Source organism: Xenopus laevis, chromosome 4L, assembly GCF_017654675.1.
Source record: "Xenopus laevis strain J_2021 chromosome 4L, Xenopus_laevis_v10.1, whole genome shotgun sequence".
Lineage (NCBI taxonomy): Eukaryota > Metazoa > Chordata > Amphibia > Anura > Pipidae > Xenopus > Xenopus laevis.
This window is the reverse complement of record NC_054377.1, coordinates 148,833,359-148,905,447: the sequence shown is the minus strand read 5'-3', so window position 1 is coordinate 148,905,447 and position 72,089 is coordinate 148,833,359.

The window sequence follows — 72,089 nt, the reverse complement described above, 5'->3', positions numbered from 1 at the left end:
TTTTTTGAAGCAAGACCTATCTACTCTAGTGCACTTTGCCTGGTCTCAGTTGGCGAAGGCAAGTCTGAGTTAACGTTCATGAAAATCCGCAAGTTAGTGAATTAGCGTAGTTACGTCCCTTCGCCATAGCGCAACTTCGCCTGGTGTAAGGGTGCGAAGTAGCGCTAGAGTAGGTCCACTTCGCTAGCGAATTTACTCCAGCGCCCGTTAGTAAATCGGCGAAGTAACAAAATGACGTCACGCTGTCGAATTTGCGCTAGCGTTAGCCACTTCGCGATTTAGTGAATTTGCCCCATAGAGTGAAAAGCCCAATAATATTGTAAGGAGCTGCCACTACCATCCTAAGGGGCAGGTTTATCAAGGGTCAAATTTCAAAGTAACATGACTTCAAAATTCAAATTAAAAAAGACCAATGGAAATTTATCAAAAATCACTGGTTTTTTTTGGCCGAATAGGTCCATTTTTGATCGATTAGGTCGGTGTTCGATCGAATTAGAATCGTATGAATCTAAGTAACAGCACATTTCCAAAAAAACCTTTGCTTTTTCAAAGTCCACCAATTGACTCCAAATAGGTTCTAGGAGGTCCCCCATAGGCTAAAATGGCAATTTGTCAAGTTTTAGATGGTCAATTTTTAAAGAGATTTCGATATTCGAATTTTCGAATCCAAATCAAATTTGGACTATTCCCTAGTCGAAGTACAAAAAAATTAGCTCAAAATTAGATTTTTTTTTTTTAATTCGAATTTTCACTTCAATTTATGTCAAATTTAAAAAGGCAATTTTAGTGGTATTAGAGGTTTTTAAAACAATAATGCAACTCTAAAATCTCTTCTCTAAAATCACAAATGCCTTGCAATTCATATAAAACGTACAAATGAAAATAGCCATCGAAAACATTTGGAAATCCCAAATTTCCGTTTTGCCATCATTTCTGTTCATAGATTTTATGGTTTTTAGATTTGAAAAATGATGAAAAAATTGTTGATTAAGTAACAAAATGAAGAATTAATTTGTTTGTGCTTAAAAGTATGATCCAGAGTAATGTGTGTTCTATGAACTATCATAAATCTACCCCTTAAGATATGGAGATCAAAATTACAGAAAGGCCTCTTATATAGAAAACCCTATTTGTAATATATCTATTTATCTATCTATATGAACATGATTATATTTACATTATAACACTTTACCAAGATGTCTGAAGAGTATTTTGTCCGATGACCTTCTTTACAAAAAGTTTTTCATTTTCAAATAGCAAGCCACATTTAATTATTTTTCAGATGTTATTTTTTTTTTACATTTTTTTAAAAAATTAAATTTTTAAAAATGATTTAGAATTTGTCCTGCTTCGCCGTGAATTTTGTGCGTTTATTGCGAAACTTGCAAAACGGGCGAAAAAATTGCAAAACATGGATTTTGACAACTGCGACAATTCACCAGTGTCAAAATGGCCGCCAGCGTCTAAATTGGTGCCCATTAAAGTCAATGGGCATCCTGTAATCATCGCCGGCGTCTAAATGACATTCGCTACAAATTCATGAATTTATTCGCCGGCAGCGAAACGCGGAAATTTGCCTCGAATTCACGCCTGGTGAATACATTTGCCCATCACTGTTACCCTGCTATATTTCCCAGTAACAGAAAAGTAGATACATGTATCTTCAGCAAAAGCTTCAGCACCAATGCAGCATGCTCTCCAAGGTTAACTGCTCATTTAAAAATCACTTGAAAGCCCATTGAATATTACCATTTTATCTGTAAATGAAATACTGAACATAAATGTCCTTTTAGATGTAGAGTCTCTAAAAAGTAAAAAAAGATCTTCCTCTTTAGTCCAGAACCTTCCATTTCCTCATAATCCTTTACTGAACCTCTTGCTCAAATTGAAGTCTTTTGTTGTGTTGAGAATGGTGTCATTGGTTTGATACTGCAATTCTATTGTTAGGTCCAGGATGCATTATGTTGTCCTTTTCAGAATGAAACAGCAATTTCCAGTTTTCTGATTATTCTCTTAATACAGATGTCCTTGCATAGTTTGTAAAAAAAAAATACTGGTGTCATCTGCTAAAAGAAGAAAAAATATTCCAGTCCATCTGTGAAATAGAAACAGGAATAGAACCCTGACTGTGCTCTTTTGATCACTAAAGTTTTCATATAAACACATCTATTGTACTGCTCAACAATAAAGTTAAGCCCTTACAATTTAATCTGTTGGTTCTTTGCGTGCAACAGACTTTACCAAAGTATGGCTTTTGTAGATGTCCATTCACTTTTCTCATAGAAGTTTGGAATCTGTTTTCTCTGTAATAATAAGAGAATAAACTAGAGTGCATTCAGTAATACTCTTTTTACTGCTCTTAAAGCACGTTCATCCAGATTATGGATCTTATCAGTAAAAACTCAGGTCCCAGGTGTCCCAGATAATATATTCCACTCATGTATGACTCATTATAAACATTCCATCAACTAAACATAATAGGTATAGGACCTGTTATCCTGAATGCCAGGGAGAAGTGGTTATCCAGATAAGGGATCTTTCAGTATTTTGGATCTCCATTCATTAAACCTTCTATAGATTTGATTAAACATTAAATAAAGCCAATAGGCTGATTTTGCGTCCGATAAGGATTAATTATATCTCAGTTGGGATCAAGTACAAGCTACTGTTTTATTGTTAATTATAAAAAGGAAATAATTTGTAATGTGAATTATTTGATTTGAATTGAGTCTATGGGAGATGGCCTTCCCATAATGCAGAGCTTTCTATGAACCAGGTTTCTGAGTAAAGGATACCATACCTATACTTGGAATATGGGGAGATCCTAATGCAACACTCCAGATGGGAACTTACATGTACTTTGTGCACCTGGAGAACGGCCCATCTTCCTACCTCTTGGCCCAGATATTTCACTTCTGTATGACTCAAACTCATTATAAACATTCCATCAAATAAACATAACTACTTGGAATATGGGGCGATTCAAATGCCACACTTCTGATGGGAACTGACTTTGTGCACCTGGAGAACTGCCCATCTTCCTACCTCTTGGCTGGCTGGTCCCAGAGTGCCTCAGCACATGCATGTTTCTGTTAATTCAAATTTGAAAGGCATTGTTCACCTTTGAGTTCACTTTTAATATGCTGTAGAGCAGGGGTCCCCAACATTTTTTTTATTCATGAGCCACATTCAAACATAAAAAGAGTTGGAGAGCAACACATACATGAAAATAGTTCCAGGGGATGCCAATAAAAGAGCTGTGATTGGCTATTTGGTAGCCACCATGTGGACTCTGTTTGGCAGTACACCTAGTTTTTATGCAACCATTAATTGTCTCAAAGCCTGGAATTCAAAAATAAGACCCTGCATTGAGGCCACTGGGAGTAACATCAAAGGGGTTGGAGAGCAACATGTTGCTTATGATCTACTGGTTGGGGATCACTGATGATATCCACAATTGGTTTTTATTGTTATTGTTATTTATTTTAAGAGAGTTATTTAGCTTTTTATTCAGCAGCTCTCCGGTTTGCAATTTCAGCAATCTGGTTGCTCAGGTCCAAATTACCACAGCAACAATGCATTGATTTGAATGAGATACTGGAATATGAATAGACTGAATAGAGGACTGAATAGAAAGATGAGTAATAAAAAGCAATAATGAAACATGTGTAGCCTTACAGAGCATTTGTTTTAAATGGGGGTTAGTGATGGGCAAATCGGTGGCTTTTCGCTTCACCGAAGAATTCACTAATTTCCTGTGAAACTGCGAAAAATCCGCAAAGCAGTGCAATTGGATGAAACCCATCTTCTCTGGGTGTTTTGTTTGTGTCACCTTTATTCACCTCTGTGCCAAAGATTAGAGATGTCGCGAACTGTTCGCCGGCGAACTTGTTCGCGCGAACATCGGGTGTTCGCGCTCGCCGGAAGTTCGCGAACGTCGCGCGACGTTCGCCATTTTGGGTTCGCCATTGTTGGCGCTTTTTTTTGCCCTCTCACCCCAGACCAGCAGGTACATGGCAGCCAATCAGGAAGCTCTCCCCTGGACCACTCCCCTTCCCTATAAAAACCGAAGCCCTGCAGCGTTTTTTCACTCTGCCTGTGTGTGCTGAAGAGATAGTGTAGGGAGAGAGCTGCTGCCTGTTAGTGATTTCAGGGACAGTTGAAAGTTTGCTGGCTAGTAATCGTTTTGATACTGCTCTGTTATTGGAGGGACAGAAGTCTGCAGGGGTTTGAGGGACATTTTAGCTTAGGTAGCTTTGCTGGCTAGTAATCTACCTTCTACTGCAGTGCTCTGTATGTAGCTGCAGTGGGCAGCTGTCCTGCTTCTGATCTCATCTGCTGACTGCTGCAATAACAGTAGTCCTTGTAAGGACTGCTTTTATTTATTTTTTTGTTGTTTTACTACTACTACTACTACTACTACTATAAGAGCCCAGTGCTATTAGTCTAGCAGTGTTGGGGAGTGGGACTGGTGTGCTAATCTGCTGCTCCTAGTAGTTCAGCAGCACCAACTTTAATTTTTTTTTTTAATATTCATTTTTTTTTATTTTACTTTTTTTTATTTTACTACCGCTGTAGTAGTGTATAAGTTGACCTTTTAGGCATTATTTGCCCTGTAGGCATTATTTGCACACTGTTTTCTTCAACCCGCCATCGAGCTGTGTGACCTTGTTCCCATTCTGTCTAAATATCCATAATATTACCGTCTCCAGAAAAACACCGGAGTCACTTTTTTCAAGCAGCCATAATATATTTTACGTAATCCGTATCCACCGCTGTAGTAGTGTATACGTTGGCCTTGTAGGCATTATTTGCACACTGTTTTCTTCAACCCGCCATCGAGCTGTGTGACCTTGTTCCCATTCTGTCTAAATATCCATAATATTACCGTCTCCAGAAAAAACACCGGAGTCACTTTTTTCAAGCAGCCATAATATATTTTACGTAATCCGTATCCACCACTGTAGTAGTGTATACGTTGGCCTTGTAGGCATTATTTGCACACTGTTTTCTTCAACCCGCCATCGAGCTGTGTGACCTTGTTCACATTTTGTCTAAATATTGATAATATTATCGTCTCTAGAAAAACCACTTGAGTTACTTTTTTTCAAGCAGCATTCATATATTTTACGTAATCCGTATCCACCGCTGTAGTAGTGTATACGTTGACCTTGTAGGCATTATTTGCACACTGTTTTCTTCAACCCGCCATCGAGCTGTGTGACCTTGTTCACATTTTGTCTAAATATTGATAATATTATCGTCTCTAGAAAAACCACTTGAGTTACTTTTTTTCAAGCAGCATTCATATATTTTACGTAATCCGTATCCACCGCTGTAGTAGTGTATACGTTGACCTTGTAGGCATTATTTGCACACTGTTTTCTTCAACCCGCCATCGAGCTGTGTGACCTTGTTCACATTTTGTCTAAATATTGATAATATTATCGTCTCTAGAAAAACCACTTGAGTTACTTTTTTTCAAGCAGCATTCATATATTTTACGTAATCCGTATCCACCGCTGTAGTAGTGTATACGTTGACCTTGTAGGCATTATTTGCACACTGTTTTCTTCAACCCGCCATCGAGCTGTGTGACCTTGTTCACATTTTGTCTAAATATTGATAATATTATCGTCTCTAGAAAAACCACTTGAGTTACTTTTTTCAAGCAGCATTCATATATTTTACGTAATCCGTATCCACCGCTGTAATAGTGTATACGTTGACCTTGTAGGCATTATTTGCACACTGTTTTCTTCAACCCGCCATCGAGCTGTGTGACCTTGTTCACATTTTGTCTAAATATTGATAATATTATCGTCTCTAGAAAAACCACTTGAGTTACTTTTTTTCAAGCAGCATTCATATATTTTACGTAATCCGTATCCACCGCTGTAGTAGTGTATACGTTGACCTTGTAGGCATTATTTGCACACTGTTTTCTTCAACCCGCCATCGAGCTGTGTGACCTTGTTCACATTTTGTCTAAATATTGATAATATTATCGTCTCTAGAAAAACCACTTGAGTTACTTTTTTTCAAGCAGCATTCATATATTTTACGTAATCCGTATCCACCACTGTAGTAGTGTATACGTTGACTTTGTAGGCATTATTTGCACAGTGTTTTCTTCAACCCGCCATCTAGCTGTGTGTATTATCGTTTCCAGAAAAACCAACTGAGTTTTTGTTGTTGTTGTTGTTTTTTTAAAAATAATGCCAGGCAAAGGCAGGCCGCCACGCAGAGGCCGTGCTAGGGGCCGTGCTGCTATGCAATCCTGTGGCCCTAGCAAATTGCCCAGTTTTAAAAAGCCAATGACCCTGAACTCCCAAAATGCTGAAGAGGTAGTTGACTGGCTTACACAGCACACCCCATCCTCTACCGTTTCTAACTTTACCACAACATCCTCCTCATCCTCCACTGCTATGGCCACCCCACGTAACACTTCCTCCACCACCGGTGCCCCTTCTTCACTGGGGTCAGAGGAGTTATTTTCCAATGAGTTTCTTGAACTGAGTAATGCGCAACCATTATTGCCAGAAGAAGATGAAGGAGATGAGGACCTTACACCAGATTTAATTCTGGCAGAGAACACGATAGAGATGGACATAATGAGTGATGAGGAGGAGGTCCCCGCTGCTGCTTCCTTCTGTGATGTGTCAGAAGAAATTGATGCATCTGAGGAGAATGATGATGAGGAGATTGATGTTTTGTGGGTGCCTAGTAGAAGAGAGCAAGAGGAGGGTAGTTCAGATGGAGAGACGGAGAGTCAGAGAGGCAGTAGGAGAATAAGACTTAGAAGAAGCAGGGAGGACAGCCCGCAGGGATCAGTAGGGCAACAACATGTATCGGCACCTGTGTTCAGCCGGCCAACGCACCCGCCATTGCCGCCAATACCGCCAACTCCGCCAACTTCTACTGTTACCGCCAGATCGCACACTTCCAAAAAGTCAGCAGTGTGGGATTTTTTTAATGTGTGTGCCTCTGACAAAAGCATTGTAATTTGCAATGAGTGCAGTCAGAAACTGAGCCTTGGTAAGCCCAACAGCCACATAGGTACAACTTCTATGCGAAGGCACATGAGCGGCAAGCACAAAGCACTTTGGGAGCAACACCTCAAAGGCAACAGGCAAACTAAAAGCCACACTCCTTCTGGTCCAGCATCTTACTGCTCTACCTCTGCTCTCCTTGACCCGTCTGAACCACCCTCCACTCCGCCTTCCACCTTGACCACCTGTTCCCATTCCCAGTCATCTGCCACCAGCCAAGTTTCTGTGAAGGCCATGTTTGAGCGTAAGAAGCCAATGTCTGACTGTCACCCCCTTGCCCGGCGTCTGACAGCTGGCTTGTCTGCACTCTTAGCCCGCCAGCTTTTACCATACCAGCTGGTGGACTCTGAGGCCTTCCGCAAATTTGTAGCAATTGGGACACCGCAGTGGAAGGTACCCAGCCGCAATTTTTTTTCTAAAAAGGGAATACCACACCTGTACCAACATGTGCAGAGCCAAGTTACCGCATCTCTGTCACTTAGTGTTGGGCCAAAGGTCCATATGACTACTGACGCATGGTCCTCCAAGCATGGTCAGGGCAGGTATGTCACCTACACTGCCCACTGGGTGAACTTGGTAATGGCTGGGAAGCAGGGAATGGGTAGCTCAACAACAACAGTGGAGTTGGTGTCACCGCCACGGATTGCACGCGGTTCTGCCACCACCTCTACTCCTCCATCGCTCTCTACCTCGTCTTCTTCTTCTTCTTACTCTGCTGCTGGGTCCTCCTTCTCCTCCTCCACACCTGTGCACCCCCAGCTCCCCCTAGGCTATTCGACGTGCCAGGTACGCCGTTGTCACGCTGTCTTGGGGATGACGTGCCTGGAAAGCAAAAACCATACCGGATCTGTACTCCTGTCATCTCTGCAGTCACAGGCCGATCGGTGGCTGACCCCACACCAACTGCAGATCGGAAAAGTGGTGTGTGACAATGGAAGCAATCTGTTGGCAGCGTTGAGACTAGGCAATTTAACACATGTGCCCTGCATGGCACATGTGTTAAATTTAATAGTCCAACGTTTTGTCTCCAAGTACCCAGGATTCCAGGACGTTCTCACCCAGTCCAGAAAGGTGTCGGCCCATTTCAGACGTTCCTACACAGCCATGGCACGCCTTGCTGACATTCAGCAGCGCTACAACATGCCAGTCAGGCGTTTGATTTCTGACAGCCAGACTCGCTGGAATTCAACGCTCCTTATGTTGGAACGTCTGCTGCAACAACAAAGGGCCGTCAACGAGTACCTTTTTGAACTGGGTGGTAGGACTGGATCTGCACAGCTGGGGATTTTTTTTCCCCCGTTACTGGGTGCTTATGCGCGATGCCTGCAGGCTCATGCGACCTTTTGAAGAGGTGACAAATATGGTCAGTCGCACCGAAGGCACCATCAGCGACCTAATACCCTTCGCTTTCTTCCTGGAGCGTGCCGTGCGACGAGTGACAGATGAGGCTGTAGACCAGCGTGACGAGGAGCTGGAAGCGCACGATTTCTGGTCGGAATCACCAGAACGAACCCAGGCACCTGCTGCAACGCAGGGAGAGGTGCCAGAAGTGGAGTCAGAGGAGGAAGGTGGCTTTGTGGAGGAGGAGGAGGAGGACCAACAGGAGCAGGCTTCCCAGGGGGCTAGTGGTGACCTTTTGGGGACCCCTGGTCTTGTACGTGGCTGGGGGGAGGAGACCGTGGATGATGCAGTCCTTGATAATGAGGAAGCGGAGATGGATAGCTCTGCATCCAACCTTGTGAGAATGGGGTCTTTCATGCTGTCATGCCTGTTGAAGGACCCCCGTATCAAGAGGCTTAAGGAGAAGGACCTGTACTGGGTCGCAACGCTACTAGACCCTCGGTACAAGCATAAAGTGTCAGAAATGTTACCAACATACCACAAGTCCGAAAAGATGCGGCATTTACAAACCAGCCTGCAAAACATGTTGTACAATGCTTTTAAGGGTGATGTCACTTCAGGAACTCATCAACATTCCAGGGGCAGAGGTGCCAGTAATCCTGCCACGAGCACACCTGCAAGGACAAAGCCCTTTGGCCAGTCTGTAACGTCAGACATGCAAATGTTTTTCTGTCCAAGGCAGCGCCACAACCCTTCTGGATCCACCCTCAAAGAACGCCTCGACCGGCAGGTAGCGGACTACCTGGCATTAACTGCAGATATCGACACTCTGAGGAGCGATGAACCCCTGGACTACTGGGTGCGCAGGCTTGATCTGTGGCCAGAGCTGTCACAATTTGCCATGAACCTCTTGTCTTGCCCAGCCTCAAGTGTGCTCTCAGAAAGGACCTTCAGTGCAGCAGGAGGGATTGTAACTGAGAAGAGAACTCGCCTAGGTCACAAAAGTGTCGATTACCTGACCTTTATTAAAATGAATGAGGGGTGGATCTCGGAGGGTTACTGCACGCCGGAAGACTTGTTCTGACTTCTATGCAGCTGTCCTTCTCTTCAAGCCTCATGACTCCACACACAGCTGTCCTTTAGCGTCCTCCTCCTCCCTCCGCCACCGTTACAAACTAGGGTGCAAACCCTACTGGTTTAATTTTTTCTGGCCTCTGTGCTTCAGTGGCTGCGACCAAAAAAATGCCTATTTTCTGCATTTATATGACATAATTTTTCTGGCCTCTGTGCTTCAGTGGCTGCAACCAAAAAAATTTATATTTTCAGCATTTATATGGCATAATTTTTCTGTCAACTGTGCTTCAGTGGCTGCGACCAAACAAATGCATATTTTCAGCATTTATATGGCATAATTTTTCTGGCCTCTGTGCTTCAGTGGCTGCAACCAAAAAAATTACTATTTTCAGCATTTATATGGCATAATTTTTCTGGCAACTGTGCTTCAGTGGCTGCGACCAAAAAAATGCATATTTTCTGCATTTATATGGCATAATTTTTCTGGCCTCTGTGCTTCAGTGGCTGCAACCAAAAAAATTTATATTTTCAGCATTTATATGGCATAATTTTTCTGTCAACTGTGCTTCAGTGGCTGCGACCAAAAAAATGCATATTTTCTGCATTTATATGGCATAATTTTTCTGGCCTCTGTGCTTCAGTGGCTGCAACCAAAAAAATTTATATTTTCAGCATTTATATGGCATAATTTTTCTGGCAACTGTGCTTCAGTGGCTGCGACCAAAAAAATGACTATTTTCAGCATTTATATGGCATATTTTTTCTGGCCTCTGTGCTTCAGTGGCTGTGGCCAAAAAAACTGGGCAAACAATGCCTACAAGGTCAACGACGTTGACCTTGTAGGCATTGTTTGCCCAGTTTTTTTGGCCACAGCCACTGAAGCACAGAGGCCAGAAAAAATATGCCATATAAATGCTGAAAATAGTCATTTTTTGCCATACGTTGACTCAACGTATATGGCAAAAAATGACTATTTTCAGCATTTATGTGGCATATTTTTTCTGGCAACTGTGCTTCAGTGGCTGCAACCAAAAAAACTGGGCAAACAATGTCTACAAGGTCAACGTATGGCGAAAAATTACTATTTTCAGCATTTATATGGCATATTTTTTCTGGCAACTGTGCTTCAGTGGCTGCGTCCAAAAAAACTGGGCAAACAATGTCTACAAGGTCAACGTATGGCGAAAAATGACTATTTTCAGCATTTATATGGCATATTTTTTCTGGCAACTGTGCTTCAGTGGCTGCGTCCAAAAAAACTGGGCAAACAATGCCTACAAGGTCAACGTATGGCAGTTGTTTAAAGAGAACAGTAGATTACTAGCCAGCAAAGCTACCTAAGCTAAAATGTCCCTCAAATCCCTGCAGACTTCTGTCCCTCCAATACAGAGCAGTATCAAGCAGATTACTAGCCAGCAAACTTACTATCATCTGTCCCTGAAATCACTAACAGCTCTCCCCCTACACTATCTCTTCCAAGCACACACAGGCAGATTTTTCAGATACATTTTTGCCCTTGATCCCCCTCTGGCATGCCACTGTCCAGGTCGTTGCACCCTTTAAACAACTTTAAAATCATTTTTCTGGCCAGAAATGTCTTTTCTAGATGTTAAAGTTCGCCTTCCCATTGAAGTCTATGGGGTTCGCGAACCGTTCGCGAACCGCTCGCATTTTTGCGCAAGTTCGCGAATATGTTCGCGAACTTTTTTTCCGACGTTCGCTACATCCCTACCAAAGATGCGCTGGCGGTGAGGGGCCTGCGAAAATGGGCGCATAACCTACATACCTTCTCCTGCATGTCACCCAACCCATGGTAGCTCTTGAGGAACCGCTGCACCACAAGGTTGAGGACATGTGCAAAGCAAGGCACGTGGGTCAGGTGGCCTAGGTGGATGGCAGCCAGCAGATTGTGACCATTGCCGCAAACGTTACCTGCTTGGAGCTGGCGGGGAGTGAACCACCCTTTCACCTGAGTCTGGAAGGCAGCCATGAGTTCAGGTGCATTATGACTCCTCTTGCCCAGGGAGAGGAGTTGCTGCACAGCCTGACATCACTTGTGCTGCACCAAAGCATTACTGCAGGGATGCTTCAGGGGTGGCTCATCCATAGAGGAGGAGGAGGAGGAAGTGGGCATGTGGGGTTTGCCCTGTACCCCACGGGGAGGCACCTGTAGCCTAAGTGGAACACCCCTGCTTGCACCCTCCCCAGCACTCATCAGGGTGACCCAGTGCACAGTGTACGATAAGTACCTCCCCTGCCCATGCCTGCTGGTCCACGTGTCAGTGGTGCAGTGCACCCTGCCGCCGACAGCATGATCCAGCGACAGGGACACATTCTCCACCACCTGCTGGTGGAGGGCAGGAACGGCCTTCCTGGCAAAATAATGCCGGCTGGGGATCCACCAGTTAGGGGCAGCGCAAGCCATCAGCTGTCAGAAGGGATCTGCTTCGACTAGCTGATAGGGCAGCAGCTGCACTGCCAGAAGTTTTGCCAGGCAACCATTGAGCCTCTGCACTTGGGGGTGGCTGGAGGAGAGAGGAGTTTTGCGAGTGAGGAACTGGGGGAGGGAAGCCCTATTGGGTGGTGAGCAGGCAAGCAGAAGAGGAAAAACAGTAAACTGAAATCCACAACCTCCACTTGCACTGACACAAATCACAATCTCTCACTATCCTGCTCTCTCTAACCTCTACCAAAAACTCACTGAGTAATGGCCGCCTCTGCACCTCCTTATAGAGACAGTGGGAGGGCTCACATCTAATGGCTGCTGCGGCTGATGTTCCGTTTGACCCGCGTCCTTTTTATTTGACGCGCGCCGTCTGCGTGACGAAAAAATTTTCGCACAGCAAAACGAGCCGCACATCTCATTTTTGCCCAACCGCGGTGAATCGTGGAAATTCGCAGCGAATTTACCAATGGCAAATATATATGCCCATCACTAATGGGGGTCAGTGCCCCCCATTTAAAAGCTGGAAAGAGTCAGATAATAATAAATTATAATAAACAATACATAATAAAGGCCAGTTGAAAAGTTGCTTAGAATTGGCCATTCTATAACATACAAAAAATGAACTTAAAGGTGAACCACCCCTTTGAAAAGGCCTTCCTTTCTCCCATTCATTCACTTATACGAATGTAACTGCAGGGTAAGGTTTGAAGTGCAAACAATGGCCAGTTTTTTGTACTTTGCACATAAGCGAATTAACCCTGGTCTGTGTTACAAAATGGTGTTCAAACCATGAATACAAATGCTTGCATTTGGCAACAAAATGGGGGGTGCATCACTGGAAGGTCACATTAAAGGGGTTGCTATGCATGTTTGAGTTCAATTAATTATTACAAATAAACAATAGAGATGTTGACCCTGTGACTGCCAACAACTGACTTGCCCAGGTGCCACTGCCTTTAGACTTTATAATAAGGAAGTGGATCAAAATGTGCAAAGCGTAATGATCTCTATCTTTGAAGACTTTTGACATGGACACTGTCTCTGCCCTGGTCTGCTGCAGCCACTAATGACTATTAGATATACACGGGTATTCCAGTATGTGTTTGCCAATGGGAAGGGTTGTACTGCTATACTAGGTTTTAGGTGAGGGGGCAAATAACAGAGTGTTAATATAGTCAAACAGTCAGAAGAACAGTGAAGAAATGTGACATGGACATACAACCTGGACAAAGGATGCAAGTCAATAAGCTTCATGGCATAATAAAGACATTTTTCTTTAAGGGGAAATTGGGTAGATCTTGTGCTGGCATCCTGCTGTCAGTATCTTTATGTTTTTTTCCTGCATCAATCCAATTTCCATTCTCTTGTGGAGAGGTATTAAAGTAAGTGTTGCCATCTGCTATCACTTTAATGTACAGCATTGCCCATACTCGCACCACAACTAAAGTACTTCTACCCAGAAACTGGAGTATGCCTAAAACCTCAACAAAAATTAACTTATAAACCTAGAAACATAGCATTATCAACAATAAGAAACTGACCAAGGATACAACATGGAAGTGTGGACAAACATTGAAAAACACATGGTACTCACCTAGTAGAACTTAATGAGCCTAGAAGATAAAAAAGTGAGAGAAAACACAAAAAACCAAACTGATCTGAATTTCACAGTTACTCAAAAAGTGCATAGCAAAACAGGAGCAAAGAAATATATCAAAACTGTATGACTACTAATACATTACCCCCACTCATCATAAATCTCTCAGCCCCAAAGACATTTCCACCCCTCATCTTCCCCCACCTAACCTAAATCCTGTTGTTGTTATTCCTTGCAAAAACTAATTGTAAACTCAATAAAAATTGAAGTGAAAAAAACAATCTAAAAATAAAACCACATTTAAGGATAAAATAAGTAAAAGAAAAATACTATTTTTTTTCCTTATTACCAATTAACATCAATTAGTAGCAGTTAATTATTTAAGTCTCTCCATAAATAACTGAATCAGTCATGGAAAGGTTATCTTCAAAATACACACAGCATAATGTATAGTTCTGAAACTGCCATTTGCAAAGCTCTGTAGAATCGCACACAGACTTTTATGGATAAATCTGGAAGTCATTGTTATCCAAGGCTGTCTATCTGTCATATTTAACTATGGTCAGATGGGAATGTGTAGTCACCAATAGCTTTTGGCATCCACTTAGAATTTCCTTTCCCTGATTCAGTCTTAGTTGCTTTCTGGTGGCCACTGAGGCATTTCTGCTGGGAACGTAATTGAGTGAAAGTAGGTTTTGCTGGCTCTATCATCAATTTCATTTAGGCTCCTAAAATAAATGAAAACTAACAAAGTTAAAGTGCTGGATGTTCGCACATTGTATGGAAAATCTGGTGTGTCTGGCGACAAATCCACCATCCCAACATATATTCTCTTTGTTAAATGTACAGAATGACCTTTGCTTGGAAGAGAAATCAGGAACACGACAATAGCATGCAAGATCCCAATAACACCCGCCAGAAATATAGAGCTTCCCCTGATGGCAACCCACAGGTTTCCAACCCCAAAGCCATCCTTAAACAGTCTCCAAGATTCAATCCACAAGAAACAAAGGGCAGAGTATCCTTTAAATCAAACCCCCAACTAGAGATCCCCTGGAGCAATCCATGCACTCCAGGCATGTCCAAAAACAAAGGCAGTGAGTTCCTTCAGGCAATTCCATGGATAAAGGGCACAGTTCCTTTGGATAAGTCTACTGAATAATAATACCTCAAGTATGCAGAATCTTGGGATAAACAGACCTCTGGGGGTAGGGAGATCCAAACTGTTGGAAGGAATCTTCCTGCCACTAGGGTAGATTCCAAGGAAATACAGAGGAGGGTGTCCTGCCGGAGCTAGGTTGCACCCTAAATGAACAAAAAAAATGCTCTCCACCCCTCCCCTCTGGTATTTCTACCCCGCATCTGGTGATACTGCCCTTTTCCACAGCCCCTAGGGTTGATTGGCTGGGAGGCTGTCCCTGCTTCTGTTTTACCACCACCAAGCAGGACCAATTGGTAGGGGAAATGCCTTGGAGAGGTTTACCCAGCTCTTGTTTGTTTTGTATTCTATAAATAAGAGTGTTTGATCTAAATTAATAACTGGAAATAATACATTTTAAAAACCACACCACATACTGATGAAGGAACTTCACTTTTATTCTATTGTTAACGTGGAGATATACCTCAGCAATCATTGACGTCAATGTTTTTTGCAAATTTTCCTGCCATTTTGCAGATTTTTGGGCAAAACAAGACAGAATCGCTCAACACTATTGAAATTGCAGTCAGTCTATTAATATATACTTTATTGGTTTTAAAGTACTTATTGATCAATTAAACATTGTCGTCTGTACAATTTCATGAGAAAATTTGCTGTTTCCCAGCAGCAAAATTTTTCACCTTCGTTATCTGTCCCTTGCCTTCCACGCCTACTAGTGGGATTGGAGCCTGACTGAATATTGTTAGTCAGGGCTAGAAAAATGGAAAGAAAATTAGTAGTTACTATATTGATGGAGAAGTCGTTGCCATGTTTGGAATAAATTGGCAACATGGAAGCCTTTTTTTGTGAAAAGTAGTTGAAGCATAGTGCAAAGGAGCTTCATGTAGGGCAATAACTATGCTATTACAGAGCTAAAAACTACTTAAAGTGGTTCAACTTTATGTTAACTTTCAGTATGTTATTTTAAACTTGAATCAAATTCGATTTGAATTCTATTCAAATTTGCAGGTCGATCCTATTCACCCAAATTTTAAAAATTCTAATTTTTAAATACATTTTGATTAGTAATTTTTTTTTGAATTTCGAGTTTATAGGAGTTTTTATAAACTCCTATAAACTGGTGATAGGTGTGCTGGGTTTCGTGCAATACCCAAATGTTTTTAGAGTTTTCAGGTAAAAATTCTGAAAAAATCGTGAAAATCAGATGGAAAAATCAAAAAAAATCATGAAAATTAAATTTTTATAATTTTTGCACGAATGTAATGATAAATAAGTGTAAAAAACCCAAACAGATTTGATTGGAGTTTGTAGCAGAAAATATTGAGATAAATTCGGACTTTGATAAATAACCTCATAAATTCAACCCTTGATAAATATGCCCCTATTTCAAATAAAGGAATGGGTGCGGCTCACCAAAAGTCTTTGTTGGTTTAATTTCACGGGTTATCCTGTGTTCGATATCCCAAATCAATGTATCAATAATGTAGTTGGTTGTGGAACAAACCCAAGGCAGCAAGTTGACTGCAATACTCTTTATGTGTAACTCTACCTCCCAATAAAGAGTATTGCAGTCAACTTGCTGCCTTGGGTTTGTTCCACAACGAACTACATTATTGATAAATATGCCCCTACTTACTGTTACAGCTACTTTTATTATTTTTCATTTTATTCAGGCCCTCTCCTATTCTTATTCTAATCTCTTATTCAAATCAGTGCATGGTGCATATTCATTGCTGGAACAAATCCAAATGTCTTATTGTGAAAATAATTAATCCCCACATGGAATTTGCATGAATTTACAGGTATCAGCCTTGATAAATGTTTCAGTGTCATTTACTAATCATTTTAAACATTACTACCAATTTGTAGTAACCCTGTAAATGATTTTAACTGACTGGCTACACCCCATTTAATTACATTGTATTCTTTTATCTCAGTGTTCATTTATTTGCTAGGGCTTAACCAATCGGTGGGGTCAAAGTAGTGGAACAAACCAGCACATCTAAAAAAGCCAAAAAAGACTTTGCTAAATGTGTCAATTAATAATGAGTGCCACTGACCTGTTTAGCTTCACAGAAAAATTTCGGAAACTGTGGAAAAATTGTAAAAAGGTAGAAATTTTGCTAAATATGTTAAATTTGTTAAAATTACTTCACACATCCATTCATGCAACTCTCACAAGTAACACCTGTATCTAGGAGTTGCATGACACATTGGATAATCCTATCACAGTAACTACACAGAATCAACACATCTGTGAATTTCAGATGTCACCTCTCTGAAGAGTTACAATGTGCCATTGTAAATGGATTAGTGGAAGAGTTTATATGTCGAGAACTTCCCACATCAGTCAGTTGAACTGAAGAAGCTGCTCGGATGAGTAGTGAAACGTCTTCATTGATTACTCAGCAAGTCCAGTTGTTTTTAGATTTACCTATACTAGATATACCATGACCTGGATGAATGACAATCTTCATAGACAAAGTCCCATAATATTAGGAAACTTTTTATGACTTTTAATGAATAGAACAATATTAAAAAAACACCTTCAATATTGACCAGTTTTCTATTAAAGAATTATATGTTCCTTAGCTATGGTGGGTTTTCAAGAAGGAGTTTGGTTCAATAACTGAAACATTAGATTGGGATTATTGTTGCCTTTAACCACTCAAAACCAACAAACATTTGAACATTTCTTACTGGATTTTTATTTAAAAAATGATTCAGGGTATTAGGTACATTTTTAAAAGCTGTTTCTTATAGAAGGAGTAAATATTTTGCATAAGAATTATTCTTTTCATATTTCATATTACAACCTGCAACATGGGATTGGATTTCGGAAATCCTTAAGAATCTAGGTCAAAATGTTTTTGGTGGAAGGCAAGTGTCGATATAAGAATTTTGGCAAACAAATCCAACAAAAGGGTACATACAGAGAGCACTTTTATAAAATCTCATGTTCTCATTAAAACCATTGTTCTGACAAGAGAAAGTATAGCGGGTCTAATGTATACTGTTGTCATTTTATGCCCTGTAGGAAAAAATATATCCATACAATTCCATTCTGTGTAATTGTTGCTGACTGCATACAAAATGTCACAAGCTAAAAATACATACATAAGAGCAGTTTCATAAAACGATGTTCCGCAGCGAAACCATTGGGATTTCAGATAAAGATGATGCACAAGTTGTAGAGGTCAACACATTGCCAAAGCATGGCTGGGGTACAAAATGTCTACATAAATACAACTCATTAGGTTTTTTTTTTTGTATGTATACCAGAGAGAATGGCTTTTTATGGAAGAAAAAAAATCATTGCTTTTTATAAGAATAAAGAAAAGAGACCATGTTGATATATCTGACCTTCAGCAACTTTCCAACCTAAATCAGACCATAGTCCTTTACGTTTGTCATTTCTATTGTGTATCAGGCAGACAAGAAGGTCATCGGATCAAACTCGATGTTCTATACTGAATAGCAAACAAATCATGGTATATGAAAAAATAATATATATATCTATATCTATATATATATATATATATATTATATATATATACATATATATATATATATATACATATATATATATATATATATATATATATATATATATATATATATATATATATATATATATATATATATATATATATATATATATAAAAAACTGTAACCTCTTCTTGGCTGAATCCCCTTTTTCAACTGCTCCAGTACATTATCTGGCCCCTAGCATTGGTGTTAAAGAAAGGGTGAGGGAAGCTGGTCTGCAAATCTCAACATGGGAATACTGGAGGCAATAAATGGGTGCCAATGGTTCTTGAGATGTTATTCAATCAGTGGTATAATAACGGAAACAATCACCTTTAGCAGTAGTGGGATATCCTTTCAGTGATCCAGATCCCCTTTAGTGGAAACCTCTTGTCACGGTTGGCACCCTAAATTCAGAAACGATGCTAAACACCCTGTTCTCGGCTCTTGCTTCTGCCTTTAACAGCCGCCTTTCACCTTGGGAGGAGACCTCGGCTAGTCGGATGTCGCCAGGTCTTATTAAGAGAGATGCAAAGCGAAGGGTTCTGAACAAGCAAAGGGGTAATGCAAAGTCTTTTGTGCAGAAGGCCGTGGTACAAGGTGTAGACAGAAAGCAAAGTTAGATCAGGCCGGGTCAGGGCAGGCAGAGTACAAGCGGAGTCAAACTGGCAAGGGTCAAACCAGGAGATCAATCAGAAGGATTACAAAATAGAAGAATCAGTTACCAGACAGGGTCAGGATTTCGGAAGTCAGAATCATCAGAAGCAGGGAGTGGTCAAACCAGGTAATCAAAATCACAGAATAGCAAAAGCTCAATAGCACAGAAGCACCAGGAAACTCAGGAATAAGATCCTATTACGGGCAAGGACTCACACACAAAAATGCCCTTAAACAGTGTTTGAATTTCGTGCCAATGTGCGCGTTGGCGTCATCACGCCAGTGCGACTGCGCCTTTAAATCACACAGAGGTGAGCCGCGCATGCCCTAAGGAACCGGCACCTGAGGGGACACGGAGTAGCAGCGTGGCAGGCGTCCCTGCCAATAGCGCCGGGGGCATCCCCACTGCACCACTAGGCCACCAGGGAGGTGAGTTGTTACACCTCTCAGTAAAATAAATATTACCAGAGCAAGGTATCACCTAGGAGCATTATTTCCAAACTACTTCCACTTGGTGGAGTTGATGCTGCTCCAGCTCTGAAAGAGTGATAGATAGAATTCTACTATCCACTTTCAACACCTCATTCACATAGTACTTTTCTTTGCTTAAGAAACTGTTCTTCCTTGAGTACAGATCTGATTTTCAGGCCTTGTGCTCCAGGCTCCAGCACATCCATCCTTGTCACCAGGTGGAGTCCAAAGAGGAAGATTCATGTACTCTCTCCTTTATATAAACTAATGACAGAAAATAGTCACATTATCCCTTGGTCTAATAATGGACACAAATTCCTCCCAAAGGGCATAGGTAACAGTACCGGTAGGGGATCTAACACCTCTGGGTCTTCTACACAACATATGTATTTGACATACAGGTATGAGATCCATTATCTGGAAACCCATTATCCAGAAAACTTCAAATTACGGAAAGGCCTTTTCCCATGAACTCCCATTTTATGTAAGTTTTTAAAAATGATTTCACTTTTTACTCTGTACCTTGTACTTGATCCAAACTAAGATATAATTAATCCTTATTGGAAGAAAACCCAGCCTATCAGGTTTATTTAATGTTTTTTTTAATACTTTATTTAAAATTTTCACAAAAAGAAGAAAGGATACAGAAAAAAGAAAAGATGTAGGTAAGTATGCAATAATTAATAAAGAAAAATAAAAAAAATGCAATTTACGTCTTGACAGCATGATGTAGCCTCAGTTGCAATTTAAGTATCCACTTTCACTCGTTTTCTCTAATACAATCATTGTTTTCAGTATGATAAGTAGTGATGGGCAAATTTTTTTTTGACACCGGCGATTTTTTTCGGGCGAATTTTCGCGGGCTTTTCGCGAATTTATTCGCTGGTGGTGACTCGCGCAAATTTGCCACAAATTCGCGCCTGCCGAGTTATACTAATTAAATCAAGAAATTATTGATTCCATGAAATTTATGCATGAAGACCATATTTCCCAAAATTGAACACTTTTATTATGTATTATATAAGTGATTTCTTCCATGTGTTTAATGTCATCAACAGAGGAAAGCCAATCTACTATCGTGGGAGACTCTGGTGACTTCCATTTTTTTGGTATAAGACATTTAGCCGCATGCATCATTTGCAGGGTAAGGGGATTGGTTTATTTAATGTTTAACTGCATTTCTAGTAGGACAAAGGTATGAAGATCCAAATTATGGAAAGATCCATTATCCAGAAAACCCCAGGTCCCATACCTGTATAATAATTCACCCACAAATGTTATTTAGAGATTTTACATTATAAAGGCATTATCTTATCCATCAGTTTTTTTTCTTTTCTGCAATGACATTGTCTACAATCTGGTCAAACAACAAATACACACAGATCAAAAACGAGAGTCCAAATGTTAAATATAGAAGACATAGGGGCACATTTACTAATGGTCGAATATCAAGGGTTAATTAACCCTAGATATTGACCGTCGAAGTAAAATCTTTCGACTTCGAATATCGCATATACTTCGATCAAACGATCAAAGGAAAAATCCTTTGAATCTAACGATTCGAAGGATTTTAATCCATCAATTGAACAATTTTCCTTCGATCAGAAATTTGTTAGGAAGCCTATGGGGACCTTCCCCATAGGCTAACATTGATGTTCGGTAGGTTTTAGTCAGTGTAGGGGGTCGAAGATTTTTTTACTTCTACTATATGGTCGAATAGTCGAATGATTTTTAGTTTGAATCGTTCGATTCGAAGTCAAAGTCGTAGTCGAAGTAGCCAATTCGATGGTCAAAGTAGCCAAAAAAAACGTTCGAAATTCAAAGTATTTTTTTTTTCTATTCCTTCAAGCTAAGTATAGCCCCATAGCTGTGACTGCTGTGATGGGCGAATTTGCGAATTTCCCGCAAAATTTGTGAAACTTTTTTCGTGGAAATTTTGCTGTGGTTTCGCAAAGTTTATTTGCCGGTGGTGAATCAAGGGAATTCGCTGCAAATTCTGGCGAATAAATTCACCCATCACTAGTTAGTTTACATGGAAATCGAAAAATTGTATTACCTCAGATAGCCTTTTCAGAAAAATTCTCTGAAATAATGATAGATTTCAAAGTTCTTGAAAGAAACCATTGAAAAGTTATCATCTAAAAGTTTTTTTTATGATTATGCTCTAATTAATTGTTCTGCCAGCTAATTCTTCCTCTCTCTTTTTTGCTGTGATATTTGAAATGTTACATCTCTGAAAACATGAAAAGGATCTGCAGCTAAATGATATTTTAACGTTTTGCACTGATGCCATTATTGGGTAATGAGCAAGGTTAGGGGAGAAACAGCAGGTGCCAACACACCTGCTGCTTTGGATACTCTGGCTGTGCTTGGAATTAACTTCTACTGAATAAATGTGAATTTGTGTCACTGAAACCAATTTGCAAGTTTAATGACATTTCTTATGTATTTCTCCCTTTCTGCCATAGCAGCACCTATCTTGAGGGTGCTAAGAATATTTCTACTGGCTGGCACCCAAATAGGTGTGATTATATCTCACATTTTATTATTATTGACATTAGCTGTGCGCAAAACAACACGAGCCCAACTGTAGCCAGAATCTGGTGAAAGAAAATATTTTTTGCAGAATTTGATTCAAAAACAAAATGTTCACTTGGGTATTTAGTGGCAGGTTTCTTAAACAAACATTAAGGAGCCTATTTATGAAGCTTCATTTTTTTCTGGTTGAGTATTTAAAGGGATACATTCACATTTTTTATGAAAATAAAGCTGTTAAAAATCCAAATTTCGAAAATGCTCCTTCTAAAACCCGTTGAGGTCATGTAGAAGTCAATGTCCCTGAAGTTGTTTCTCGACATTGTCATTATATTGGGCCAGATTAAATTTTATGAGAAAATGTTGTTTCATGGTTTATCATGTGCAAACTTGAGATTCAATTTAGGGAGAAAAAACTTTTCTACCAATTCAGTTTCAGTTTTTCCTATAGACCAAAATAGAGTTTTCATAAACAGGTAGATACATTTTTTTCAATGAATTGCACCTGGCTCTATGGGCCAATTTGGAATTGAATAAGGAAATACGTCTTTCTCATCTCGGTTTGATAATCTGAAAAATTCAGGGGTTTTCAGAAAATAACCTGAAAAAATCAAGAGAAAAAATTGTACGATTAGTGTTTCCTCTTACTTTTATGAATTTTTTCCGTGATCAGAATTATTTGAGTTATTTTAATAATAAAGAAATGTGGATAAATGGAGGGCACGCCATACAATCAGATATTTGGCAAAAATATGCGCTGGAGGTGCAAAAGGCCAAGGTCACCCCTAAACATAGCGACCATATATTTATTTTAATAATAAATAAGGCAAAATAGTGATTGGCAGTTTGGCCGAGCTTTGTTTAATAAAAAAAATTAGACATGTTCAGATTTTAGTAAATAATCCCCTCAGTGTATACCCCCATCACTGGTGTAAATACTCAAATCAAATCACCACTGAGAGAAAGCCATGGATGCAATACATAGTAACATAGTAAGTTAGGTTGAAAAAAAAAACAGAAAAAAGACATAGGAAGGCGCCCATTTGAGGCCTATCCAATTTGACTCGGGGGGGGGGGGTAAAGAATTCCTTTCTGACTCCAAGATGCAATGGGACCAGCCCCTGGATCAACTTGTACTATGAGCTATCTCCCATATCCCTGTATTCCCTCACTTGCTAAACACCATCCAACCCCTTCTTATACCTATCTAATGTATCAGCCTGTACCACTGATTCACTTCCCAGCTCTCCCTGTAACACCCCTTTCCCTCCTCTAATCTCATTGGCTCCCTCCTGTCTGCTGAGGGGAGCTACTGGTGAATAAAGCATCCGACCCTTCCTTGTACCTATCTAATGTATCAGCCTGTACCACTGATTCAGGGAGACAATTCCACATCTTCACAGCTCTCACTGTAACAAACCCCTTCCCAATATTTAGCTGGAAACTCTTTTCTTCTAATCGGAATGGGTGACCTTGTGTCAGCTGGAAATAAATAATAAAGCATTAGAGAGATTATTGTATGATCCCCTTATATATTTATACATAGTTATCATATCTCCCCTTAAGCAACTCTTCTCCAGCGTAAACATCCCCAATTTGGCCAGTCTTTCCTCATAGCTAAGATTTTCCCTTTACCAGCTTAGTTGCCCTTCTCTGTACCCTCTCTAATACAATAATGTCCTGTTTGAGTGATGGAGACCAAAACTGTACGGCATATTCTAGATGGGGCCTTACCAGTGGAAGAATGACACCCTCCTCCCGTGAATCAATGCCCCATTTAATACAACTCAAGACCTTATTTGCCCTTGATGCTGCTGACTGGCATTGCTTGCTACAGACAAGTTTATTATCTACAAGGACTCCAAGCTCCGTCTCCATTATGGATTTGCCTAGTGCAGTCCCATTAAGGGTATAAGTGGATATTTTTACATCCCAGGTGCAGGACTTTACATTTATCAACATTGAATCTCATTTGCCACTTAGCTGCCCAGATTGCAAGTGCCACATCCTGGATGGAATTAATTGGGGTGGATAGTTTTGGGTCATCTACAAACACTGATACATTACTTAAATACCCTTACAATTACCCTGCTGGAAACGTTCTTTAATGATACAACATATGTATTTTGAGCTCTGATTGCTTGAAAAGATATTGAAATTCTAGTATAAATTTAGAAAAAAAAAATCTTCACAGTTGCCGGAAATTTGACTTTAGCTGGCAAAAAAGTTTGCTCATCCTTAGCAACTAAGCCTGCAATGAAATTCTGTGATGAACTTTCTATGGATTGTGCGTCTCATTGGGCTCTCACTGGGCTGAACTGAACAGGTACAAAGTTCAACCCATACATGTACACATAATACTTGTCGCAGCTCCTGACAGAGCACATTGCATGGAGAGCAAAACTACCTGTATGTATATCTTGTATCTGCAAAATAATCTCCAAATTCTGCCATTGTTTAAACAATGCTGAAAACATTCTTGCATCACACACAAGATATATAATGTTCATTCAATAACCAGACACATTTGTTATATAAAAATAAACACAATAATTCAATGTATATTTTTAAAAGTAACCTGTTAACATTTTCTTTGTAAAAGAGCAATTTAAATCAATTTAAAGTACGGTCTGTTCTTAGACTGATCTCAGAAGGTAATTTGTATAACTGGAAGGATTAATACGTGGAGGCTTATTTATTGAAGGTTGAATTTTAATGGTTTTAGGGTTTTTTGTTTCTGAAACCATGACTAAACTTACTTTCTCTAAAACCATGAATGTCATGAAATTTATCAAAAGATCCAAATAAAAAAATATTTTTCAGTCCGAATTGATTAAAATGGTCCACTAGGATCTGTGCAGCTCCCAATGACTTCTATAGGACCTCAACAACTTTTATCTTTTAATACAGTTTTGTATTAGAGGTTTTCATGGTTTTTACACTTTTTTAAAGGTTTTAAAAAAATAGGAAAACCACACATTTTTAGACATTCATGGAAAAAAATAATTAATTTTGATTTGTTAGTAAATAGACCCATAGTCAGTTGAACAGCTATATTCTATTTAGCATCGTAAGCAAGAGTAAATCATATTATTCTGCTTTTGATATTGTTCCTGATTAGAGATGGGCGAATTTATTTGCCAGGTGTGAATTTGCGGTGAATTCCCACGATTCGCCACCGGTGAATAAACCGCAGTGAAAATTTGACAGCAAAAATTCACCGGTGTCAAAAAAAATGGATGCCGGCACATTTTCACTGGCGAATGTGCGCCGGAGTCCAAAAAACTGACACCTGCGTCAAAAATGAGATGCCGTTTTGCGAATTTCGTGGGAAATTCACAAATTTTTCGGTGAAGCGAAACGCTCCAAATTCGCCCATCACTATTCCCGATAACTTTACGGCAAATGCTCACCCTAGCCTTTGAAGGCACAGCATTAATTCATCCTACTGTCATGTTATGTTGGAGACACAAGGCAAAGGTCCAGCCAATCAAAGACTAACAATGGCTGATTGTCCACATTAGACTAGTCAGCAGACATTCACATCACTCATTTATTATACTTTGTCTTGACTTTCTTATATACTTAAAACCTTTTGCATCTGAATCTAGCTCACAGACCTTGGATCTACAGCATTAATGCTTTACTTTAAGAATAAAAGACCTTTGAGAAGATTAATTAATAGTTCTTCCAAAATGACTCCTTATTATCTTGGGTAATCTACGGGTTTTTAGATTTCAACAATCTTACATTTAAAGTTTTCTGTTAATTAGTTTTGTGTCTAGACTAAATGGGATCTGACTAAACAGTCACAAAATGCACAAGGTATATATATTTATTAAAAAAAAGTAATCTTATGTACATATATTTTTTATGACAAAAATTATTTTAGATAGGCTTCATGCATTAGAGCCATTAATCTTTCTATTTAAATGCAAATGCTTTCTTTCAACTCTGTGCTTAAGACACCGTTTTATATATCTAATAAAAGAAAACTTTGATCTCGTAGTTTATCCATAAGGGATATAGGCTTTTCAGTTGCATTTTGACATCTCTTTGCCAAACATCGTTTTCCTTTCATCACAAAGATATGTATTCATAATTAAAACTCATGCTGCACTAAATATTACACACAGAGTTAGACACTTTGTTAATCAAGTACAAAAAAGACCACATTTGGATGAGGTCACCATTACAAACAAATGTAAAATAGCTTCTATTGAAACATAATATTTCTGGGTCGAATGTGCAGTTATTTGTGGGAGCTACACAAAACGACAGAGAACGCCTTCTGCTGACCTACAATTAGTGTTACTTTTCATGATATCTCAGTAGAATAATGTATAAATCATATGGGCCCCAGAAGGTGGAGCACTAACCTGGAAAAATATTTTATAAACTAAGAAAACAGCTAGCATCAGCATTTTTGTAAATTTTTGTTCCATTATGTAGAGGTTTGAGACTCTTCCTTTCATGTTTTGCATTAAGGTCTTTCCACGTTCTGCCATCTACTTAAAGACCTTTTCTCTTTTCTGGCAGACTCATATGGTTCTCTACCGTCTCCTCCCCTACAAAAACCTTTAAAATGGGATTGTTATGGTCACCATATTACGTCTTATTTTGTTCTATGTCACATTCTTCACCCCTGCAACTCTAGATGAAGTTAGCAAACTTCTAGCCAGCTCAAAACCCACCACCTGCTCCCTTGACCCCATACCCTCTCGCCTACTCCACCCAATCTCTGATACACTCTCTCCTGCACTTACCCACCTATTTAATCTTTCACTCTCTACTGGTACCTTTCCATCAATATACAAACAAGCACTAATCACTCCTATCCTCAAAAAACCTTCCCTTGATCCCAGCTCTCCCACTAACTATTGACCGGTCTCCCTTCTTCCATTCACAAATTATTAGAAAGGCTTGTTTACAAATGCCTGATCCAGCATCTCACTCACAACTCACTCCTCGGCCCCTTGCAATCTGGCTTCCGCCCATCACACTCGGCTGAAACTGCACTCACCAAAGTAACCAATGATTTTCTATTGGCAAAGTCTAAAGGTCACTATTCCATTCTAATCCTTCTAGATCTCTCTGCAGCCTTTGACACAGTTGACCACACACTCCTTCTTGACATTCTACACTCAGCTGGCATTCGGGACACTGCTCTTTCATGGTTTATATTTTATCTGTCTGACCGTTCCTTTAAAGTTTCCTTCTCTAACTCTACTTCTACTACATTCCCTCTCTCTGTTGGAGTTCCTCAAGGCTCTGTTCTTGGCCCCCTGCTGATCTCGCTCTATACAACTTCACTAAGAAAATGTATTCAGTCATTTGGACTTCAGTATCACCTTTATGCTGATGACACCCAACTCTACTTGTCTATTCCTGATCTTTCTAATTCTGTCCTTTCCCAAGTCACAGACTGTCTCTCTGCTGTCTCCTCCTGGATGTCACAGCGCCACCTGATACTGAACCTTTCTAAAACAGAACTCATTATATTTCCTCCAAGATCTTCCCCTGTCCCTCAGATATCACTCACCGTAAACAACACCACCTTTCATTCCACCACACAGGCTGCCTAGGAGTCATCTTAGACTCTCATCTGTATTTTTCACCACACATTCAAACACATACGACCATATCTCAGTTCAGAATCAACTAAAACACTGATTCAGTCTCTCATCATCTCCTGCCTTGATTACTGCAACTTACTCCTCACAGGTATTCCAACAAGTCACCTTTCACAACTCCAATCTGTTCTAAATGCGGCCGCTAGACTCATTCATCGATCTCACCGCTCAACATCAGCTGCTCCCATATGTATGTCCCTTCACTGGCTCCCAATCTCTTCTAGAATCAAATTCAAATTACTTACACTCACATTCAAGGCCCTTAATAATGAAACTCCTCCCTATATTTCATATCTAATCTCCAAATACACTCCTTCACGAAAACTTCGCTCTGCTTCTGATCTTCGCCTCACTTCTCCTCTGATCACTTCTGCCCATTCTCGTCTACAAGACTTCTCTCGGGCTTCTGCTTTTCTCTGGAACTCTCTGCCACAAGCTGTCAGACTTTCTTCTTCCTTCCAAACTTTCAAGCGCTCCTTAAAGACCCATCTGTTTAAAGAGGCCTATTCGATGTACCTTAATTAATCATTGCTGTATCAAAAATGACAACGTGTTTATATAATTCTAACGTCTCAATTGTACCCTAACCTTTAGTTTGTAAACTCTAATCTCTAGGTCCTTCTAACCCTATTGTACTCTGTAATCCTTGTTTGTTATCCACCATTTATTCCCTGTTTGCTATAACTGCAGTAAAGCACTGCGTATCTTGACAGCGCTATATAAATAAATGATGATGATGATGACATTCTCATCTTTGCTCCATGACAATCTTAACCTAGCTCCACCGTAACTGATTGTGAAAATAATTTGATTCTGATTGATCATGTGATAGCTCACCCTGGTGAGATAGACAGGGTCCCTAGTTGGTACTCACCAAGTGTGGGGACTGAGGTTAGTTAGTATAGTTACATAGTTAAGTTGAGTTAAAAAAAGACTGAAGTCCATCAAATTCAACCCCTCTCAATGAAACCCAGTGCATATACTTACACACATCCACTGAAACGGTATATATACCAATATCTACAGTATATTAATCTATATTAATTGTATACTTTAGTATCACAATAGCCATAGCTATTATTTTGTGCAAGAAATCATCTAAGTCCCTCTTATAGTCATTAACTGAATCAGCATCACAACATCACCCGGCAGTGCATTCCCCAACCTCACTGTCCTCACTGTGAAGAACCACATTATCTGCTTCAAATGAAAGTTTGGGGTGGCCTTTGGTCCAATGATTCATTTTATGGAAATATAGACCTCCCCGTGGTGGTCTGTAATGTCTTCTAATGTACTTATATATGTACTTTTCTCCAGAGAGAATAACCTCCACCTTAACAGTCTACCCTCATTAAATTAATTAACTAAACTAATTAAAGTCTTGCATCCCTCTAACCAGTTTAGTTGCACTTAGTCTCTGCACTCTCTCCAGCTCATTTATATCCCTTTTAAGGACTGGAGTCCAAAACTGCCCCCCATACTCCAGATGAGGCCTCACCAGGGACCTATAAAGAGGCATAATTATGTTTTCATTCCTTGAGTTAATGCTCTTTTTTATGCAAGACAGAACTTTATTTGCTTTAGTAAGTTTGCCCAGGGGCAGTAACACATAGCAACCAATTAGCAGTTAGTATTTACTGGTCACCTGTTTAAAAGCAAACATCTTATTGGTTGCTACTGATTACTGCTCCTGGGCAAACTCAGTGCCTTATATTACATAAGGGGGATAGGATCTAAACCATTCTAATATTCTTGTTTACCAGACAATGATATGACAAGAGGTTTTGGCTAAGAAACCAAATAATAGATTTTATTGTTAAGAATTTGTGACAAATAGGAGAAACCTCTGCAGCACAATTAAAGTTTTTTATTCTCCTCTTCACATTTGTATTAATTAAAATTATATTTAACCACATAAAAACAGGATGATCAAATAAATTTGGCACCAGTGTTTGGTTAATCTTTATTTAAAATTGTCCCAAGGGCTAACATTTGTATTTTATATTCAAATTCAAATAATAGGTTATTTTTCTTTTCAGCTACCTTTTCTGCTTAAAAACAGAAAACCACAAATTCGGTATGCACTTCTTGTTTTGACTTTAATGAATTAGCCTGAATTAGGATATTGATATTTCTGTCTGTTTCGCTAACGTATTGCTCAAGGATTACAACCAAGTTTTTGTTGCTTTGGATCCCGCAGTTTCCTTCTAAAACTAAGAGTAAGTCTTCCTAAAACTATTATACAAATTGCTTATTTTTTTCACTCACCCTGGAAATGCGGATGATTGATGGTCTCATTATTTTCTTGACCGAGGCTGTTACGTTCTGTGACAAATAACAGCCATTGCAGCTAGAAAGCTAGAAACCAGGGGAGAGAGTGGCTGAATAACGGTAAATAAAGTTGCACAAGTTTTATTATGTAGGAAATGGCTTTGTGAACTTTTATTATGACTTTTTTTTCCCTCAGAAAGGTTACTCAAGAAATGGGTTTCAGCAGTCATGAGACAGGTTGTCAGCTTTATTCACGTTGCTGTGGGTAAGGCAACAGCATGACTGTGGTCTGGACTTTCTAATAATAGAAATGTTATTTAAATAGTATTTTCCTTGTTATAAAGGAATAGATAACGTTCTATTTTTTTCACCTGTCACTTTGATCTGTATTTTTTAACACTTTTTTTTAGGATAAAGTGAAATTTTACGAAAACTAATCATTTGAACTGCTTTCATTTTTTTAAGCAGGAATAGATGCTCCTGCCAAAAATACTGTCTACGCTGCTTTTAAAGAGAAAATGAACCTGAAACATTAACAGATTTCCTATTGTGCATATGTCAAACATTTAATTATTCTAGAGAAAATGATTCATATTTAATGCATTGCTATTTCCACTGCTTTGCATTATTCCAAGCTATTTTAAAGAAATTCAAATGACTTTCAAATCAAAATATTATTCGAAATTATTCCCCAATCCAGATGTTTGAAAAATGTTGTAGTTTTTCTTTAAACAAAATGAGTGAAAATGATATGGTGTATGATGTTCCTGTAGCTTCTATTCATATTTCAATAAATATTCGACTTTTCCATATTTTTAAAGCCAAGGTTCTTCTAAATGAAATTCAGTTCTGTTATTGTAATTGAAAATCCTTTATTCTGCAGCAATACCCTACAGCTCCTTGTTAGCATACCCATATGTTCCTGGTCCATGTCCTGAACACCACCGTTTCCCAACATCCATAAGAACCAACTATGCAATTTCCCAGAGACCTGCAGACAGACATTCTGTTCACTGTCTAGGGCTGCTGCTGATAGGAATTGGGAGTTTAGTACTGAATTACTGTGGGCTTTTGAGTTATGAGGAAACACCAGATGAGTTTCTACCTTAGAGGACTTAAAAAACATTTTTACCTCATGGAACAATTTTTGGAGCAGTGTACTGGAAGTATGAGGGTGATGCTCCCCCATGACCCTAGAGGGTGTTGCCCGATCATCAGATAAATGCCTGGAAGGACAGCCTAAGGTATTCTGTGGATGTACTGGATCAATTCCTTCAAAACAACAAAATCACTCTTCATACCAGCTACTAGTTCACTTATTCCACCAAAACTGTCATGTTCAGTTCTTGGCCACCTCTTGGTCCTGCTTCCACTATGTATGACTTTCCCATCTACAAGCTCAATGCCAACTACGACCCAAAGTATCTCAAATCCCACCAGCTCACTTCACTGCTGCCCTCACTCATGGACATCATGAGGGGGGCAAAAACAGGCGGTACAAGCTGTCCAACTGCACATACAACATTCCCAGTAATAAACAACTGCTAAAGACCTCAATACACCAGCCTCCCCAAGTATGATGTTATGGGAGCACATCAGAGGAAAAATAGACAATGCCCACATCATATAATTTCTGTTATTATAAATGCCAGGCCAGTCAATTGATCCCTGGACTCTGGGGTCTACATTTCCTTAGTAGAACCCCATATCCTTTCTGCTACAGATGTTCTGCCTGGGTGTTCAGCATGTACAGGCTCGACAACAAGGAAAATTCCAGTAGCCCAAGTAACTTGGTAATTTTGGGAATGGGGCTGGTCAGCATAGTATACAGTAAGTAGTGATGGGGAATAAATTCTCCAGGCATGGATTTGCGGCGAATTTCCACGTTATGCCGTCTGTGAATAAATTCACAAAACTGCGGCAAAAATTCACACAACAAAAAAAATTTGCCATGTGTCTAAATTGTTGCTCACATAAAAATTGTTGTGCATCAAAATTATTCGGAGACCCATTTACTTTAATGCATTTGGACAAAATAGTCACGCATATAAAAATTGTCAAAATTGTGAAATTATCAAAATTGTCACATGGCAAAATTAATTTGACGCCCATTGACTTTAATGCATTTTGCAGATTTTCCGTCATTTCGATTTGCTGAAAAAATTGCGAAACAACGTAGAATATGCAAAATGGAGAAAACGCAGACTGATTCGTTCATCACTAATGTAAGTAAGCACTAATGAGGTTTCGTAGTGACCTAGTCAAGATCACAACTAGCACTTATTCCCTGTAGAATTCTTTTTTCTGTTTTTATGCCAAGTTATTATTATTATTAACATGTATTTATATAGCACCAACATATTGCATAGTGCTGTAAAGTAAATGTGATTATACAACTAAATCACATGAATTATATACATAGAACATATGGAGTTCCATACATCACAATCAATACCGGTACAAAAGGTGAGGAAGGCCCTATCCGGAAAGAGCTTACACTCTAAATGGAAGGGAGTAATACACAAGGTGTGGGAGTGGGCAAGATCGAATTAATTGGGTGAGAAATGTGGTACTGTATGTGGTGTTGCGTTTGGTAGTTAAGCAGAGTGAGGCTAGGCTTCTCGAAAGAAGCGTGTTTTAAGATATTTCTTGAAAGCAGAAAGGTTGGGAGAAAGTCGGACAGACCGTGGGAGAGAGTTCCAGAGGAGGGGTGCAGCCCTTGCAAAGTCTTGAATGCGAGCATGTGAGGAGGTAATGAGAGAAGTGTTGAGTAGCAGGTCAGTAGAGGAGCGTAGTAAGCGGTTGGGTGAGTATATAGAGATGAGTTCAGAGATGTAGGGTGGGGCAGAGTTATGAAGTGCTTTGAATGTCAGGGTCATTAATTTGAATTTAATTCTGAGAGGTAGTGGAAGTCAGTGCAGGGATTGACAGAATGGCGAGGCAGAGGAGGAGCGGTTGCCGAGGTGTATGAGCCTCGCAGCAGTGTTCATTATGGACTGGAGAGGTGACAGTCTCTGGAGGGGAAGGTCAATTAAAAGAGAGTTACAGTAGTCTAGACGTGATATGACAAGAGCGTGAACGAGAATTTTGGTAGCATCTTGGGTGATAAATGATCGTATTTTGGATATGTTCCTTAGGTGGAAGTGACATGATTTAATAAGTGACTGGATATAAGGAGTGAATGACAGGGCAGAATCTAGGATAACCCTAAGGCACCAGGCCTGGGGAGAGGGGGTGATAGTGGAATAGTTAGCTATGATGGATACTTCCGGGATGTTGCTGGAGTTAGTTGGAGGATAGAGAACCATTTCAGTTTTAGAGAGGTTTAATTTAAGGCAGCATTGCAACATCCAGGTAGAGATAGCAGACAGGCAGGTGGAGATACAAGTTAGGAGTTCTGGGTTGAGATCAGGAGATGAGATAGATCTGAGTATCGTCAGCATAGAGGTGGTAGTGGAAACCATACGAGTTGATTAATTTGCAGAGGGAGGAAGTATAAAGGGAGAATATTAAGGGTCCCAGGACAGAGCCTTGAGGAATCCCAACAGAAAGAGGTAGGGGAGAAGATGCTACTCCATTGTAGGAGACACTGAAGGAATGATTGGTGATGTAAGAAGAGAACCAGGACAGGGCTGTGTCACGAAGACCAAGCATATGGAGGGACTGGAGGAGGAGAGGGTGATCTATAATGTCAAATGCAGCTGAGAGATCAAGCAGTATTAGTCATAGTGAGAAATGATTGTTGGCTTTAGCGGTTAAAAGGTCATTAGTTAGTCGGGTCAGGGCAGTTTCAGTGCAGTGTTTCGGCTTAAAACCAGATTGTAGGGGGTCCAGCAGGTTACAGGCGCTCAAGTAGTTTAGAGGTGAAAGGTAGCAGAGAGATAGGCCGGAGGTTGTCAAGATTGGAGGTATCAAGAGAGGGTTTTTTCAGAATGGGGGTGACAAGAGCATGTTTTAGTTGAGAAGGAAACAGTCCAGTTGAGAGCGAGAGATTGTAGAACTGACCCTGTGGAGCTTTTTCCTTTTTGCTAAACAATTTCTTAGTGTATGCTATACAAAGGATACAGATACAGATACAATAGTAATATATAAACTGTATATTTGGACACTACAGTTTTCAATATAATGTATTTCAAGTTGTGTGTGTGTACTAGTGTACTGTAGCAACTTGTTTGTAACTACAATCGATTATTAAATAAATTTGGCACCAGTGCTTGGTTAATTTTTATTTACATAAGTGTAGCACAATCTCCAGGAAAATAGTTTTCAGCAATAATTAAGTGCTCATGTACTCATGTACACCAATTCTTGCACTTGCAATAATGAACAGTGGAAATGATCAACTTGGAAGTGTCCTATCTTCAGCATTTTGGCTCTCCAAATACAACTTAAGTGGAACAGCAGTCTGTACACTTGGACCCCGGTATACCCAGGACCCTAATTCCCCTCAGTGGTGCTCACTAGATAACCTGAACCTATCTCTCACTTTTAAAGTGAGCTATAACAGAATTATTCTCAAACTAAGTTAATTTAATAGGCCTACCTTCACATAGACCCAATCCTGCACCCACCTTCCAGGACGGTGGAATTCCAAGAAAGAGGCAGAACACATGTTGTTCTCCCTTTTTATAGAACAAAACAGTGACATCTCTTTTGCTGGCAGTTTCTAAACTGCCAGCAAAATACTTTAACCCAGGACCAGGAAACAGGTTCCCATCTATAACTTAGTTCTCTAAAACTCAAAGGGACTGCTGAGTAAAGGGTGACTAAACGAGTCCCCTACAAATTGAACCTGTATTTTGGTTGCATAAACTGATCTCTAACAGTATTACTGTGACAGCCTCATCTTGAATCTACAGTGCAATATTTGGCTTTAATTCAACAAAAATACATATTAATCATTTGATCTGATAAAGAGAACTAGAGATATAGTAAATGTAGGTAGTGAAAGCACATACTGTATAGCTTTCACATTAGAATAATTGGTATTAGGTTTCTACAAGGACGTCATCTTAAAATAATTATATAATATTTATATATACTTATATTATATATAATTTGTTCATGTGACAAAAATAATTGGTCATATGTACAGTATACATTTTTTTATTTAGATGACATTTAGTCATCTTCATCAGTATTTGTCCCTATTTTACTGTATTCAGCTTTTTTTTCAGCTTTTTTTATTCTGATTCCCTCTACAGGTCTCTAATGCCCTCTCCTCATCCATCATCTCCTTAAATCTATTCTCTTTGCAGTGCCATAAGCTTCATCCGTACCCCAGGTTGAATTCAGGTCACATGTTTACCAAACAGGCAATTCCTAAAATAGAAATTTTAATTGAGACAAAAAGCAAAATACAGTATTCATCTTCAACCCAGTTAAAATAGTCCAAAAAGATCCAAGACTAGCTCCCAATGAGCATCTCATTTTAGCATAGATGAGAAGACTCAGAGACTTTTTGTAGTCTGAAGAATGAGAGCTGAGGTTGGGACTGCAGAAAGCACCAGAGCAACCCAGAAATATAATATGGTGGTTGCAGAAAGACAAATATGATGAGGAGAGAAGCTAGTTGAAACAAAGACAGGAGTCCTTAGCTAAGAAAGAGTTGGAGTTGGTCTCCAGTGCTGAAACAGGACATTATTAAATTAAAGAGGGTACAGAGAAGGGCAACTAAGCTGGTAAAGGGAAAATCTTAGCTATGAGGAAATACTGACCAATTTGGGGTTGTTCACGCTGGAGAAGAGGTGCTTAAGGGGTGATATGATAACTATGTATAAATATATAAGAGGATCATATAATAATCTCTCTAATGCTTTATTTACCAGTAGGTCTTTCCAGCTGATTCGAGGTCACCCATTTCAATTAGAAGAAAGGAGGTTCCGCCTAAATACTGTATTAGGAATGGGGGATGTCATCTGAAGAGAGATTGGTAGTCTTGTGGGGTCCTGTAAATTTTAACATAAGACATTAAAAACCTTAAGGGGTCTATTTAGGTAATTATATGGAATCAATAATAAATGGAAATAGATTCCCTAGTCAGGTGGGGAAGTCTGGTAATTAGGTAGTAGGTAGATTGGTTTGCCCTATGACCATCATGACAGGAGGTATCTCAGTATTAGTTAGCTTTTTTTTTCTATTCATATTTGTCTGTTGCCATATTTGTGGACAAGTGTTTATGGGGCAAACCACTGGTGCATCCCACTAAATCTTCAGGCTTGAATGGTGGCAGCAGGTAAGCACTACAGTTTATAGGATCAAAATAAAACTAATAAAAGCTAACGCCGTTACACATGGATAACCTTATTCGAGCTTTAACTTACATCACAAGGTCATATGACACTCAATACATATTTATATATTCTACTGAGTTATCAAGGTGGCACATACTACTTTGCATGTACTTATGATACTTCAATATAGTCTATAGTTGATACTTTATGCTAAATTTATTATCAAGACTGTCAGCCATTGTCAATATCTTTTGACTGTTGACACCTTTAACAAAGCACCACTGCAAACTAAATGAGCTCTAGCAGGATCTAACCTCCTCAGCTATAGCATCTGAAAAACTATAATGATACTTTGTAGTTGCCCCACAGCACTGCTTGCAATTTTTGTTTATGCCTTTATTACCTATGAACTCTCCGTCTTTCACCTAGTCTATTATTCCCATTCCCACAGAATTACCTCCCTCCAGGCTTACTGCTTTGTCACTGTTCACAGGTACGGCACTTTATTTCATGCTGCCAAATGAATGCAAATTCAGAGTAAAAAGAATTCTCTGCATAGGTCCACCTTAATGTTCTTTATTCATGTCATATGAAAAATCATTGAATTAATTTGGAATAACAGGGCATCTAGAGGGAGGTAATAACTGATATTTCTTAGACTAACAAGTAATACACAGGAGCAGCAGGAGGGAGACAACATTGTACTTTTTCCTCACGTGAGATCAAGGACTTTGTACCAATCTCCTCCAGACAGACAATCAATATATTCCTCTAAAAAAACGATCTATTCAATCTTACTGAGTGCAGCTTTCTGTGTTTTCAGTGACAGTATGGTTTTTAAGAGGTAGTTGATTGCCACAGCCACCCTTCATTATCTCCCAACAGACTGCAGTTTTTTCATTGGAAAAACGCAAGCCATAAAAAGAAGGATTATCCACATGAACTTTGATTATCCCACAGAGCAGTCACTCCAAAACTGTTTATGTCTTCTGACAATTTCTCAAAGCCAGTGCAGTTCTTAGCATATAGTATTTCCCAGAATACTGAGCTGTAGCGTGAAAGGAAATCATATATCACTAGGATCAACGGGCTGTCAGCTCCACTTTTCCAAATCTTAAACATCTTAGATTCCTTCTCATGGAGACTACACTACTATTGCTAATGGATCCATCGGCACAGAAAGATAAATTTGAACAAAATTGTCTGTTGACAGATCTATAGTCATATCCAAAGGAACACTGTTTGGACTGGATACAGACAACTTGTTTCATTCCAGTTGACAGCCAAGTATCTTTCTCACTCATTTCCTATGGAAACTTCCATGCACCTTCCATGCAGGAGAAGCCAGTGGTGAATACTGGGAATAACAATGAGCACATTTATTTGAGAAGTTTTGAAAGATGTCCATATTTGAATGTTTTAAAGGTTTTACATCTTTATTAGAATGTATACATTATTTATGTTCTGTATCATGAACAGAGATTGAAAAGTGGAGTGTAACCGGAAGTGATGTCACATCAACAGGTTGTTGAAATCTGACATAATTCAGGATTTTGCTGAATACCAAATCCACTTAATAAACCCCTAATTTGGGTACAATAATGATTGATTATAAAATATATTTCCACATGTTTCTAAAACATATTCATAGCCTCCATGAACTATTTATTAGCTAGTGAATAAGGTTAGTTATGGGTGTTTCCACTTCCAGAGGCGTATTTACTAAAACTAGAATTAGGGGCCGATTCACTAACTTCGAGTGAAGGATTCGAAGGTAAAAAACTTTGAATTTCAAAGTTTTTTTTGGGCTACTCTGACCATCGAATGGGCTACTTTGACCTTCGACTATGACTACGACTTTAAATCGAAGGATTCGAAGAACAAATCGTTAGACTATTCGACCATTCGATAGTCGAAGTACTGTCTCTTTAAAAAAAACTTCGACCCCCTAGTTCGCCATCTAAAAGCTTCCGAAGTCAATGTTAGCCTATGGGGAAGGTCCCCATAGGCTTGGCTAACTTTTTTTGATCGAAGGATATTCCTTTGATCGTTGGATTATAATCCTTCGAATCGTTCGATTTGAAGGATTTTATCGTTCGATCGAAGGAATTATCATTTGATCGTTCGATCGAACTATCTGCGCTAAATCCTTCGACTTCGATATTCGAAGTCGAAGGATTTTAATTCCTAGTCGAATATCGAGGGTTAATTAACCCTCAATATTCGACCCTTAGTGAATCGGCCCCTTAATGTCAGTTTTTTATGAAAACAAAGTCGACCAAACTCCCTTCCACGAATTTAACTAATTTATCAATCACACTACAAAACTACATGACAAATCAAGCATCAATTCGGCTTGTACGATTGACGCTCCAAAAACTAGCTGTGAAAACACAACTTTTTTGAAATATCAGACAAAAACCCCAACTTTATCGGATTGTCCAGAGCAGAACACAATGTCAAGAAATGAATTCGGGGACATCTGCAATTGACTTCTACATGACCTCGACAGGTTTAAGATGGCGTAATTTCGGATTTGGATTTTTAGCTGCTTTGGGGGTATGATAAATCTCTAAAAAATTCAATTCTTTTTCCTATTTTTCCCCCTAAAAAACCTCTACCAGAAAAATTTGAGGTTTAAAAAATGGGCCCCTTAGTGTATGGAGAGGGGGCTGCACACCGATTCACACCTTATGAGAGGAGGGTAGATTTTTTGAGTGAACCTTTAGAAGAGTTATGCCCAAAGGTGAGTTAGTAAAGTGAAGGATATTGAACCTAATTAATTAAGGGTGCTAAGTATTAAATATTTGACCAATTTTCCAGACCGGCATAAGTGATGCTAGAACTTAATTAGAAAGCTTTTCTCATTTGGAAATTACGGGCAATGCATTGGTGGAACACACTTTATATAGGCACATTTTGGTGCAGAAGGTAATCACCAAATTCACATTTGGAATCAGACATTATACAGATTTACAATAAAGTAACTGCATGGTTCAGGTTAACAAAAACACTACTGTAACGTATAGGCTGCTTTAGTAAACAAAAAGAAGTGCTCATCTAAGGTCAATTAATGGCAGTTGTAATAAAAGAGTTGATGCCACAAAATAAAATGTCATGGTCTAATAATCTCCCAAGGGATTAGATAATTGTATAATATATTAGCAACTTTTCAATGTATTTGGGGTGTAAAATAAATAATGTACCTTTAAATAAGCAAAAATAATTCAGATTGAAGGATTAAACGAAACTATTGAACATATACATTGAAACACACTTTACTGTTTTACTGCAGAAAAAATAAATACTTTTTTACATCTTTAGGCTGATGCCATATGGGCTGTAAAGTGACTGAAGTCACCCACCCGCTGCAACCTCCAACAGACAATGCCTGAAATGCCTGCCTGATATTTTTAGGAGCAATCATTCTACTTTGCATACAGGAGCATATTGCCTCAACCAAAATGCTTTTTAAATGGACCCACTACCCTGGCTCTAACAATGCTGATTGGAAAACAATTCACTAATGAACCCCAATAAGGGTGAAACCAATATGAAGTTGGGAGTCCTATCTCTATACTGCCCTGGCTGTGCTTTTAATCCCAGTAAATATTATTATAATTAACATGTATTTTTAGAGAGCCAACAATATTGTGCATCGCTGTAAAATAAATGTGTTCAAAGAAATCACATGAATTACATACATAGAACATACAAGGGGTTCTTTACTAAAACTCTACATTTTCTCATAATTAAAAAAATAAATAAACTCGACTAAACACCTATCCACGATTTTACCTTATTTACTAATGAAATAACTCAAAAAAATTTGGTTCGGGAAAAGTCTCAATAAAATTGTGAACAAACTCAAATAATACGAATTTTTCAGATTAGACTCCCAAATCATACAAAACCCTGGGCAGTCCACAATATCTTCAAATTGGAAAAGGGACATCTGTCATTTACTTCTACAGGACCTTGACAGGTTTGAGATGGAGTATTTTTGGAAACAAACTATTAAAAGCTTCAAGGTATAATAAATCATGAAAAATGTTAGGTTCTTTTTTCCTCTAAAAATTTGAGTTTTCCCTTTAAAAGCCTGACCATCTTTATTAAGTAACCCCACAGACTTATATACTGTTCATAATGACCAGTAATGGTACAAAAGGTGAGGAAGGCCCTGTGCAAAAGAACTTACAATTTAAAAGGGGAAGGGAATGAGACACAGGGGGTCATGTTTACTAAACTGAGAATTTTCTCTTCACCTAACTTCACCAAATTTCACCTCACATTGCCAGGTAAATTTTCTCAACACATCTCCATATTTACTAAAAACTGTAAGATCAGAAATGAGCAAGGTGGGAGATGTAGCATATAGTATTGCATTTGGTAGCTAAACAGAGTGAGGGTAGGCTTCTCTATATAAGTGTGTTTTAAGAGATCTTTTGAAAGCATAAATGTTGGGAGAAAGTTGGACAGACTGTGGGAGAGAATTACAGAGGGGTGCAACCCTTACAAAATCATGAATTGCGAGCTTGTGAGGGGGTAATGAGAGAAGAGTTGAGGAGTAGGTCAGTAGATGAGCATAGTAAGTGGTTGGGTAAGTATCTACAGATGAGTTCAGACTTGTAGGGTGGGGCAGAGTTATGAAGTGCTTTGAATGTCAAGATCATTAATTTGAATTGATTCTGAAAGGTAGTGGAAGCCGATGCAGGGATTGGCAGAGTGGCATAGCAGAGGAGGAGCGGTTGCTGAGGTGTAAAAGACTGGCGTGTGTTCATTATGGACTGGAGAGGTGACAGTCTGAGTTACAGTAGTCTAGACATGATATGATGAGAGAGTGAATAAGAATTTTGGTTGCACCTTGGATGATAAATTATCATATTTTGGATATGTTTTTTAGGTGGAAGTGACATTAATAGGTCACCTCATATGAGGATTGAAGGACAGGGCAAAATCTAAGATAACTCCAAGGCACCGGGCCTGGGGAGATGGGTTTATAGTGGCATTGTTAACTATGATAGAAACTCAGATATTATAGGTGTTAGTTGGGGGAAAGAGAACCATTTCCATTTTAGAGAGGTTTCATTTAAGGTAGCATTGTGACATCCAAGTAGAGATAGCGGATAGGCGGGTGGAGACATGAATTAAGATCTCTGGGTTGTTGAGAGGAGAGATAGATCTTAGTGTCGTCAACATAGAGGTGGTATAGACTTTAATGGCCGTCGGCAGCGAATTCTTTGCGAAACGAAACAGGTCAAATTCATCCATCCCTAATTATGGCACTTTTTACCAGGTACACAGCATCCCATGTACCATTATCCATGTAAACAAATCCCCTTATCCCCTGAAATTTGTATATTTGTTATTATTTGTATATTTGTTATTACTTTACACAAATAAACAATCACAATAAAGTATTTAGCAACATACCTCTGAGTCAATGAAACAAGTCAACAGCCGCTTGACTAGAGATTTTGTACATTTTATACCATATTGTTTCTATGTACATAAACGATGCTTCCCTTTTATCTAACTGAATGAGATTTCTATTAACTGATGTTCAGAGAAATCTTATGTTGAAGAGTCGCTATTTTTACTGGATTTTGAGAAGATCAAGCTTCCTGCATAATAGAGTGATGACTTCATTGATTAGCCCTTGAAGTACAAGAATGTTTTTGATCTCCCTCTTCACTGCAGTAGGGACCAGGTGAATATATTGTATGTTATGTCCTCATCTTCTATTGAACTTTAGTGTATATTTAAACCACTTAAATTATAAAAATAAACTAAAGGCAAAACAAAGTTACCAGAAAGTACAGAACTGTGATTAATTTCTACTGTCACAAAGTCTATGTCACGGCTTTGCTGACATCGCAACACTTCGGCAGGCGTAGATTCGCCAGGACAACTCTAAGTCACGAAAATCCGTAGTTGTGTCCAGGGTTCCAAACACCTACGAAGTTGCACTAGAGATAATACGATAAGCAGTTTCAAGTTACGCTAGTTTCATACGGCATGAAGTTAAAGAACAATGGACGTATATGTTGCAGTAACTACATTACACTACATAAGCCCAGGGAACTTTAATAATATAAAATAGAGTGGTTATATTGCCCTACACATGTGCCCACTGTATAGTTTAGGTGCCATATGTTAGGAAATGTAGGGGGGAAGGAGGAAACCCCCAAAAAAATGTACAATCTTTTTCAGCCTATCACCCTGTAAAGTAAAAGACACCAGCGGTTTTTGGGACTTAGAAAAATGTTCAACTTTTTTTTGAGGAACTACTATCTACTCTATTGCACTTCGTCTGGTCTAAGGTGGCAAAGGCAAGTCTGGCGCAAGAGGTAACATTCAGTAAAATCTGCATCTTAGTGAATTTGCGTAGTTACGTCCATTCGCCAGAGCAAAAATTCACCTGGCGTTAGAGTGCGAAGTAGCGCTAGAGTCTATCTCCTTCACTGGGGAATTTTCGTCAGCATTAGTCACTTCACCCTTTAGTAAATTTGCCCCTATATATATGTTGTTATGTATTGACTGTAAATAAACAGCAGTTTTACAAAATTGTTTAATAATTAAACTATCAATTCAAGCAATTATTATTATCCATAATCTACTACCTTTCCACATTTCATTCGGCTTTTCTTCTCTACTCCCAACCCCTTTGTTTAATAGTAGTAATGGGAAATGTTGAAAATGGACATAATCCTTTCACCAAGTAACTATTATTTTATAATAAATGAAAAGCTTTTTATATTTGTGCAAAGTAAAAGGGCTGTGTTAGTACTGTATTAACCAAATACATATACTGGATATATAAACATTCATGTTTTGAGGCAGATGGACAACACAAATTCAAAAAGTAAAACATTAGTAATTCAGTGAAACACTCTGCTTTATATATAATATTCTTTATTTCATGCAAAATGGGTTGTATTCCACCCTTGCATGTGCTATAAAAGTGCAGAAACAGTGTTTGCTGCTTACTATGTGCCTTTTGAGCCCAGTAGTTAGAGGACAACTCCGATCAATGTATTGCCTGGTTCTTTTCTCTCTTGTGGATAAACTTCTTTGTTTATTCAAGACATATTTCTTCTGGTGACATCAGAACTCCACTCATAAATGAGTAGCACATGAATACAGCAACAGTGTTGTTTCTCAGACAGTAAATTGAACTCAGGTATTAGTGCCAACCTTAGTGGCAGTCCCCAGTATAGTATGGTCCCACTGTGGCCCCTTGCCCCAGGAATCTCACTCACTGTGTCCCTGAAACTCAACCACTTGGATCCCTAAACTGATGGTCTAACCACCGCTGGGTACTAATCCCACTATCCTACTTGTTGGAGCCTTGAGCTGCTCGGATAACTATAACTGTCCTGCACTATAACAGAGCTATCACTAAGCTTTTCCTGACTAGGCCGCACCTGACCAAAACCCAATCCTATACCCATCTCACAACTAGGTGGCATCCAGGACAGAGCCCTGAGCATGTGTGCTCTCTCTTTTATGTAACTGGGCAAACAGTAAATTGTTATTACATCACTTTGACCTATAAAGAGAAATAATTATTGAGGGCTTGCTAAAGACCACCTAAGGTGTCTAAACTATAGAGGAAACTGCCTGAATGAAAGTGCAACTAAAGTTTCACAGTCCCTACATGTCTAATAAATCTAAAAACTTGAAGAGCTTTCCTTGCTGAGTACAGTTTAAGGAACCAGAATGTGCCCTTAGTAAACAGTAATAGTTGTTAATTTTCACTTTGACTTTTTTGTTGATGAGATGTGATGTTTATTGCACAATAAAATCAACATACATTATTAATACATCTGTAACACATGTCTACACATAATAATAGTAATAGTTTAGTAAATTGTATGCCAATATTGCATAACCACCTGTACTCACCTATTTTCACATTAAGGTTTTTTTTTACTAAAACTCAAGTTTACCTCAGTTTTTTATTAAAACAAAGTCGACAAAACTCCCATCCAAAAATTCAATTCATTTATCAATCATTTATCAAGATAAATTTGAGATTTAATAAATCCCTAGGTGTTATGAAATCAGAAAAAACATCATTATCTCACTTTGGGAATGAGTAGGGGAACAGCTACTGGAGTTCTTATAAGTCAACCCCTTAATTTTTAAACATTTTTAAACAGATTTGAAAAACAGGTCACATGCACCATATGCACCAGATCCATACTAAATTGTGATTGATCAGTGAACATTATTCATTAAGAATTCAAATCCAACAAAAGTAAACAGTTTGCCATCAGCTTAACAGTCCTCAAATATCCATATTTCCATATTTCTCCAATATTGTCATCTCCAAAAAGTACAGTAGTTCTGAAAATGATCTCAAAAAGTATCAATAAACCTATACAAATGAAAAAAACTTGAAAAGTCTAACACAGGCCTAATGTTTCATGTTTAATTGGGTTTCCCACATTCAAAAATCTTGTTCAGCTGGCATTGTTGCAGTAAGACTGATATTTAACCATGGTTATATTGCAAAACAACCGTAAAACCAGCAACTCACCTGTACTCATAAAGATCCTTTTTCCTAGCAATTCTCATATTACATATCCAAATACTGTATCTCCCATTGAAATCAGAGGGAGGCAGAAGGAAATGCCTTGAGAATTGGTTTAATGTATGGTTCATCAGTAAATGTGTGTACTGGTAGGCAATGGCTGCTGACAGCCTCTCCGAAAAAAGTTAACAACCTATTAGGCCACAAATAAGTTCAAAATGGTTCTTCTAGAACTGATAATTGGCCAAGGGGCCCATTTACTTAGCTCGAGTGAAGGAATAGAATAAAAAAACGTAAAATTTCGAATGTTTTTTTTGGCTACTTCGACCATCGAATACAACTTCAACTTCGAATCGAACAATTCGAACTAAAAATAGTTTGAATATTCGACCATTCGATAGTCGAAGTACTGTCTCTTTAAAAAAAACTTTGACCCCCTACTTTGCCACCTAAAACCTATCGAGGTGCAATGTTAGCCAATGGGGAAGGTCCCCATAGGCTTTCTAATGTTTTTTTGGTCGAAGAAAAATCGTTCAATCGATGGATTAAAATCCTTCGAATCGAACGATTGTTTGCTAGCATTCAAATGTAAATTTTTTTCACAAATCAAAAAACTCTAATACAAAACTTCAGAAAATAAAAGCAATCGAGGTCCTGTAGAATCAATGGGAGCTGCACTGATCCTATTGGACCTTTTTTAGGCATTTGGACATTTAGAGGTTTTCAGATTTTTGTCGCTAGTAATTTTGAAAAAAATATATAAATTTCTGAGATGTTTCCAAGGTTTTATTATTTAGCACTTCATTGAGCATTTTTTCAGTTTGCATGACATTCCTGGTTTTAGATAAAAATAAGTTTATTCTTGGTTTCAAAAACCACTAAAATGTTAATGTAGCTAAATGGGCCTCCCCCTGTATTGGTATGTTTCTATATAAAGATACCAAGATCTTTACACAATAAGTCAGGATCCTTTCATAGTTATTTTACTGGACTACAGGTAACATCTTTTATATATTCGATTTTTTGATATATTACCACTGAACAAAGAAAACACTGGAATAAATACAATGGGATGAGTCATTAAAACAGCCAGAGAAAATATAAAAATATATTTGCATAAATGTTATGAGATGGAGTAAGATTTATTAGCTTTTATATAGTTTGTGGGTAAATTGTATTAAAGTGGAGTTCAAAAAGGAGAGAAAAGAAATGAAGCCATTGATCAGTCACCTGTAATGGGACAGTTCATTCATCTATCATATAATGCAGATTCAGCCACGCAGATGAGGAATTATATGGAAGGATCCAGATGTACGTGCTGCTGAAACAGCACAGTCACATAAACATAATCTCATTATTTACTTGGCAAAATAGCAAAAGACTGGCACATTCACAAGCTAGAATTTTCGCAAGAAAATAAAAATAAGGAATAAGAAAATGTATTTGTTAAAAAATAAGATTATTGATTTAAAAAACATTACAAGGGGACTCCTCAATTGACCCTTCGCCTTCAGTCATCCCATTGAACCCCCTTCTTACATATCGTAATGAAACACCAGGAGCCAGAAATGGCCACAACATTTATTAACATTTTATCAAATAAATTGGACCTTGCCAGCCTCACCCCAAGGCAATATTCAAATCCAGAATTCCATAAGGGATAGCTACTATGCTCTGCCGCTCCTCACTTGAGATCAGCACTATGTCATTACAGCCACCATTAGGCGGCCCCTACCTACAGAGATGATGGCCCCAAACTCTGCTACGAGCAGGAGCTGCATCTCCCACTATGAGAGAAATTCAGCATCCCTGCTGTCAGAATCTGAAGTATGTGATGATAGGAAATCCAAGTAGGCTGTTACCCAGCACAATCAGTAGTAGGGTCTGTATCAATCAACCCACTGTGCAGTAACAGGAGAGAACCTCCTTTCTCCCTCTTCTAAATTTACCTGTGCAGTATTCTGGCAAGGTCCCACCGCTGCTGTGACAAATAAAAACATAAAATACATTAACATATAGCCACAGTTTTGATCCAAAGGAAAGCAAAAAAAAAAAACCCAGCCTGAAGCCACTGCCAATTATGCCTCAAGACGGAAAAAATTCCAAAGGCGATCGGAAACATTCCATGGATCAAGCATTTGACATTCATTTTACATGAATAATAACATCTAAACGCTCTCATGTTTATACTGTATAACAGAACCAAAACCACAATATAACATTACCTGCATGAAAACATCCACATTCGCTTATTAACAGATAATATGAGAACATAAAGAGAAACTCCTGACATTTCACAAAATATGCAAAAAAAAAAAAAAAAACAGGGGGGAGCGTGGGAGGGTTGTTTCTACCTGCTCAGAAAATAAGGAAGTGAACTGCTTCTTCTCCTGACATCACTTCCCTCTCATTCTCCACCCCCAGCCCAGCTTTCCCCTGCCTTAACTCATTCCTTCTCACCAAATCACAGCTACATCTGATACTGTCAATCTTTAAGTACAAACCAGTGTAAACTGGCTGCTGGTCATACAGATCCCTTGTCATGCAGCCCCTGCGTTTATAGCTCCATTTTTACTTGTTGTGGTGAAACGAGTAGTAACTTAGTTCAAGGTGGTATAAACATACATAAATTGTGTACTTATTCTTTTAAAATTAAATCATTTGTATAATTTTTTGATTTCATGAACAGGTTTCCTATGTTATCAAATTTATAAACAGGTTTATATGTATTTTTATAAAGTAATTATAATAAATTCAGATCTTATCCTCATTTGTATTTTTAAATATAAACTCGTGTCATTTTTAATGTAATGTGTCTGACATGCATGGTTCCAAAAATGGTGTTTTTTTACATACACGTGGCATGTGCTGCTGATGTGCCCATGTTATTACACAATTAAGCAATAAGGCAAGCAAGTTGGTGAAAATTTGTGGAGAGGCTTTAGTACGGGATTCATGGTCCAAGAAGGCAAACAAATTGGTGAAAAATTGTGGCGAGGCTTTAGTGCAGGATTCATGGTCCAAGAATAACTAGTTATCAAAAAAGGGTCTCCATAAAGTGGAATTATTAACCAGTCACCACTTAGGGGAAGTGGCCCAAGTGTAACACCCTGAGACCTCAGCATTGAAAGCGGACAACTGAAAATCAATTTGGAGCAGGCACTCAAATAAAAGCAATCTTCCATCAAATAGTTAAAGTGAAGTAAAAAGCTTTATTGTGTCCTCTTTTTTTTTTTACTTCACTTCAAATATTTGATGGAAGATTGCCTTTATTTGAGTGCCTTCTCCAAATTGATTTGCAAGAATAACTAGTGTACAGATGGTAAATATGTTGGGATTTTAGTTAATGAGCAGCCTCTTTGACTAGGGATGAGCAAACTTTTTACGGCTGAGACGATTTTGCAATTAAAGTATTTGCCTGCAGCCAAAATCTCTGTGAATTTACTCTAGAATTTTACCATGTTTTGTTTTGCTGGGAAAAAAAATCCTTGATGTTTTACACAAGAAAATAAGGCAGAATCAATGCTGCACTAGAATTTCGCAATGTTCTTTCACTATGGGAAAAAATCTAAGTTTTGTGTTAAAAAAAAGGACAATGTCATTATTTTGCATACCTTGCATTCCACATCAATTGGATCTGAGCCCTCCCCAGTCCGCCCACTGTCTGTCCAAGAGGCTGTCCAGGCACCATGTTTGGAAGACATAAACAATTTGGGAGCCCTTTTTGTCTATTAATTGTAATAGTTGTAGCATGGTGGAAAGCTAGGGCAATGTATGTGTGTGTATATATATATATATATATATATATATATATATATATATATATATATATATATATATATATATATATATATATTTATTTATTTACAGGTATAGGATCTGTTATCCAGAAGCCTGTTATCCAGAAAGCTCCACATTTCGGCCATCTCTCATGGATTCTCTGCAATAATAAAAGACTACCTTGTACTTGATCCATATACAATTAGTCTTCATTGGAGGCAAAACAATCCTATTGGGTTTATTTTATGTTCAAATAATTTTTTTAGTAGACTTAGGGGCAGATTTATGAAATTGAAAATTTGAATTTTTAAAGGAGAATTTGGAGTTTATTTTAGCTTAATTCGACTAAGGAATAGTCCAAATGAAATCCAAGTTTAAAAAAAAAAATTGAAGTTCGAATTTCAAAATTATCATGTCCTGTCCCTGCACTATGCTGACCTGTCTTGCACGAGTTGCATATTTTTGCACTTGCAATTTTTGACTGTTGTCCGGTACATCTATGTTGTGTGTAGCACCATGGCCCTAGAGGAACGTTGTTTCGGATTCGATTCAAGTTTGCAGGTTGATCCTATTCATTTATGGCAGTTTATGGGAGTTCTTATGAAGTCCCATAAACTCTAAATTCAACCCTTGATAAATATGCCCCTTAAAGTACAGTATAAAGATTGAAACTATGGAACAATCTGCTATCTGGAAATTCCGAGGTCCCAAGCATTCTGTTTAACATATCCCATACCTGTACCAGTAACCAAGAATAAGCTCTAACACATATTACATTTGGTTGCACCAGCTTTCTAAACTGTGACCAATACTATGAGCTTTTTAGACTGCTAGAAATATGCAGAATTAACCATAGCATGTGCCAATGAAACTACAGTTTTCCCGCAAGAAATCTAGGTTATTTTGGACCATAATCACCCGCTTAGGGCCCCCCGGCAGTCCGTTCGCCACTGAAAATGCGGCCAAATGCAGCTGTACGGAGGGGGAGGGGCCCGGCTGCGCGTCACGCACCAGGGCCCACCCCCCTCTAGGATCGCTACTGACCATAATGCGGTAATTCCACCAAACAATGCAGCTTAACCACTGGCTCCAGTTTTTTCCATCAAGATCAGCTGAGATATGACTTTGGAGTAGCTTGGGTTCTGTCCGTATCAGCAAACAAATATTAACAGTGAAAGTAAAAGACAAAGTCTAATGATTAAAATCAAAAAATAGAAAATAAAGCTTCTGCAAAGCAAATAATTTGTTCAGTAAAGTCTTCCATCCACGGCCCATTCCCAAGTGAATAAAGAGAGAAATAAATTGCTGAAGATGGGCACAGGTGCACAGATGTGCACTTATGCAGTAAATAATAAAAATGCCAAATGCAGTAAAATTAACCAGCAATCTGCTTGCAGGTAACAGCGTATATATATCATATTCTTAGAAATCAGCATCTCGCCATATTTTATAATTTGACCTAGAATGTTACTTTCAGTGAAGCAGAGAATGGATTAAATGGATGCCATGTGATGGCTTTTCCAAGTTTCTTTTGAAAGTCAATAGAAAAGTTTCACATTCAACGTGATCATCTGCACATTTAAGTCTTTGGTAGGAATATATTCTGTGTACAGATGTGAAAATTTCAAAAAAAAAGGGGAAATGTACCTTATTTATACACTGTGTTTTTATTCACTATCATTTTCTATAAATGTGGCAGTTATTCTTCTACATGATTCTTATTTACCTGCATGTTGTATTTTTATTCTATCTGAAAGCTTCTATACCTTTTCTTATCAGACCAACAGAGATTACATTATATGCTGCTACTCATTCTTGAGACTCTTGTCTTAAACTGGCCATAGATGTAAAGATTTTTGAAAGATCCGATCGTCATCGTGACACAACGATTATCTCAAAACGATCGTACGAATTGTCCATCAACTAAAAAAACCATTTCAGGCGATATTACCAGGAAAACAAAGGGGAGCTGCCTGCTTGTCCCTGCAAACATAGATAGATTGCACTGGGACCGATAAAGATTTTTTAACCTGTCCGATCAATTTTCTGAAAGATGTCGGCCGAAAAATCGTAAGATGTACGATCGTTCGAATCCCACTAACCGCACGATAATTTTGAAGGATTGGTCGGACTTCGCTAAAATCGGTCGTTCGGCAAGAGAAATCTTTGCGTCTATGGGGATCATTACTCCAGAATCAAATTCTAAAGTGTTAGTGCAAAAATATCTAAAGTGGTAAAGGTATGGGATCCATTATTCAGAAACCCATTATCCATAAATCATTAATCAAATAACTTTTAAAACTGATTTCCTTTTTTCTCTATAATAATAAAACAATAACTTGCACTTGACCCCAACTATTTAATTGACAATTTTTGAAGGCAAAACAATCCTGTTGGGTTTATTCATGTTTCAATAATTTTTTAGTAGGCTTAAAGAATGAAGATACAAATATTGTAAATAACCCTTATCCAGAAAACCTCAGGTTCTGAGCATTCTGGGACTCAAGTCCCATAAATGTAGAGGAAGAGCCCCCCATCAATGAAGGAACTGGTTCCTTTACAACCTCACAGTATTTGTACACTTGGGTTTGAATAAGAGCAGTAGCTCAACCCACACAATAAAACAAAGTCATTTAGATCAGAATATTTACATGGATGGGATAATAGAATATCCACCCACCCAGCAGGAACAACTTACTTCTGCACCATCAGAAGCATGGAGAGAAGATGCTACGGCAAGTTATCTCAGTTGTATGCCAGTTATTGCCAAGTTAAAGAGGTCAGAAGTCTATCATTTCAGGGAGGCCCTTTTATTAAAGATCAAATTGTAGTGGTATTAGAGCTTTTTGAAACCACAATTAAACTAATTTTCTCTAAAACGAATGCCGTGAAAGTTATTAAAAGATATGAATATAAATAGTACAAACTGGAAAAAACACTGCGCTACAATGTCTGAAAACCTGTAAAATCTCTAAGAATTTTAGTTTTTAGGACAATTACTAGCAAAAAAAATCCAAACACCTCTAAAAGTATAAATGGCAAAAAAAAAAAAATGTTCAGTACGATCCATTGACTTCTATGGGACCCAACTGTTTTTAGTTGCTAAAGTTTTGTGTTCAAGTTTTTCATGGTTTTTACACTTCATAAATCTCAAAATTATCGGAGTTTTAGCAAAATTAAAAATACACAAATTTTATTCAAATACAAATTTTAAGAAATCTGAATGTTAGTAAACAGGCCCCTTAGAGATGTTTTATTGAAGAGACTGTTGGACGACATCAGGGCTAGTTGTCAGCACTCACCAAAGTAGTTTTTTATTCCGTTGCACATCACACTGTGACCATGGCCACTCAAACACTTTTGCTTGTAGACAGCACCACTAGTGATGGGCGAATTTGCGCCGTTTTGCTTCGCCGAAAAATTAGCGTATTTCGCGAAACGGTGAAAAATTCTTGAAACGGCGCTGGCGTCTTGTTTTTGGAAAATTTCGGAAAATTATTTTTTTTGACGCCGGCGAATTTTTGCCGTGAATTTTCGCGGGCGTTTCGCGAATTTATTTGCTGGCGGCGAATCTCGCAAATTAGTCACGAATTCGCACCTGACGAATAAATTCGCCCATCACTAAGCACCACAGTAAGAACTTTTCTTAAATAAAGGGCTGTGACCAAACAACAGCAATGTCCCTGACCTTTTGTTAAGGTGATGAACCACACCAATCATTTTCAGGAGCAAAACATGTACAGGGGATCATCCATAACTGATTAAATTGTATGCTACATTTGTGTGGCCAGATTTTATGACCAGAAGTTAGTATATAGGTGCACAGGGTGAAAATACATCAAAATAGTGACCCTTTTTTTACATGTTCTAAAAAATAATTTGTATTAGTAATTTTTTTTTTCTAATGACATTGTCCCCCTTTAAAGCTTGGATCTTTCTTTTATTAGAAACTTAGTTATTTTCCCCTCCCCTCCCTTTTTTAATAATATTCTCTACTTGGGTGTTTCACCTGCTGACATGCTGGCCTATTTTTTAAGTTGTACAGTATTAGAAACCTATTTTTCTTTGATATTAGTTATTTCTAGGACCGAATGTGCAATATTATTATACTATATTCCATCTCCAGTAGCTATTTATCAAAGGTGATGTAAAGGATCCACAAATTATTAAAGCCATGCTATTAGGAAACCCAAAATGTATAGTGCTGTAGCTAATAAGGTGCAATTTTCAGCAGAACCTACATTGTGAAATAGGTTAACCCTAGTTTTTCAGAAATCAGGAATACATTTGTATAGAAATCAGATGCGTTCTGTGGATTTTACTGGATGTTGTACTTATTTAAGGAACAGTGGCACTAATTACCATGGATCAAGGCCACGATCAGCTCATGTTGTGTAAAGCATACGTGAAAAGAAAAAAGGCTTACATATTGTATTTCTTTAGGAAATTGCAGAATATAATGAAATGATTATGTGGAATATAGAATTATTCAGACAAAGTCCACCGAGTCAGTTTCTATGATTTTTATCTAAATGAGAATCAGGTACTTGTTTCCTGGATTTGCTTATGTACATTACCGCATCTCAATGGAAACATGTTCAAAATAAATATGAAATGTAATCATCAAAAGCTTTCTAAACCTCAGGATCTCTTCATATTGAATCAAGGTTATTATTTTAACATATATATAGGGATGGGTGAATTTTTTCGCCTTGTTTCTCCGCAAAAATGAAGCCCATAGACTTGTATGGCGGGCGTGCGCCAAAAAAAAAGACGCGCGTCAAAAAAACATTTCACCGCAGGACAAATTTTTTTTTGACGCCCATAGACTTTAATGGGCGGCCTGCGACAGTTTGCCGGCAGCGAATTTTTGGCGAAACTAAACGGGTCAAATTCGCCCGTCCCTACATATATATATATTTATATATATATTCAGCCAATGTGGGCCGAAACGTTGGACACAGAAGGGATGTTATTTCATTATAATTAGCCTTGGAGTGCCCATACAACCCCTTTTGTGTTGCTGCTATTCCAACTTTAACTATGATCGAGAGGAAGGCAATCATAATGCCCAACTGCAAACAACATCCCTTGCTAACCCTTACTGAATAAAATAAATTGAATGCAAATTAGTAATCGGGAACATATGTAAAAGCTCCTTTTAGGCACAGATATGTCTTTCAATAAAGTAGTCGTCATCTTTACACACAGCAGGAGGTTCACTGTGCACAGTTTCAACCATACAGATAGAATTCCTAGGCATTCCACTTCACTGAATAGGGATCCAACATCAATAGTTTGAATTAAATAAATTCTCTTTATCATACAACCAAAATTATACAATACAGTCTTACATTATGGACCTTTTTCAACCCTTTGATATCATTATATGATATTTATATCATTGTTTAAGGCAACTTCAACTGCTTCCCAGATAGAGGATATATAGATTGGTAGATAGACAGAATGATAAACAGACAGACCAACAGACAGACCGATTGACAGACAGACAGACAGACAGACAGACAGACAGACAGACAGACAGACAGACAGACAGACAGACAGACAGACAGACAGACAGACAGATAGATAGATAGATAGATAGATAGATAGATAGATAGATAGATAGATAGATAGATAGATAGTCATGCTGTTAAGTAAGTATAAAATTGAAGATTTATTTCTGCTGTAAATTAATGATGGGAGTATGTCTTTACTGTCATTAGTGCAGAAATTAATAACACTAAATTCAAATTAAATTATACTCATCAGTCTTTTAGTATTTTTAGATGATATCATACATTGCCACACTGACAGTTCAATGTCAGTCCTGTTTGCTAATGAAACAACCTATAAAGGTATTTTCCTAAACACAACGGCATTTCCATCAACCCTGAGGTTGATAGACTCCCTAAAAATAAAATGATCATAAATTTCATATATATTGTATATAAATTAAATATTTTTAATGGTAAGTTTTATAATGTTTACATCTTTCATTATGTTAACCAAATAATATGTCCACCTTCCTCCCCATTCCTGAACACTTCCTGGTTTCATTGTATAAGGAAGTCAATAGTCTTGGAAGCATGTATTTATTCAGCTCCTTAAAAATGCTCTTATGGGATGCTGGGAGGAGGACATAATCTCTATATAATGTTTACAGTCTCTGTACAACAGAGAAGCCAGTATTATGCGGTAATCTCCAGTCATGTTTAAGGTAACAGTTCGCATTTATCCTACACCATGACTGGTCATAATGTGCTACACAGCTGTATCCTATTTAACACAACTAGCTCTCCTTGGTTAAGATAGACACCATTAAGGGTCATTTATGAATGCAGTGCAATGTGCAAAGTGCAATATTCTTACCCAATTTCCCCTGTTTCTTATCATATTTGACCCACTCCAATTACATACCTATGTGTTAAAATGGAAGCAACAGTGGAGGCACATGCAACTTGTCAGAGGGGACTGCATCAATTCCACTAACACACACCTGTTAAGACTATTGACACACCCCACTATAAGAACCCTGGAATTACCATCAAATTCAGGTTGTTGGTAATTCCAGGGTTCCCCAGCAACTATAGATGCACTGGTGAATGATTTCTCAGAGTAGACTGGATAGGGGAATGGCACAAGTATATGGAAGTGTAAGGAACATTACACATTCATTCAACACACTTAGTTTAAGTAACACCAATAAACACATTTGTGTCCATTTTGTGCACTTTTGGCTGTGTTCATAAATGACTCTTAATCCAGTGCTCAATTGTTCAACTACTCTAATATATTGTAAAAAGAAATAAGATTGTTCAAAATTGTTCAGTCAAGAATCTCTCATGTTGAACATTGGGCATATATTTATGGTTGGGTCTCCTTCGGTTGCAAGTCGAAGATTCACGCCTTTGACACCAATACAAGAAAAATGGCAGCAACTTCTAGATAGAATCCAGTAAAATGTTATTTACTGATATGGGTTAAAAGCAAAAATAGCAAAATAAACCAAAAAAAACCAAACAAATATCACCACTGTTGTTGTGCGACTCTTTTCCTACATCCAATACATGTGATTGACGTTTGCTGACCATGGGAACTGCACCACCAAGCAGGGAACATAGGAGAGGCAAGGAGGTGCGGCAATCCACAATATAGTCCCAGAAAAGGAGATCAAAGAGAAACTCAGGACTTTTTAATAAAGATCCTGGACTGTGGGCTGGGACTGTCCCGCAGAAAACGCACAAGCTGGGAGGTATGAAAATAGTCCCTGCCTGCTTGCTGAGATTGTGAGACCTGAGACTGAAGAAAACAAGATTGAAATACTTTATATAGTGCAAGCAAAGTTTATTTTGCTTAACAAGCGCAGGAAATCAGATCTAACTGCAACCGTATACATTGGAAAGCCTCGGGTAGTTGGCCATGAACTCACCACACGTCAGCGTCTTCATTTTCTTCTATGCCGGACTGAAAAGGAAGTTATGAATCTGATCTGGAACTAAGATAACAAATAATATGTACAAAGCAAGATAAAGCTCCTCTGTCCAAAGGACTCTTACTCAGCCCAAGTTTTCTCTCCATTGTGTTGACATTTTTGTTCCAACATCAACAAGAATTTTTTCTCTATAAAATAAAAGCAATTAAAGATTTTCATAAACCGAGTGATGCCTTACATTGGAGGAGCAACTGCACTTTTATGCTAGTGATGCAATTAAACATTTGTGAGTATCCATTACTTACACATATATTTCTAAAAAAACAAAAACAGTTAAAGGGCAACTAAACCCTCCGGTGGAAGAAAAAGAACACACCCCCTAGTAATTGCACAAAGAGGTGTAACTCGATCATAAAATGACTACACTATATATTACTATTTTTTTGTTGTCTATCCCTGAGCTTATAGCACTGGTTTTCTTCCTACAAACGAAAGACTATATTGCGATTCATCTGAAGGAGAACAGATTTTAATACCGGCAAAGGGAGCAAACTGCAGAGTCTCTGGACTTTATTTTGCGCAAATAAATATCATCACTGCTTGCCTGATGTGTTTCTGGTGTCCCTACCCTTAATTATGGAAATATTTACATATTATCTGATTGACAGTTAATTGTGGGACTGAATGAATGCACTAAATAGTGTCAATACTTGTCCTTTATTGTCCCTATATGTTTACTTCCCAGGTTAACAAGGCTGACAGATGTAGATAGTTTTTAAACCCCATAAACAATGAATATAATGGTGCATCTTAATCCACTTACAGAGTTCCAATCCCACCCCATGACACAAACATACAGACCAAAATTCACTAAAGGACGAAGCGCCTAACGCTAGCATGAATTTGCCAGCATAGCGCAATTTCGTTAAGTCGCCGATTCACTAACGGACGCTGGCGTAAGTTCGCTAGTGTTACTTCGCACCCTCACACCTGGCGAATTTGTGCAACGGACGTAACTACGCAAATTCACTGACATGTGCATTTTTATGAACGCTACCTTTTACGCCAGACTTCCTTCGCCATCTCAGACCAGGCGAAGTGCAATAGAGTAGATAGGGATTGCTTCCAAAAAAGTTAAACATTTTTTCTAAGTCCCAAAAACTGCTGGCGTTTTTTCTATATTATGGGTGATAGGCTGAAAAAGATCGAAAAATTTTTTGGGGCTCCCCTCCTTCCCCCCTACATTTCCTAACTCATGGCACCTTAACTATACAGTGGGCACGTGTGTAGGGAAAAATAAACATTTTATTTGATGTTTTGAAGGTTTCCTAGCCATTTGTTGTGCTGCTACATATAACTCCATTGTAATTTTAATTTCGCAACGTATGCAAATTAATCATCGCTATCGTAACTTCACTTCGCTTAGCGAATCAACGCTAGCACAACTTCGCAAACCTCGCAACCTTACGCTACCCCTGAGTGCAACTTCGGATTTTAGTGAATTTGCGGTGCGCTGGCGAAACTACGCCTGGCGAAGTGCGGCGAAGTTATGCCTGGCGCAACTACGAATCTTAGTGAATGTCCCACACAGTCTCCAGTATTTCAACCTATGCTGTGCAAAGAGAAAATATGGCGATGGGTTTTAGTAGGTACCACCCTTTGCTATTTAGGGGAATTCTTGGTATCCAGAATGTTCAATCCCTAGAGTAAAGCAAGTCTATAGAGAAATAAAATAACAGATGCTTATACTATTGATAGGGGATCCAGGGAACCTATGGGGAACTAGTTCTTAAATACACTTAAAAATAAAAACAGACACTTAAAACTCACAAGTGCCAAGCAACAGCTTTCTGTTGGAAGTGTCCAAAGAAATTCTATCAAAGTAATCATTATGTGTCTTCTGAGGTCTCGGCGATCCAATTCTTTCACCTGCCAGCTTCGAAACATCCAGCTAATACATGCTAAATGGTGCCTCCTCCTTTTTCATGTGAACATAATACCTGCAAACCAGAAAGCAGTTGTATATTACATTAAGTACCAGCACTTGTTGAGAATTCCTCGTATTCTATTGTCCTCAAGATACTTTCACAAGCTCAAATTTGAAATATCCAAGCTGCTCATCTCTAATGTAAACCTCTTTAAATAATCATGTGCTGATTTTTTTTTTCTACACGGCTCTTTGTATTTATAATCCACTTTGATGTTTGATGTTTAGAATTTGTCAAGTTTCAAAGGACAGTGGGGTTATAAATATATTAGGCTTATATACATGTGTGCTTGAAGGGTTGCTTTTTTTCCCACCATCTTATTCCTTTGTAGAAATAGTTCTTTATTGATAACAATCCCTGGTGACTTATAGGAACATCAAAGTAACAGCCTAAGGCCCATAAGGAAACTGGTATAAACATGCACACAGTTAAACTGTGCCAATGCAGTTTTTTGTACTGTGTGTCTCTCTTTAGTCTAAACTACTTCAAGAACTCATAGGATTTTTCTCAAAAATCAACAGGGTGCTCACACAACCCCTTGTGGGTGTTGACTGTCTACAATAATATTGTATTATCAAAGAATGCAACATGTAGAAAGAGGCAATGGAAATGTAGATAAGAGTTCCCCTGTACTGAGCACAATTCAGCTAACATTTTAGCTCCTAACATTGCCCCTAACATTTCCTCTAGCAAAATGACTACATAATTATTTTTGTTTAGGGGCCAATTCATAAATGTTTATTTCTCTAGATCGTACTTTAAGTCAATAGAAGTTCCCTTTCTTTTCTTGCAAAGATCTGCCTTGTGTCCGTGGTTTTAGAGGTTTTTGGAGATCAAGATGTTCATTGTCATATGGATTGATCATTCACAAAAAATTCAAGGCTTCCATATTTTTGTTTTGAAACCCTGTTATCAGTTTGAAAAAGTTAGAGGCGAATTTACTGTATGTTCATGGTTTAAGAGGTTTTCGGAGCTCAAAATGTTCGTCATATGAATATGTTCGTTCACAAATAATTCAGTTTTTTTTTTTATTTTTTAAGGCTATTTTTGTTTTTAATTTTTTATATTTGGGTCTTTTAAAAAATTACAAGGCATTGGTGATTTTAGATTTAATCCTAACATCTAAAACCATTAAAATGAAAATGTTAATAAATCAGCCCCTTACTTTCCTAATAAAGCAAACAAGATGTCTGGTATGAACCATTAGATCAGAAGAGCGCCCATTATATATTTTATGATATGTATTGCACAGAGACATACTATATTCAAAATATACTGTATCTTCACAGGTATTGTATAAAGGAATGTTTATTCATGTACTTGTTCTTTGGAGATTGTTAGCTTTTGGATTCACAACATTATTAATGCACTGAATTTGTTGTTCAATTCATATTCAGAGTACTGATGAATCTGTTGCTGCTCTATGAATAAAATATAATAAGGGATATTCAAGAGTGGCCTATTTTTGAGTCACCCCAGTGCTCAGATGATTTAATTGAGATAACATAGCAATATTCTATCCAGTTCTTTTCAGTCTATTCATTAAATTCATCCACCTCTCTCTCCTTTTAGTTAAAGAAAAAGAGCAGTAGAATAAATACATGGCGAAACTTGGGGAAAGCATTTAAGCTATTTGAAAAGAAATATGATATTTAAGAATTAAAGACTGGCGCTCAACTCTATCTCCAACTATACATAATGAGGTACTTTCCTTTACACATGTTTGAAGTAGATTCATATTTTTTAGTCTTTAGTTCAGAAGGCAAAATAGAAGGAATTGGAGTCCATAGAAACCTTTTCTATTGCTGCAGAGATGAATATGCAAAGAAAAATACATCCCAAAGATACATTATTTCCATCCACAGGATCTTGTCTATCACAGCCAGAAAATGCACATGTTGAAAGCTGACACTATATCCCGTTTGAATATCTTTACTCTTGATGCCATTGTAAGTTAAGTTGTGAAATATTTACCCAGTTTTATTAAGCAGCTGAAAGGTGAAATAAATGAAAACTTCAAGAAATGACAAAAAACATTTCTCAGGGCACAGTATGAACTTATTGTTGAGGTGGTAAATTTATATTTTATATTTTAAGTTTTGGAAACTCTCTCATGAATAGTCTAGTGTCAGAGTTTCAGAGGTTTTGGGACCAGAACTGGGGAATGTAATTGGAAGCTCTTATTTTCTATACATAATTAGTAGGAATAGTAAATGTAAAATCACTAGGAAAGGGGGCAAAGGGCAATCTCTTATGCACCCTGAGTGACTCCTATCCTATTTCTCTTGTTCTTCATCCTGTAGCTGATAGATATAGAGATAGATAGATAGGGGCAAATTCACTAAGATGCGAAGTTGCGCCAGGCGTAGTTTCGCCAGCGCTTCGCAAATTCACTAAAATCCGAAGTTGCGCACAGGGGTAGCGTAAGGTTGCGGAGTTGCGCTAGCGTTGTTTCGCTATATAAAGCGAAGTTGCGCTATCGAAGGCTAATTTGCATACGGCGCGAAATTCAAATTTCAATGGAGGAACACGTATCTGCACTACAAATGCCTAGAAAACCTTCAAATCTGCAAATAAAATTTTTATTTTGCCCTACACATGTGCCCACTGTCTAGGTAAGTTGCCATGAGTAAGGAAATGTAGGGGGGAGGAAGGGGAGCCCCAAAAAATTTTCGATCTTTTTCAGCCTATCAGCCATCATGTAGAAAACACGCCAGCGTTTTTTGGGACTTAGAAAAAAAATTGACTTTTTTTGAAACAATCCCTATCTACTCTATTGCGCTTCGCCAGGTCTGAGGTGGCGAAGGAAGTCTAGCGTAAAAGGTAGCGTTCAGTACACTGCGCAAGTTAGTGAATTTGCGTAGTTTCGTCGCTAGCGAAGATTCGCCTGGCGTAAGGTTGCGAAGTAACACTAGCGAAACTACGCCAGCGTTCGTTAGTGAATTTGCGCAGTAGCGAAAATGCCAAACGCTAGCGAATTAACGCTAGCGTTCGGCGCTTCGCGCCTTAGTGAATTTGCCCCATAGATAGATAGATAGATAGATAGATAGATAGATAGATAGAGACAGATGATAGAGAGATAGATAGATAGATAGATAGATAGATAGATAGATAGATAGATAGATAGATAGATAGATAGATAGATAGATAGATAGATAGAAAGATAGATAGATAGATAGATAGATAGATAGATAGATAGATAGATAGATAGATGATAGATAGATAATAGAGAGATAGATAGATAGATAGATAGATAGATAGATAGATAGATAGATGATGATAGATAGATAGATAGATAGATAGATGATAGAAAGATAGATAGATAGATAGATAGATAGATGATAAATATATGATGATAGATAGATAGATAGATAGATAGATAGATAGATAGATGATAGATAGAGAGATAGATAGATAGTTAGATAGATAGATAGATAGATAGATAGATAGATAGATAGATCAATGATAGATAGATAGATAGATAGATAGATCAATGATAGATAGATAGATAGATAGATAGATAGATAAATGATAGATAGATAGTTAGATAGATAAATGATAGATAGATAGATAGATAGATAGATAGATAGATAGATAGATGATACCTATGCCACAATCAAGTACAAAATCAATATTTGCCTCACCAAATTGTGTGCAAATGTTTGTGCATTCACACACCCTTCAATGATGTACTATAAAACTGGCATTGCCTCAAGCACCTATTGGCACAATATCAATACCAAAGTGGGCCCACAGATGAGCAGAGGTAGACATTAGCAATCTGATTGTGCTATTGTAATGTGCACAGTCATTCGTCCATTTTTTGGGTTTGTAGAGGGAGTGTAGAAGAATCTAATAAGCCTTGTCGAATGAAGGAGACACGTGACACTAAGGTGGGTATTTACTAAAACTCGCATTTATCTAATTTGTTTATTAAAACAAAGTCAACCTAACTCCCATCCATGAATATAACTCGAAAAATCATCTTGAAAAAGTCAGTGCCATAAAACGCCACATCAAAATCGTGCATGAATCCGAATCATGCGACTTTTTCAAATTGACGCTTTGAAAACTCGAATTGTTACCATGACAACGTTGTCAAGAAACATCTTCAAGGACATCTGCTATTGACTTCTACATGACCTCGACAGGTTTTAGCTGGAGTATTTTTGAATACGGATTTTTAGCAGCTTTGGGGTATAATACATTTTTAAATTTGTTTTGGTTTTTTCCTCTAAAAATTTGAGTATTAATAAATAGGCCCTTAATTCTACTTGTGGCCATTTATTCTATATTTGACTCAAAATTAGTTCACAAATGCATGGCTTAGAGCAGGGGGCACCCAAGCTTTTTTACCTGTGAACCACATCCAAATGTAAAAAGAGTTCCTGAGGAACACAAGCATGAAAAACTTTCTGGGGTGTCAAAAAGGGGCTGTGGATGGCTATTTGGTAGCCCTATGTGGACTGGCAGACTACAGGAGGTTCTGTTTGGCAGTAAACATTCAAGCGTGGTCTATTCAACCAAAACTTGCCTCCAAGCCTGGAATTAAAAAAATAAGCACCTGCGTTGAATCCACTGGGAGTAACCTCCAATGGGCTGGGGAGAAACATCTTGCTCATGGGCCACTGGTTGGGGAATACTGGCATAGAGGAAAGAAAAACACATCTTCTTACACTCAAGTATCCCACCACTTCAATTTAAATAAACATCATGTGTTCCAATTGGAATAGTTGGTCCTAGAGGTAGTGGAAAAGTCCCAGAGAGGTGGAGACATTAAAAGAGCCTATTACAAAGAGCCTTATGTATTTAGAGACTCAATAGCCGATATCTAAAAGGTATATATATTAGTGTAGCTTGTTTTCTTTGATTTGCTATCATTCATGTGGTATTTTGAACATGTAGATAAACTTCAGCTTATTTCTTTTTCTGTGTAAAATACTGTCTATTGAATTATGAAAATAATAATAACTGAAATACTGTATATGAATTTTGAATAAAATAGAAAATACCCTACTATGTATGAGCATCATATTGGTAAAATTATATTTTGCAGCATTTGAATACCTCTTGTATGCATTTACTCAATTTGTCACACTATTTAATCTGATGAAAAATTCACTAAAAAGGTTAAAAATTCAAGACTTTATTTGTTGCAAATATTTTGTTATGGGACAAATACATTTTGATTAACAGATTTGTTATCAAGCTAAGTGATAGGGCATGGTACACAGTATTTGCTATTAATAATTTATATGGGCATCATGTCATTGCTTTATGCACTATCTCTGATGTAAAAAGTTAAGCATTAATGTTGACATGTTGATTTTGGGTATTGTCTTTATAATATTGTATATAAATTTGGTTAAAAACAGTCATGTGATTGTAGTGCTTTGTATTTATTAGTGTCCCAGGGTGAATAGCATTATGCCTATGATTATGGACCAGATGTGTCTGAAACGCATCAAGCAGTGATTCATCTACTTGTCCATCAGTGTCGGACTGGAACACCAGTGGCCCACCCAAATACGTTAGACCAGGGGCCCACCAAAAAACCTTACACCAGGGGCCACTCTCAGTACTATTATTCTTCCTCTCCTCACTCAACCTCTAGTCTCCTAGTCTCTTTTGTTTACATACTATAATCTATTATTCCATCTATTTAGCCTCCTAGTTCTCATTGAATGAGGGAATGGCCATGAAATAGGCCAATATTGAGCAGCACGAGGGCCCACTGGCACCTGGGCCCACCGGGAGTTTCAATGTTGATATATGTAAAGTCCTGCACCTGGGATGTAAAAATATGCAGCCACTTATATCGTTTGTGGGACTGCACTAGGTAAATCCATAATTGAAATGGACCTTGGAGTCCTTATAGATAATAAACTATAATGAACTTGGATGTAGAAAGCAATGCCAGTCAGAAGCTGGAAGGACCAACAAGGTCTTGAGCTGTATTAACATGGGCATACATTTGAGGAAGGGGTGGGTCATTCTTCCACAAAGCACTGCTAAGGCCCCATCTAGAATATGCTGTTCAGTTTTGGTTTCCAGTGCTGAAATGTAACATTATTGTAACTGGAAAGTCTCAGTTATGAAGAAAGACTGCCTTCACTATATATTACTATTATTTAAAAAAAAAAAAAAATGAGCTTTGCTTTGGGCAATCGCTCTCTCTTAAAAGCCGCAAGCTAGTGGCGGGGGAGGATCTAGTCTTCAGACTGAAACCAAGGTTCAGCAGACATTTACTTCAATTAATGCTACTATGCAGAGAGGCACAAGATTCTTTATACTATGACCAGAGTTAAACGAGTTAGGGACCGCCATATGGGGTTTACCTTGATGTGGTATGGTGGCCTATCAACTTTATGATCATAACTTTGTAACTAAAAACCCCTGTCTTTGTGAACACACACACACATGCATATATACTGAATTACTTAGACAGGGGCCCAGGGAATGTGCACTGGTTAATTTGGCCAAGTCAGTAGCACTTCCATTATACTTTAATACATTTTTACTAAGCCTTAGGAGTGCTCCCACAACCCTCTTTTGTTTATGAAGAAAGACTGGCCAAGTTGGGGTTGTTTACGCTGGAGAAGAGGCACTTAAGGGGTGATATGATAACTATGTATAAATATATAAGGGGATCATATAATAATCTCTCTATCAGTAGGTCCTTGCAGTTGACAAGAGGTCACCCATTCTGATCAAAAGAAAGGCTGTTCCATCTAAATGGAAATGGAAAAGGGTTTTTTACAGTGAGAGCTGTGAAATTGTGAAATTCGCTCCCTGAGTTGTACAGGCTGATACATTACTAGTACTAGTACATTACATACAAGAAGGGGTGGGATGGCTTTTTAGCAAGTGAGAGTTATAAAAAATTGTTCTAAGCTGATCAAGGGGCTGGTCCGATTTCCATTTTGGCAAATTAAAGAGGTTTCAGAAGGGTTTTTTTGCTTTCCTCTGGATCAACCAGCAGTTAGGCAGGTTTTATATAGATATGAAAGTTTGAACTCGATGAACATGTGACTTTTTTTCAGTATAACTTACTATGTTACAGTGTTACCCTGGCCAACACCTGTTTACAGTCCTCCCAAATACAAGAGACATTAAAACCTTTCCTAGCTGTAATTTAAAAAAACGACCACTTGAATGAATGAGTAACACAAGTCATAATCTGAGTTCTATATTTAATTATACTGTACAAGAACTGAAGAACTGCTCAAAAAATATTTTGCCCAAGAGTCATTTCATTATGTAACTTACACTGAGAAAATCAATTTTATGTTCTTTATTTTGTTTCTTAGTGGGAGACGAATTGATCTAATTTCCATATAAAATCTGCTTGCTAAAAATGATTCAGTTTATTCAATTCAATTCCACGGCAAAATAGAATAAAGGAGAAAGTAGGCTAATTGCTAGAGAAATGATATGACATATTTCTTTGTTAAACTACCAGCAATGACTTTCATTTCACTGTATTGATTGAATAAAATGATACTGTATAAAAAATTCAAAGCTGGGTGTTTGTAGCTTGAATTAATGCAGATCTGATCAATAGAAACTTCAGTTTAAAATTAAATAAACCATTTCTCCACAGCACCAACATTATAAATAGAATGGAGTCAAACTCATTGAACAATACAACAATGTTATATCTAGAAAATGTCCAACTAGTTTGGATGCTTTTTTTTAACTGCAGAAGCAGTTTATGTGAAACTGAACCCAAATGATTCTGTTCTATTGGTGTATTCTGTCATATTGCTAATGGAAAGTATTGTTATCAATGTTTTACCTCTTTGGGCTGTCCAATTAAATCTAATTATTTTCAGCAAGGAATAAAAGAACAAAGTAAAATATATCAGCTGAACTTCTAAAATTCAACCCCCATTGTAAAGGTGGTATCCACATCTTTTTATTAAATGCAGATATAAAGACAGTATGATAAACACGATCTTAAAGAAAATAAGCTCAAGATTGTTAGGTGTTCATGAAACATATGTTAATTAGCTTCTTTTCACAGAGTGATTTTTACTCAATATAATACACACTGTTCTATTGATTTGCCCATCTATAATCACTACTATTCTTAAGAGGACAACACAGACGGCACATACAGTAGTTCAGGTTATCTGGTTGATAAATTCATGGGCTTGGTGGTTGAATCCACTTTTGCCTTGTACTTGGATATATAATCTTATAATACACAAAAGCCATGAATATCTTGTAAATTATATCTTTATGAACGGTGAGTTCTGATGTCATCAGTTATAAACGGTGAGTTCTGATGTCATTTCTGTCACATGACTCACTGAAACTTGTGTATTATAATAAATAAAGTACCCCCAGTTGCAAAATATGAGGATATTAGAAGTTACCTCGGTGTTCCATGACCTGTATAAAAACACTCGGCCTTCGGCCTCGTACTTTTATATGGTCATGAAACTCCTCGGTAACTTAGAATATCCTTATATTTTACAAGAGGGGGTTCTTTATTCACTATATAATGTAGACAAATAGAGAGAGAGATTGAGAGAGATTGAAATGATAGCTGGATAAATAGATACATAGATAGATAGATGAACAGAAAGATAAATAGATAGATGATAGAGAAATAGATAGATGATAGATGAATAGATAGCTAGAATAGCTAGATAAATACTGTAATGTCTGGTATCCCAAACCCAGAGCAAACCCCAGAGCAAAGTCCCCGTCTCGGCTCACTCTTCTGCCTATAGAAGCCTCCTTTGGCTTCGGGAGTAGCCCTCTGCTACTCAGATGCCACCAGGACTTAACATGAGAGGACCAAGGGTCAAGCAAGGGAATTATAACGTTCACAGAAAGGACGGAGAACAAGGAGCATGGTCAAGGGACAGGCCGGGTAGTCGAGGTCACAGGCCAAGGTCAAACACAGATCAGACGTGCAGCACCAAATCAGGATCCGAAAAATAGTCAAACACAGGCAGGGGTCAGTTCATGAAGTGTACCAGCAAGGGTCAAGGTCAGGCAGTGGTAAATAACAAGATCAGAAAAGATATCGCACCCAGGAACTATGGAACATAGACCTATACTGGGCAATGATTCCCAGTAAAATAGGGGGTTTTATAGCCAGTCAATTAGCTTACACAAATCATCTGTGGCCAAATTGGCAATGAAACAAGCCATGCTTACTAGTAAGTAAATAAATATATTAGTTTAGTGGAGCCACTTGTTTATAACATGTAGCGCTACTGGCGTATGCAGCACTGTGCAGTAGAGTAAGACATTAATAGAACAAACAGGGATCAATACAATTATGAAATAGAAGCTCAGTGTTAAAGAGACAAGAGCTTATGTTATTTGGGTTATCTGGCTAATAAATTCATAGGCTGGGTAGATGATTAGAGTCTGACTTTGTCTTGTTCTTGGATGTATCATAATACAATGTAGATATATAGATAGATATAGACTGATACATGTCATAAATATATCTGTTTATTGGGTTTACTTGTTTACATTATATAGTACATGTAGCACTGTGCAGTAGAAAAATACATTAATACAGTGCTGTCCCACTGATAGCCTGCACCACCACCCCCCATTTAAGACTGGCTGCTGTGACTGCTTGGACTCTCTCTCATCTATCTATCTATCATCTATTTATCTCTATCTATCTATCTATCATCTATTTATCTCTATCTATCTATCTATCTATCTATCTATCTAGATTTGGAAGGCTATCAGAAATGTCTGTTGGACACTAAAGATAAATTTAAAAGAGTTTTCTCTCTTCTCATAATGTTTCAAGGAGATTTGATTATATTAAATTAACATCTAGATGGTAGACAGTGACACACATTAATGATTGACCCAAAGCCTTGTTAGATCATATTTCTCATTAGTTGAATGCAAAAAGAGACAAAGTAATAAAAAAATTGGGAGTGTCAGCAGGAAACTGAATAATGGTTATATAACTTTATAGAAGCAGAAGGCTATATAACAAGGTTACAGATTAATGATATTACTTAATGAGATCTCAGAAAGTAGGTTTGTCATGAAAGGCATGCATTGAGAGCCATAATAATTGGTTGGAAGCCTCCATTATTGAGAAAATCAATGAATTTAACAAACAAATGAAACAAAACTCTGGACCATTTTGAAGGGAAAATAGCTTTACATTTTCAAGAGTCGAGTAGAGAAAACCCGTAAGGAACACCTCAGTGAATGTTTTCATTCATCTGATCATGATATACAGTATCAAGTAGTGATAAGTAAGCAACAGGACTTACAGAGTAATCTTGAAAAGGTTTCACCTCTCTTCTGATCGGCTTCTTGAATGTGGAATGCCCTACAATATTAGAATGCTAGAGTAACACAGTCCCAATTATCTAATCACCATTAGGCTATTTATCAGGCTGGGACTGACACTCATTGAGGTATGAGAATATGATCCAAGCACAATTATACCATAAGTCTTGTTCTTAAATGTTCAAACTACAACTGGTAGTGTGAATCACCGTAAAACGACTATGTAAAAAGATATTAAAATGGCATTGCATATGTCTGACAGTGTAGGAATACACTCATATATACAGTATGTATATGTTACTACTCCGAGCTTCTTATTTGAATTGATGTACCACTGTGCAGGGACTGACTGTAATAATGTCCAAAATAAGTATTTAAAGAAATTCAGCATTAAAGGCATTAAAGGATAAGTAAACCTTTAAAATAAGTGAATATAAAATTGATGAGAGTGCTATTGTAAGAACGTTTGCAATTTACATTCATAATTTATTTAGATATTAAGAGATACATGTACTGTTAATATGAATGAATTGTGTTACAACAGCACCACCTGCTGGTCAGTTTCCCACCAGTCTGACCAGCAAGTAGTCAAGGAAGTTGTCAGGAGAAAGAGGCTGCTCTGATGATCTTCTGCTTAGGAATAACATTAAAAGCCTTTCTCACATCTTTTCTAAGCAGAAGAACATCAGAGCTGCCTCTTTCTCCTGACAACTTCCTTGACTACTTGGTGGTCAGACTGGTGGGAAACTGACCAGCAGGTGGCGCTGTTGTAACAAAATTCATTCATATTAACAGTACATGTATCTCTTAATATCTTAATAAATTATGAATGTAAATTGCAAACGTTCTTACAATAGCACTCTCATCAATTTTATATTCACTTATTTTAAAGGTTTACTTATCCTTTAATGCCTTTAATGCTGAATTTCTCAGCCTCTTTCTCCTGACAACTTCCTTGACTACTTGGTGGTCAGACTGGTGGGAAACTGACCAGCAGGTGGCGCTGTTGTAACAAAATTCATTCATATTAACACACATGTATCCCTGAATAACTTGGAATAAAAAGAAAATAAACAATGAATGTACATTTCAAACGTTCTTAGAATAGCACCCTCATCAATTTTACTTTACTTATTTTAAAGGCTTACTTATCCTTTAACAAAATCAGCCATAACAACATCACCCAGCAGGGCATTCCCCAACCTCACTGTCCTCACTGTGAAGAACCACCTACTCTGTTTCAAATGAAAGTTCTGAAAAAATTGGCGAATTTCCCGCAAAATAGCAAAAAAATTTGAAACGCATTGCGTCAATTGCGATGACCGTGACAATTGTTTACATGCACCTATTTTGGGCAAATGTAGTAAAGTCAATGGGCGTCTGAATAATTTTGATGTGCAACAACTTTTATGTGCGTGGCTATTCTAGCGCATGGCCAAATTTTTTCGAAAGCAGCAGACTTTTTGTCAGCGAATTTTCACGCCAGCTTTGCGAATGTATTCGCAGCAAAACGTCTCCATATAGCTTCTAAAAAGAGTTCCAGCTGTATTCTAGTCATTCTCCTGTACTCCCAGTTCCATTTGCAACCTGTGTATCCAGTACCAGACCAGTATTTAGCTCCTTGGCTTGCTTTGCTTTTACTAAACTTCTCTACAACTTCAGCTACCCTGACTTGAGCCTGACACTCTAAACTTTCCTGTCTGCTCATTAGGTGCCTCTTTTGTTTATTCCTTCTCCTTAATACTTCTACTGTCAACTTTGCCCAATTAATTTCTGACCCTTGTGACATTACAAGAGGTTCCTGAAGTAGTTAAGAAAGTTAAGAACTCAATGAATTTACATATATTATAGGCAGCGTTACAGTCCACAACAATGATAAGAAACATTTGAAAAACCATTTAAATTTTTCCACAAAAGCTGAATTATTAAAAACTATTTTTTGCTGTACTGCTGTGCTTCATTTTATTATAAAAATGTTTTTGCTTTGCTAAATTCAATTTTTTAATTAGTTCTGCATTTCTAAACCTCAACATTTATTATTTGTTTCAGAATACCACTGACTACACAATTTTCTAAAGAGAATTATAAAATTACACCTATTGTGCACATATTGTGCATACTGGGTTATTGCTGACAGGCCCCTTGTGAATCTATGCTTTGAGTATAAGGGTTAGGGTGCAGTTTAATTTTTAATATGTTGTTATCAATAAAAAGAACATGTTTTGAAATTGTTGTCCATGGTTATATAATTTACAGGGCATTCTTGGCTTGTTGGAACAAGTCTTGAATTTGGTTAGTGGTGGAGTATTGCTAATTGATTATAGATACCATGCATGTTGTTCAACAACTGTAGTAGTATGAATTATACAATGACCATCCCCCTTAAGTGTACTAAACATACCATTGTTCCCTAAGTGTTGCTTATAAAGAGTAAGGCTTGACTGTGCTACCTGTGCAGGTTTTGATTGCATGCCAGTTAATGAAAAGCCTTTGTGACTATATTTCATGATGTTTTTTTATAGTAAACCCAGAGAGTTACAGATATAGTTCTGTGAGGTGATGAATGATTCTTGACTTCTTCTGAAGTAAATGTCATTGCAACATGTCAAGGCAACAAGGTCATAGACAAGGCAAGTCTCGTTCTGTGTAACCAGAGTCATTCTCATTTTACTTGTAAGATCGGTGCTGTTGGCTACAAGAGTGTGATCCTGGTGCCATCAACAGAACTGTCACGATTCCCTGTATAATAAAAATAAGACTTGTGACAGTAGAATTTGATATGACAGTAGAACTTGATAGCTGGAACGGTCCAAATCCTAAGACGGACGAATGGCTAGTGTCAGAGGGTTGATAGTTGTCACCCCCACCCTCTATGACGCCATAACGCTATATGGCCTAAGGCAGGATGGACTTTAAGGGCTAAAATGGTCTACTCTGGACAATGGTCACTCATATAGCTTATACTAGGCCAGACAAATAAATGATCAACACTCTGTTACTTAAATTCCAGAGTGTCAGCACAATGTCAGTTTGCCTTTGCATAAGTGTTGCTCAAGCTTACTGGAATAATAACCACAAAGGCTATGTTTAGCCCATAGCTGATTGCGAGACTGTGGACCGTTGGAGCTAAGAACAATATGTTGCAATATTGTCTGAAATACTTGTAAGACTAAGCAAATTATCTAGACATTAATCGTACAAGGAGGAGTCAGACCATGTATGGTATTGACATACTCCCATTTGTTATCACCCCCATCTATGACATCAAGATGGTTATATAAACTTATGTTATATGGGAGTATCTTTGGAAAGCATTCGGGTACCACCCAGGTGACACACGACCGCTTCCCCAGGCAAAATCTATTGTCTTATCTTTTGGACACAATAAACTACCTCATTGTATTTGAACTTGCACTATTTCGTGGTTTTGCTTTACGTACGAGGTCATAGAGGTACAAATATAACAACATTTGGTGACCCGCCGACTGTGATATCGGACGCTGGACGCCCAAGTTTTTCAGTCGGATCTTCAGGCAAGTTGAGAAGAGAGCTCCTGCTTCTCGTGACAGGAGACTACCCGTGGAGATTTCTTTTGCTCCAGGAAGGATTCCCCGTGAAAGCTTTACTTTACGGATGAATGATACCCACGTGGAAGGCTCTGATAAGGTGAGCATAAATGTACTTTTCTAGTCTATATCTACTGCTTATTATTGTGTTAAGTGTTGTACTAACCAGTTCTGATATTCTGCCGTTCATGATAGGAATACGCCTTTTTCTTACTGTTTTTGTAATTTGTACGTACCTAGTTCCTCATCATGAGCAGTTACACTAAGTAGAAAAAAATTCTGTCATAGCAATTACACATGCATGTTGATGTATGAATGACAAAGGATCCCTGACTGTTGTGATTGAATGATTGTGGTTGAAACTGGAACCCACACCCTCCAGAATCAACCGAGTGCGTGAATAACTTTAGCTTAATTGTAAACTGTGTGATAGTGTCCATAAGGGAATCCGTGACTCTATTTCAGAGTCTGCTTGCGGTTTAGGTGTTTTCTCT